This window comes from Dermacentor silvarum, chromosome 3 (assembly GCF_013339745.2).
Source record: "Dermacentor silvarum isolate Dsil-2018 chromosome 3, BIME_Dsil_1.4, whole genome shotgun sequence".
Classification (NCBI taxonomy): Eukaryota; Metazoa; Arthropoda; class Arachnida; order Ixodida; family Ixodidae; genus Dermacentor; species Dermacentor silvarum.
In genome coordinates this window covers 54826003-54898091 of record NC_051156.1, presented here as the reverse complement: position 1 = coordinate 54898091, position 72089 = coordinate 54826003, and the positions used below count along the sequence as shown (strand labels likewise).

The 72089-nt window shown below is 45.8% G+C and overlaps 1 protein-coding gene and 1 long non-coding RNA gene across 4 annotated transcripts in view; one reads left to right on the top strand and one right to left on the bottom strand.

The window, feature by feature from the left end:
- Positions 1-2023, bottom strand: part of LOC119445443 (3-oxoacyl-[acyl-carrier-protein] reductase FabG-like) — a 98393-nt gene extending 96370 nt beyond the window's left edge. The window contains exon 1 of one of the 3 annotated variants that reach the window (XM_049663297.1): positions 1903-2023. Coding sequence is in view for 2 of the 3 variants with exons in the window: in XM_049663298.1 (XP_049519255.1) it covers positions 1840-1876 (37 nt within the window). In the remaining variant the exon portion in view is untranslated. Of the gene's footprint in view, positions 1-1839 lie in introns of all 3 variants that reach the window. The other 2 variants (XM_049663298.1, XM_049663299.1) reach the window with 2 other exon arrangements.
- A 43436-nt stretch (positions 2024-45459) lies between these two features.
- Positions 45460-51217, top strand: LOC125944484 (uncharacterized). Its single transcript, XR_007466232.1, has 3 exons — positions 45460-45730; positions 46385-46494; positions 51023-51217. It is a non-coding gene; the product is annotated as an uncharacterized LOC125944484 (long non-coding RNA).
- The last annotated feature ends 20872 nt before the right edge of the window (positions 51218-72089 follow it).

The following is a 72089-nucleotide window of genomic DNA, read 5'->3' as shown; positions in this document are numbered from 1 at the left end:
CAATTAAAATACGGCAAGATAACTTTGCAGTAATAAAAGCCGCATGAGAAACTGCACAGAAAAGCAGCGGAGATTTCAAAGGAGACGTAGGAACTCGCAACCTTAGTAAAACAAGCCATAAAGGAAAATCAGCAAGGTAGAACCACGAATGTATGACCTAAAAAATGGCCATGATTGCAACTCGTAGGATGGGAATCCCGCATTTCGCTCACATATGACATCAAGAGTGGATTGATTGATCTAAGGCTTCTTTTGAAAGCGTGGTTTAGGCTCTTATGATTCTGTGGAAAAAATGAAAACTCTTAAGAAATTATGTTAGCCTAGGGTATAATAAGAGTATGTTTTTCCTTTGTGCAAAGCATGTACAACTGAAAGTGTCTGTCTGATTCAACCTCTGGTTAGTGGCCCAAATTCAAGTAGGTCATAAAGGGGCCGAGGGAGTGGAGTAAAGGCGTGTAAGCGCGTTCACCTGTGCCCTCATTCATGGAGCATCTAGAGCTGCCATGTCGTGCGCATGTATTTGCAAAACTGCGCAACAGGAATAGAGCCCGTTTATTGACCTTGGCAGAGCGCAGGTACACGCGAATCATATACATGTGTGAGTACTTCATAGGGACCTCTTTTTGGGTAGCCTGTGCCTACTTCGTCGAAAAGATTGCCAGCGCAAGTAAACATACGCATTACAAGAAGATAGCTATAGGGCGAGCACGTTCACCTTGTACACGTCTTTGTTTGTGGCCTGCGTCTTTTAGTGCTGTTGCTATCGGCGAAGCAAACCCGACTCCCTTATCGGCTGTTGCAATAGAAAGATGAGATTAGACTGGAACACGACGAGCAAAGGGACGCGTCAAGGCAACAGCGCCCGACTCTACTTTTTGTCTTTCACGTCCTTTTCTCACTGTTTATTCAGATTTATTAAGGTATCTAAAGTGATAGCTGCTCTCTGTGGCACCTTTAGCGCTACTCTCGCCAGCAAAAGTATACGAACCAGAGGTCCGCCGACAAAAACAAAATTTCTACGTACTTCAGACGCACACACTGAAACTGATGAGTCCGACGTTCGCAATGCGAAGTTTGGACTGCCTACCTCAATTTTATGTTACAATCATAGGCGGAGAAAGCATTCGGTTTTATCGCGGAATCCATTCCGGGCAGTACCTGCGCAGTTGTTATGATGGCGGCGAAACTCTGCGGCAAAAGCGTTCAACGGGTGTCTTCAATATAACGGCATCAGGTTTTACCCCCGCAGCCACACAAACTCCTAGACGGCTACCCACACGCAGCAAGTATAAACCGACGAGAGAATAATTAAAGATTATGGCTAAAAAGAAAAGCGTGCACACAGGCCGCCTATGCAAATGAACTATGCGCAAGATAACATTTATTTTATAATAATTCATCTTTACGTTTCAAAGTGCATTCTGGGCGGCTGCACGCGTTCTGTTGCATTTACATTTCATATCGACCACGCCGTAGCACGCTGGCCTTCACCGCATGGAAATCGTTGCGGATCTACTTAATAGCTTCACCGTAAAATTAAATCTTACCACTTCTCTCAAACAAGCAAAAAATCGCAAAACTCAAGTTCTTCAACGTCTAACTATGTCACGTTAGCTATATATGGCGAATCTCACGCACTTTCCACATGCACACGTGAAATGTGGTCGCATACGATTTTATCTTTATCCTTTTTAGTCAACATAGAGATGAGCTCCACATGATCAGATTAACATTGCTAAGACAATATGAATACTACTCCACTTGATCAGACATCATCCTCAGTGCTCCACTTACGCGAAGTAAGACTGTCATAATATGCAACGAAGTCGTTATACCCACCGGTAACCAAGGCGACCTTTTCTTTCAGTTTCTGCATGTCGAAAAAGACAACCTTTCTGCAACCTCACAGCGTGTTTGCCAGGCCGCCAGTGAAGACGCTAGATACGGCTGGATTCAGTCGCTCTCTGCCGCTCAGGCGCCTACGACTGCAGCGAGATAAAATAGCGGCTGCTTTAGCGAGTCGTTTTTCAAGCGTCGACGCCACATGTAGAGCGCTTTTGGGTCTCTCTGCTCAGAAGGATTTTTCTCTTTGCTCAGATGAACTGTGGGCCCTTTAACAAGATCACGCACACCTACCAAAACAAAAATAAAATCGTTTCACAGCCAGGCACTCCATGTGCAAATGGCAGCATGCAGTGTGCGTGTGCTAGTACAACCGATGCTGTACATCCGTTACCGAGCGACTGTGAATTGCACAGTTTTGTAGCCTCTTTGTTCATAAATACTTTTTTGACTCATTTGTGAAACGTTAGAGCTATATTTGCTTCTTTCGCACTTTCGCAATTTGCCGCAACATCCGCTCTCTGTGTATAAACGTGATCAACTACGACTGACTTGAAAATATTATCGACTATTTCTGTCCAATAAACAGGGCACCTTTTCAGGAGCTATTCTCCCAGGCTAAATATTCAATTAAAAAAATGGTGGATCCCACGCACTGTCGGAATCGACGTAGGCGAAGCTTTCTGTGCTGCTTGCTTTGATTGAAGATAATTAGCGGTGATGTTGACGGTGATTGGTTCATTTCTTCAGCGTTTAGTGCAATACGAGAGTAGTGAGGTGATGGTAAATGTTACCGTGCGTGCTCCACTACTGTTTGTCTGCGTAGTGCACAGAACACACAGCGAGACCTGTTTGCTTGGGCATTGTTGTGTGCCATTGTTCATAACCTCCTGCGAGAGATAAGCAGAAGCCGAGCAATGCAGACGTGAAAACATCGGCTCTGGCTTTCTGAAATGTTTTCGGCCGCAAAATCACCTCCGATCCTCCCAAAAAGTGTGCATTCAACGTGTAAAGAGCTGTGGATTGCTCCGATACCAAGATTTTCACGGATGGTGGACAATTCCCCCTTTCAGGGACTTTTTTGTGATCGGACCAAGCCGCCGCTTGCCTTACCAAGGCTTAGCGCCAAACGGCGATGCCGCGGCATGGGCCTGCGACTAGAGCCCTGCACGGGCCAATTTTTCAGCCCGGGCCCGGCCCGGGCCCGTTTCTACGTTGGGCGGCCCGCCCGAGCACTACCAAAAGGTTTAGGTTTCTTAGATACGGCTGCCGCTGCTTCGTTTCTATTCATTTCTTTTCTGAGGGGGGAGTTTGTTTTATTCTACTACCCCCTTGCGCAGAGGTTGTGTTGCTCTACCGTTCTCCTGGGATGAGCAGCGCAAAGCAAATAAAAAGAAAAAGAAAGAAAAACAAAAGAGAGAGAGGGAGAGAACAAGGAGAGTAAGGGCAGGGAGATCAACGAGACGAGCGTCCGGTTTGCTACGCTACAATAGGGGTAAGGGAAAGGGGGAATATAAAGAGAAAAAGAGGGAGAGTGAGTACTGAGTACACGTGGGACCATGTACTGGGATATTATAAGAGGTCGTGCAAAAACATTCATTGAGCACTTCGAGTAGTTATACAGGCACATTTGTCATCCTTCACTTTTCAGCTATAATATGTAATAAAATCAGCACAAATGCTACTGCTCGTTCTTGTGAACATTCGCTTCCAAGGTTATACAGGCGATAGGACTACTGTCCTTAATTAGTTCGCATAGCTGTGGACTAATTTGCTATAGCAATCGATACTTCGCCTTCTGGGCAGAGCTGCGCCATTTTTTCTTTGAGTCTCTAATTCGCGGCATTCCAGCAACACGTGAAAGACAGTCAATGTTTCGCCACTTTTATAACAGATAAGTGATTCATGACCACTCAGCACACACGAGCGTGTGCCACATATACGTGTAGTCGATTCCAAGTCGACAAATGATGACCTCGGTTCGTCGTATTTTATATGTGGGTGGCCAATTCCCTAACTTTCGGTTAATGACGTTCAGCTTACTAGATGGGTCAGTGTCCCATAAGAGTTGCCAATAGCTCCTATGCTTTTCCACAAGAAAGGTTTCAACTCTATGGTAGGGACAGCTAAAGGGAAGTTGGTGGCTTTTGTATCCATTGATGTGGCGATTTGGTCTGCAAGCATATTGCGCTTAATACCTATATGCCCAGCTACCCAGTATATTGTGCTATCGTGGCTAGATTTATACAGTGTACACAGAAGTGAGTAAAGCTAACAAAGTACAGGATTATTATGTTTAGTAGACAAAATTATGGATCATACGACACTTAACGAGTCAGCGAATATAATAGATTTTGGTATCTTTATTTTCTTAATGTGTTTTACAGCTGACACTACTGCATACGACTCAGCCGTGAAGATACTCATTTCCGTATGCAGAATGTCTCATTCGGAGAAGGATGAACTAAGTGCTGCGTAAGACACGCTGGCAGGAGACTTAGATGTGTCAGTGTGAAATTCTTGGCACAAATATTTTGACTGAAGTTCCAGGAAATGCTTTCGAATATGTGCCTTTAGAGCATGTTTTGTAACGTCAACAAATGATATGTCACCTTCCATGTCCTGCCAGTGCCACGGCAGCAAGGGTGGCGCTGGTGCAATCAGGCTATGCTCAAGGAATTGGAGAACCATTTCTTCGTTGAGGCTCCTCACACGCAGAAGAAACGCTGTCTCATTGCAGATGGATTATGAAAGAGTGTGGAACTGGTCATATTCCTTACGCTACAATAAGAGGGATGCTCAAAGTTCGCATTTACTTTCAAAAATACATGAATGTCTAATATGACCGTTACAGGTGGATTGACCACTCGTTAGCGTCTACGTAGAGCTGTGCCACAGGACTTGTCCTGAAAGTTCCTGTGGCCAGGCGGATGCCTAGATAGTGGAAGGAATCCAGCACCTCTAGGGCGCTGGGCATAACAGACTGTTACGCTATAGCGCAGTAGTCCAAATGCGTACGTATCAGGCTCTTGTGGAGGTTCATGAGGCACTTCCTATCACTACCCCACGTAGAGTGCGAAATAATTTTAATAATGTTCATTGTTTTAGGCATTTGTTTTTAAGATACCTTATATGTGAAATGAAAGCTAGCCTTGACTTTAGTACGACGCCTAGAAATATGTGTTCTGCAGTAATCAGCACGTGCTGTCTGTGTAGTTCTACATTGGTCGCGGCAAATAAGCCTCTTTTTCGTCTACATTGGTCGCGGCAAATAAGCCTCTTTTTCGTGTGAAAAGAATACAGGAGCTTTTAAGAGGATTTAGCTTAAAACCACGTACTTGTGTTCCTTTACACACTTTGTTAAAGACAAGCTGAACATGTCGCTCACATGTTGCGAGGTTACATGACTTCAATCGTAACTGTAGAACCTCCAGGTATACAGAATAAAGCATACTTCGCGGTATACATGAGCACAAGGAGTTCATTTTTGGGACCAAAAGGGTACAGCTTGCGACTCAACCTTGCGGTACCGCAGTTTCTTGAATAAATGTCTTGGACAGAGCACTGCCGACTCTAACACGAAATGTACACCCGGCAGCAAAATAAGCCGGGGCTCACGAGCGACGACCGAAATCATATAAAACTGCATCGCCGCGCCATCTGATGTCGAGCGTCTGATGTCGAGACATCACAATGCGCGTGCGCGTCATTTTTCGCTCGCAGCCATGTCCTTTTACTTGCTCGCCGCCTACTAGCTGACTACATGTAGTGCTTGGCGGTAGGGGTCGCTCTTTTTATTCAATCCTTAATAGGCCTTCGAGCCAACCTACAACAAATACATTTTATCATCATCATTCAATCCGCGACGCGCGCTGAGCCCGACGGGGCCACGGTGGGGTGAAGCGTACGCTGCTCGAGTTTCCCTGAATAAAGAGATAACGTATCTTGTCTGGGTTACAAACAGTGCCACATACAGCATCAGTTCACCTGCTTCTATTTTCGTTTTGGTTGAAACACCCTGTGTGATCATGAAATACGAACGAGGGCACAGAAAACAGAGGCATTGAGCCGAAGAAATCAACTTATTTAAATCAAATGAAACGAGATCGGCAGGTCACCAATAAAATAGACAAGTATAAGAGTCTGAAATAACGGGAGCAGATGTCGGCGCAGCCATAGGTTGGCCATAAAAGCACAAAACTGAAAGCTACTTAGCCTGATGGCACGCAAAAAATAGCATCGCCAAAATGTATTATCTGGGCCCCCGGCATTCTTAAACAAATTTAGTAGTAGGTGAAGTGACCACCCTCAGAAATTATCTCTGACATCCTCCTTGGCATAGAACTGCATAGCGAAGCGACATATTCGCTATTAGATCGAAGGAGATCCCACTCCTTACTAATGGCGTTCCAAAGCGCATCCGCTGTTGCCTTGGGCAAGTTGCGTTTCGACAGAGCCGACTTCATGGGCGCCCACACATTTTCGATGGGGCTTGCGTCCGCGCCCTTCGGGGGCCACAGCAGCGTTCGCACGCCGAGGTTCTCAAGCACGTCGGTCACCTTAAGAGCCATGTGCACGGGGATTTTGTCTTGCTGGAAAAGGAAACAGCTGTCGGGCAAGCGTCCATCCAGCACATAAGGGAACATGATGTCTTGTAGCAGAAAACTATAAGATGACGCAGTGAATTTACCATCAATGCGGGCTAGAGGCCCTAGCCCACCTTTGCTCCTGGCACCCCGCACAGCGGCCACTTGAAAGAACGCTCTAAGTATAGCCAGGGTGGTAGCTGCAATTTTAAAAGAACCCGAATGGACAAAAAGAAAAGATACAGAAAATTGATTTTGCAGTCGGTAAATGACAGCTTACAATACGGGTTGCGCTACATACACCTTGAAACCATAGCATCGTGCAAAAAACTTGAAATACGTGTATTCGAGGTGCTGCTAACAGAGGTTATTTATGACCATTTATGTTACTTCCCATGTATTTATTTCTCAATTGAGATTAGCAGGTAGTTTCATTCGTGGGGATAATTTTGACAACTGCTCAAGATTATAACCGCCAAGGAAAATTTCCGCATATGCAAAGGAGCAAAATCTGTTTACACACCAAAAAAGTGAAGGCATTAGTTACAAGGGCTGCCACACCCTCTTTTTTTATCCCACCGAGTGCAGAAAGTGGACTCGTCTGAAAAAAACTAAATTGTTCCACTGTTCTGCGCTCCAGAGATGGTGGTCCAAAGCGAAGTCCACACCTTATTGACGTTGTCGCTCAGTCAGGAATGGCTTTTGCACCGCGGCACAATTTGAAAGTACGGTATACTGTCGAATGAGCATTATCCAGTGACAGCACGTCACGGATGTCTTTAGCACTGAGGAAAGGGTCCACGACATATGCGGCCACAATCAATAAGTCGTCCTCATGCGTCGTGTCGTGGCTCTTGGCGGGCCGGACCACTTGCCATCCGCATGTGTTCCTTCATCTTGAAAGGTGCGAATAATTCTGCTCACCGATGTCTTCGACCTCCGAGTTCTTCGGCAAATCTCTCTCTGCGGTACAGCCTCAATGAAAAATCTGGCGATAAGTCTCTGTTCTTCAACTGGGACACGTGGTGCCATTTCAGCAGACGCCGCACCTTTCTGCGGCGCTCCACTTTTCTAAACCATTTAAAAGTATTGCTGGAGTATGAGAAGCCAGAACACACTACGAGCGGGTAAAGATAAAGAAATGGGTTACAGCCGATTTCTAGTCGAACCACTGATCATCAGCTCATTCATTGTGTAGACAAATCTTTATGTTGGCGCGGTGCGCCTCTGGCTAGCTGTTAATATTATTTTTATCAGCGCCTTAATAGTACACAGCCACATAAAACATCTGGGCAGACTGCCGTCGCCTTCAGATGTTTAGTGTGAAACATTTGCCCACTAATAGAAAACTAATGACTGCTGTTTTTTATTATATGCTATTCAGGAGATGTTGACGCCTTATTTGGCGCCGGCTACTCCTTTTCACATAGAGGTTTGAAAGGAAAAAAAGAATTAACCTACACGCATTAAAAATAAATGTCAACTCCAAATCACAATAATACAAAGTCCAGTCACATAAGTACACTAATACCATACTAATACTGAAAGTCAACTCAGAAACACAGTAACACAAAGTTCAGTCACAAAGGCGCATTAAGTTAAACACAATATCCAGTCACATAAGTACACTAATGCCACGCTGAAACTGAAAGTCCACTCAGAAAAACGGCACACAAAGTTCAGTCACATAGGTGCACTAAAGTAAACACAAAGTCCGGTCACGTAAGTATACTAAAATCATGGCACATAAGGTAGCATGGATACGACTCAAATGAAAGTACATGAACGCAGGTGTCGAATTGACCATAGAGTGAGTTTACACAGATAAACAATCTTTTCAATAGTTTCCGAGAATATTGCTCGCTTCTAGAAATCTTTGGAGGGCCGTTAACGCTCGTTTTTGCAGCGAATATGTTGGCCAAGGACCTAATATCACCCTGAGGCTGAAGGGCCTGCGGTCTGTCTCTAAATCACGTGTTAAACGTTGTATGTGTGTGTCGTGTCGCGGACATTCTAACAGAAGATGCTGCACATCCTCATCCGCGTGGCAACAAGTACATTACGGACTATCAGCTCTTGAAATTTTTTGTAGAAGATGTTTTGTGGACGCGGTACCGAGCCGCAGACGGTGAATGAGTGTTTCAAAGGTTCTGGTTGTATTCAATGTGGACGTGATTTTGAATTTAAGCGCATGGGCAATGTGAAATAAATCTGAAGATTTCGAGTTCCGGTCAAACCATGTCGCTTTGCAACCACGGACTGACATCTATCTTAGTATTTGCCGCAATTCTTGCGTTAGATGGAGACCGTATGTCCCGGTATTATGCGCTTGTCTAGCAGTCATGTCTCCTGCAACATTCCCAGGGATTTTGCAGTGACCAGGTATCCACTGGAACATTATTGTGCGAGTTTTTTCACTTGCCTTTGTGAGCTCTTTTAGTGTCTCATAAACTAGCGCCATGTTTTGGGAATTGCTGATGCCACCAGGAAGTGACGACAAAGCTGCTTGTGAGTCACAAAGGATGATCCTTTGGTTCCCTTTTTGCGTTGAATTTGTGTATCGTAACAAAGACAATATTGCAAAAGCTCTGCTGTAGTTGATAATGTCGTGTGAGACAGTTTAAACGTCTGCATTCGGTTACATTCTGGAACGACAAAGGCAGCTGTAGAAGAATTTGTTCGACAAGAACCGTCTGTAGAACGCTTGAATAGTATATCCAGGGTACCGAAAGTATATCTGGTACAGCGCTAGTTGTTGGGCTGCTAGCAAAAACATGTCTCGTTTGCGAATAATTCCGTCAACCGAAAGTAAAATTTTTGGGGTGACAAGTCGCCATGGAGGGTAGGAAATATCTGAGATCCACAATTCGTTGTGTGGTAGTAGATTTTTTTGCACCTGAATCACAGTATTAATGTTCGCCCTGTCTCTCTCACTAAGTGTAATTGCTAGTCGGTGCCTTTTGTGCTGCACTGAAACGCGAAAGTAGTGTCGACAGGTTTCAACCGTCTTCAGAATAGGGAATGGAGGATGACGTGCCTCTGCAATTACTAAGGAACTTGAGGTTGCTCGGGGAACACCTAAGCATACACTAAGGCTCCTAGCTATTAATCGTTGAAGTCGCTTTTCAGATGAACGGGAGATTCCATGCCGAACAGGTGAAGAATAAGCAATTTTTTGCTTTATAAGTGCATTATATACTTTCAGTAGTGAAGAAACCGACCCTTCCCCATGCCGTGCCTGCTACGCGGCGAAGAACGTTTATTGTTTAGTTTATTTGTTCTTCGAGTGTTTTAATGTGAGCATTCCAAGAAAGTAGTTTTTCTTGTATAACCCCCAGAAATTCGTGTTGTTTTACGGTGTCTAAATGTTGCCCCTCAAGGCACAGCTGAAAGTCTTTTAGGCATCCTCTGGTAAAGGGTAGCACAGCCGTCTTACTGTAAGAAAGCTCCATTCCTCTTTCTTTTAAAACATTATCCAGAATGTTTAGGCCTTCCTGCAAAGTTGATTGAACAAGGCTAGCACATTAACCAGAGGCCCAAATACAAACACCATCCGCATATATAGAGTAGTGTAGTGCAGGTGGAAGTCTCCGTGGTAAATCCGCGATTACACAATTAAAGAGAAACCGGCTTAAGACACTGCCTTGTGGGACTCCTTGAATAAGTTTATGAGAGGAACTTTTCCTTCGCTTGTTTGAATAAATATTGATCTGCCATTCAAGAAGTTTGATATCCACCGTAGCGCCCTTCCAGAGACTCCCAGTTCTAGCAGACCACACAATATATGAGCATGACTGACTGTGTCGAAGGCTCGCTTAATGTCTAAAAAACCGCTATTGTGACAATTCCCTTAGCTCGTTCATCTTCAACGTAGGTGACAATATCCAAAATTGCATCCATGGTGCATCGCCGCCTTCGAAATCCTGTCATGTGATCTGGAAGTACTTCGTTCTGCTCACACCACCATTGCAACCTAGTGTCAATCATTTTCTCCATGACCTTGCATAGACAGCTGGTCAGGCTCACAGGCCGAAAAGACTCAAGAGATAGAGGAGTTTTACCAGACTTCAATATAGGTATCACACGTGCTGTTTTCCAAGAGTCAGGACATACTCCTTTTTCCACAAGTCATTCAGTAACTCCAAGAGTGCCAATCGACCATTAGGTCACATGTTTTGCAACATACTGTATGTAATGGCATCTGGACCTGCAGCAGTCTTTGTCTTACAAGACGCAAGTGCACATTTTAGCTCAATCTTAGAGAATTAATAGTCTAATTGTACATGCTTTGACTGAAAACACGCAAATTTTTTTTGTTTTGCCATTTTAACTGAATATGGAAACTCAGGACAATAGAAACGCTTGTTCTAGATATAATCGTGCAGAATTCTTCAGGAATCTCTAATTCTGAAGTATCCTTGGCTATTGAGAGAGCACGAAATGGTTGTGTTTGAACAACAGGGCCGCTTAATGCACGAAAAGTCATCCATGTTCGAGGAACTGGCGTCAGGGGAGACAACGTATTGCAATATTTACGCCATCTTTTCACGCCAAAATTCACGACTGCTGGGGTTTTATGTGCCAAAACCACAATATGATTATTAGGCACGCCATAAGTGTCATGTCTCCGGAAATTTTGAACCCCTGCGGTTCTTTGGCGAGCACTGATAACGCACCGTACTCGGGCCTCTAGCATTTTTTGCCTACATCGAAAATGCGACCGCGGCGGTCAGGATCGAACCTGTCTTTTGGATCAGCATCCAAGCACCATAACCATGAGGCCGGCGCAGCGCACACTAATTGAAAATTCGTCCCCTTTAATACTTAACGCTGCATTCAGTTGTAATTGAAAGCAGATAAACCGTTGCTTCGCGGGGTGAAACTGAAAAACTAATCTGCAAGGTTTTGGACAGGAGGTCTAACGATGCAATTCTTTTTACAATGTTGTGTCATGGCGCTCCTTTAGGCATTGTGATCGCCTATATCAAACATGGAAATCACAACGCGTCACGCGGGGTTACAGAAAGTAACAAAAACACGTGCCAGCAGTGGTGAACGATAGCACGCTCAAAAATAGAGGTCTGGCCGCTATGCGTTATCTGTCTGATCGGGGCAAAGCGAGCAGTCTAGGCTTCACACCCACCGCCGCGCCCCCAACGTGCCCCCGTCGAACTGAGTGCGTACGGATTAAATAACGAAAGCGACCCCTACCGCCAGATCAGCTAGTACGCGGCAAGCAAGTAAAAGGACATGGCTGCATGCCTGAAAGGATGCCCAAGCGCACCGCGATGTCTCGACGCCAGACGCTCAACGCCAGATGGCGCGGCGATGCAGTTTTATCTAAGGTCCCTGTATATTCCAAAGGTAGCGCAAACCATTGTTAAAATACGAAAGGAGAATATCCTCCCCGCCCTCTATCCATCTCCTCACTTCTTCGCCATTTTTCGCTCTCCCATTGGACAAGGCTTGACACGTGACGAACAACCCGAGCGGCTTTTGTTATCGCGGGAAAACCGCGCCCTTAATGAGCTTAGAAACAGGGACACATGTGCGCTCTGCGTGAGCGTAGGCTTTTTACATTTTTGAAGACGCGCTCGGCTGCAGCACGATGCCGACTTGCTGTGCTGTTGGATGATCGAATAGCATTGCCAAGGGGGCAAGCTTTTTGCGGTTCCTCGTGGCAAACGAAACCTCAAACGGCGAGCGATATGCCTCCACCGTATGCGACTGGCTTCAAAAAAGTCTCATAGTAGGAGTATTGCAATGAGGGACCCCGTTACAAACGTGCAATAATTTTGTTTCAAGTTTTCACTATTATAATATGCAAGTATGTCATGTGCAATGATTGCTGTGTTGCAATGTCTTTATCTTATTATCTATATATCAGGCAGCCCAAGTAGAGTTGCAAAGTGCCAGAAGGGTCATCTGTGTGTCGGTGTGTAGGTTTTTGATCATGACCTATAGATGATTCTGTCACCTCCCTGTGCAGGGCTCCTATATACGGCGAGTCGCGAACAAGAGGAAAGGAATGAAAGAACACAACGTGACGAGGCTGATACAGGCGTACGCGCTGAGCCATATATCGTACGTCGCCGCGTATGCCGACTGGAACAGGCGCGAAACCGACAAGCTGAACGTGGCGATCCGCAGGGCGTTCAAGACCGCCCTGGGGGTACCTCAGTACACGCCAACTCACAGGCTCCTCGAGCTGGGCGTACACAACACGCTCGAGGAGGTCGCCGAGGCGCAGAGAATAGCGCAGCTGGAGAGGCTGTCGGGCACCAAAACGGGAAGACGAATCCTCGACCTGCTCGGGATTCGATATCATGAGGCGCGGGGACTGAAGGAAACACTGCTACCGGAGGTCAGGGACGCCATACAGACGGAAAACATGCCGAAGAACATGCACCCGGTGCATGACGTGCAAAGACGTAAACGACGGGCGGTAGCAATCCTCGAGGAGCACGGAAGACGAGAAGGCGTCCTGTTTGTCGATGCAGCCAGGTACCCGCGGCCCGCCGGTAACGTTGATGGCGACGAGGGACGACGACCACCATCGCCACTACAACGAAATGTGCGAGACGAACCCGGGATGCCAACACCACCATCTCTACTACTACTACGACAAAGACGGCAGCAGCAACAGCAGCAACAGCAGCAACATCAACGACACAGCCGGCCGACGGCGGCGGAGCCCGCCTTCTCTATGGCGGTCGTAGATACGAAGGGAAGGATCCGAGTCACGGCATCAGCTAGGCTGCCGTCGGCCGAAGCAGCGGAGGAGATGGCCATAGCCCTCGCGGTACTCCACGGAGGTACGGAGGATAGCCTGATAATAAGCGACTCCAAATCAGCGATCCGGAACTACACCAAAGGTTGGGTGTCCGCGGATGTGGCGCGCATGCTTAACGCCAGAGCCGGAGACTTCGTGTCCGGCAGGATTACGATCAAGTCCCTCAAATGGTTCCCCGCGCACGTCGGGGAGCTTGGTACTAAAAAAGACAACAGCCGCAACAACAACAATACTAACGGCGGAAAACACACCGGCATCCCGCCCAACCACAACGAGCGTGCCCATCTCGTCGCGAGGCAACTTACCCGCCGCGACGCGATCACCCAGAGGGCAGCCGCCGTTGTTGTGCGGGACCCCACCGGAGGAATTAACAACACAACCCAAATCGCGGCGGTCAGAGCTGGGGGCCACGGGGACGCCGACTGTGATATCGAGGAGTTTCCGGCCTCGTACCGAGAGGTTCTTGCACACTATAGGAAAGAACGTATGACATATCCACAACCCCACGGGCGGCTGGACAGGTCCCAGGCAGTCGACCTGAGGCGGTTGCAGACGGGCACTTTCACCAACCCCTATCACCTGCACCGCCTGTGGCCCGCGCTGCACCCGTCGCCCGGCTGCCCGTGGTGCGAGCACGAACGGGCTGATATGGCCCATATACTTTGGGAATGTCAACGCCCTGAAGAAGAAGGACCAAGAGGAAGGGGGAAGATAACAGCAGGACCTTCTGAAGCGGGGCGCCTCGCTGAGAGATGGCAAGCAGCCCTCCTCAGCGAGGCACCCGAGGACCAGGAGTGGGCCGTCCAGCGGGCCAGGGCCATTGCCGAGGATCTCGAAAGATTTTTCTCCGGCGATGGACCCCTGGCAGCCTAGCCCCGGGCACCAACAGCCTTAACCGCTGGACAAATAAAGTTTATTCCTATCCTATCCTTCAAAAAAGTCTCATAGTAGGAGTATTGCAATGAGGGACCCCGTTACAAACGTGCAATAATTTTGTTTCAAGTTTTCACTATTATAATATGCAAGTATGTCATGTGCAATGATTGCTGTGTTGCAATGTCTTTATCTTATTATCTATATATCAGGCAGCCCAAGTAGAGTTGCAAAGTGCCAGAAGGGTCATCTGTGTGTCGGTGTGTAGGTTTTTGATCATGACCTATAGATGATTCTGTCACCTCCCTGTGCAGGGCTCCTATATACGCTCAAGACACCTTTCGGCCATGCAATTGTACGTCTCATTTGGTAGGCATTTACGGTCCAGTGAGTTATGTCCTGCTACATGCTTGCATTAAACGAATGATTAATAGTGCATGGAGCTTAATACCTGCTCGAAGGGTAGAACAAGGGCGTCGGCTTGGTCTTCCAAGGCATTTCGTTGGTCATGGACAAAGGACAATGAATAGATTTGCTGCCTCTTCAGCCTTCTGAGCCCATTCCAAACTTTCGTCTCCTGTGTGTAAGGATTTATGTTTGATAGAAACCTCTCCCAGCTTGCTCTCCCAGCCGGCATCGCGTCCTCCTTCCCTGTGACTTGACATGTTTAAATTGAAAGATATTTTCTGCAGTCGGAGGTCGGCGCAGTATGCCCCATGCTTTATTTTGTTTCTTTCGTGTCTGCTCGCAGTCCTCACTCCACCAAGACACTCGTCTTTTGCATGAGTTACAACTTGTTTATGGAATGCATTTCTCTGCTGGGTCAATAAAAAATCAGTAAATTGCACTAGTGTTCCGTCTATATTGAATTCGCTGATAAAATCTCGTGATGAAAAAAATATTCTTAAAAATGTTCCTAATAGACGGATGATAGTTTCCACCTAGGGCTATGCAGATGAGAGTCATGTTGTGTTACTAAGTTTCGAGTTACTGCAAAGTGGTCGCTTCCGAATGGATTTTTGAGGGCATTACTTTCTAAGTAAGAAAAAAGAAAAGTAGAGCGAATCGACGGATCTGATAAATACGAATTATGCTACAGATTGTAATAGGTTGGCTGCTTCTTATTGAGGAGGCATGGACCAGAGTTTACCACACACTAAGAAAAAAAAGAGCATCCCTTACTCCTTTCGAAGAGTCTGGACTCGTCACGTATACGACACATTTTGGGGGAGACACTCGAACTCTCTTTCGACAGAGAGTCCCAAGACTACCTGTGCGGTATACAAGGTGGTTACTTAACTCCTCACACAACGGTCATGCGCACTCCGTTCTAATAGTCTTCTGGACCCTCTCAAGAGTGTTGCAAGACTAATGCTGCGGGAGTCTGTTAACTATTATAGACGAGTCAGTTCAAAGATGAAGAGTCACACGACCACTGCTGAGTGATTCAGGTAACAATTCTTGATTAGTCAGATGACTCCAGCAACGTGTGTCAAATTACCCTTAGTGTGTGGCCCAGGACTCTAACAAATAGAGTAAAATAAGTGACTTAACCATGTAAGTCGTTCGACTCTTGGCTGGTAGTGTCGAGCCACTTTTCAAAATGTGTCAAGAACTTCTGCAGACAGTGCAAACTGACTTATCAAAATGACTATTGTGAAAAGACAAAATATATAATAAATCCATAGCTAACTTGCCATAACGCACATGGCACGTTGGCACCAAAAAGTAAATATTTCATCACCCTTTGTAATTGACTTCTGGAAGTGTCAAATTGTCCAATGTATCAGTCAGCAAATCATCAGCATGAACACAAGACAGTTCTCTTTACTATTAAACTAGAATCAATCGCCAACCAAAGAAAACAGTTTTATAGGGACATCCAATATACACCTTGCCGCTACATATGCATGACACTAACAAGCCACTGTGAACCATAATGGCGCCCCAAAATAGTGTGACTCACGCAAAAGTGCAATTCACCAGAGCACGTCTGGGATGTCCCAAGGCTTTTAAGTTACACCTATTGAACTGTTCTCACAGATGTTATATTAGAACTTAGGATTTAAAATCCTAAGCAAATAAGGTACTCATAAGAATAAAGGCTACATTGATGCAAAAAGGAGGCACTGGCAATCAAGTGTAAGAAGAACAGTATTCCAACTTTTATTTATTTATTTATTTATTTATTTATTTATTTATTTATTTATTTAACATACCCTCAGGGCCAAAGGCATTAGAGCGGGGAGTGGGTTACGTGTGAAAGAATATACGTATATAAATAACAAAAAATGAGCAAACACATAATATTCTAATTGTACAATGTTAGCTAGGCCGTTCTTGAATAGGTGGTGATTTCTGATGGAGATTACATCCGAAGGAATGTGATTCCACTCTTCAGATGTCCGTGGTAAGAATGACTGAAAAAAAGCGTCAGTTCTGCAAAAAGGAATTCGAACTTTTTGTGCGTGATCTAAGCGAGATGAAACATACTGAGGAGGTGATACACGCTCATGGTGGAGCTGAGGATGATGAAATATGGAGTGAAAAAGGCTCAAACGAAACAACTTACGACGGGATGCAAGGGTTGATAGGTCAAGACTTAATTTCATGGCATGTATGCTTGCTGTTCTGTTGTAGTTAGAAAGAATGAAACGCGTGGAGTTATTTTGAACCATTTCTAGTGACCGAATTAGGTTTTCATGGCTTGGATCCCAGACGGAGGCAGCATATTCTAGTTTCGGGCGAATGAGTGTTTTGTACATGGTTAATTTTATGGATGAAGATACTTGTGCGAAGTTACGACGGAGGTACCCCAAAATTCGATTAGCATTGCTAATTACATACGAAATGTGGTCTGCCCAAGAAAGGTTTTTGTATGAGGACACGGTCTCCAAAGAAGTACTAGCGATGTGGTAAATGGACGAAACAGATGATGTTCGAGATATGCGCATATGCTTTCATTTCCTTATGTTAAGTTCCATCAACCATATTTTGCACCATTTGTTAATAGCATCAAAGTCGGACTGAAGGGCTTTAGTATCATCAACGCAGGTTATTTCGCGATAGACAACACAATCATCGGCAAAGAGGTTAATGTACAAGGAAACACACGAATGTGAGTCATTAATGTAAATAAGAAAGAGTAAAGGACCCAATACCGTCCCTTGAGGAACCCCAGATCGAACAGCAGTGTGCTCTGAATTCAGGTTATTTGTCGACACAAACTGAGAACGGTTAGTAAGAAAGATTTCTAGCCAAAAGAGCAGTTTAGTGTCTATGTTAAGCTGACGTAGTTTGTAGAGAAGCAGTTTATGGCATACCTTGTCAAACACTTGAGAAAAATCTAGGAAAATGCAGTAAATAAGAGAAGAACGATCAAGGATGGCATGAAGTTTGTGAGTGAAATATATTAGTTGGGTTTCACAAGAATATTATTTGCGAAAACCAAGTTGTGATGGCGAAAAAAATGAGTTTGATTCGAGAAAGTTAGCAAGGTTTGAAAACAAAATATGCTCAAATATTTTGCAGGGAATGCTTGTGAGGGAAATGGGCCGGTAATTTAATGGAGGTGGCTGGTTACCTGACTTGAAAAGTGGAATCACCTTCCCGATATTCCATTCAACTGGAAGGGATCCCGTGTCCGATGATTGCTGAAACAGTCCAGTTAAAATAATTGATGAATACAGCATTGTGGCTTTCAAGAACTTTGTGGTTATTTCATCGCAGCCGGGTGAAGAGGAACATTTTAATTTGTTAATAACATTTTCTACACCGCTAGAATGAATAATTATAGGAAACAGTGGTGTATTCGGTGCATGAAAATTCTGGCAGCGGGATATTTTGGTCATCAGAAAAGTTCCGCGAAAAAATGGTGTTAAACACGGATGCACATTTTTCGGGAGAGATGGCACCACCAGTGCTGTCAATAAGGTTTACTGTGTCATCAGCCTTAGGATTTACAGAGCGCTAGAACATTCAAGGATCGGTGGTCAGCATAGATGGCAAGGTATTTTGGTGATAATTAGTCTTAGACTTTTTAAGCGAAACCGCGTATTCTTCGGAAGCTTGTTTGTACAGTTCCCAGCGCATGTGACTAGGACGTAACCGAGCTAATCTATACAGCCGCTTTTTTTGTTTGCTAGACGCTTAAGAGTAATGTTAAACCATGGTGCATTACGATTTGAAATTATTCGGTGAAGCGGGATGTACTTGTTGGTTAATTCAGCGACATTAGCTATAAACATGCTCCAGTTAGATTGAACACTACGGTTGTCGAAGTGGTTAAAAAAAGTATCTATAAAGGTGGAAAGCTCACGGTTAATTGCCTCAACGTTAGCGTTCTTGTAGTTTCTAATAAACTTATATTTTTTTGAAGATTTAGGTCGTGAAAAGTTCATCTAAAAAATAATAAGTGAATGATCACTTAAGCCAGGTAAGCATGTAACGTTAGAGACAAAATCAGGTGCGGATGTTAGCAACACATCAAGAATGTTCGACACGGTTGAAGTGATTCTGGTAGGTTGCCGGACTAGCTGAGTGAGTGAAAATGTGGAACACAAGTCTAAAAAATTTTGTGCTAGTTTGTTGTAAGCTAATGGTGGTTCAGAATACCATGCTATGCTAGGGATGTTAAAGTCTCCTAGTAGAAACAGTGGCAAAGTGGGATAACGTGATAGAACGCTGTTAATGGCATCGTGTAATTCATTTACAAAAGTGCTAGTGTATGAAGGGGGCGGTAACAAAGTCATATAACAACTTTTTGATGATTAATTTTAACTAAAGCCCAAAGCATTTCGAGGTGGCTCGTTATTTCAATGCGCTGAGAAGGAAACGCCTTTGGGACGGCTAACAGAACGCCACCTCCAGACCTGTAGATGCGATCGCATCGATAAATTGTGAAACGGTCAATAAATGGAACAATTTCAGCGTCGCGAAAGTTAGAATGTAACCAGGTTTCCGTTAGTGCCAAAATGTCAGCAGTACAAGTGACAATGGTAGAAACGAGACAGTCGCGTTTATTTAGTACGCTTCTTGTGTTGCAGAAAAGTACTGTTATAGGCAATGAACGGCATCCACTACCCCTCACGTGATCCTATGTTGTAGCTTTATTGCGTGAAGAGCGGCTATCGCTAGTTGGGTGAGCACGCGCAACAACCGATGCTGGGTCATACATGAACTGATTTTTATTTATGGATATCTTGTTATATCCCAGACAGAAAGAGAGCGGTGTGGATCAGAGAACAAAAGGGGGTAGACCATACTCTAGTTGACATTAAGCGGAAGAAATGGAGCTGGGCAGGCCATGTAATGCATAGGATGGATAACCGGTGGACCATAAGGGTTACAGAATTGATACCAAGAGGAGGGAAGCGCAGTCGAGGACGGCAGAAAGTCAGGTGGGATGATGAGGTTAGGAAATTCGCAGGCGCAAGTTGGAATACGCTAGCGCAAGACAGGGGCAATTGGAGATCGCAGGGAGAGGCCTTCGTCCTGCAGTGGACATAAACATAGGCTGATGATTATGATGATGATGTTATATCCCAATGTAAAAGGTGTTCCATTAAACTGGCTTTTAGCGAACTCGATAAGCCTTTTCCGGGCATGGCGTGTGGCGGGCGAAAAATCTTCGCTGACGCCTTCGTTTCTTTCTTTTAGTTGCACGCGCATGGAAAGCAGTTTCTCCTTTTATTTATAATTGGAAAATTTCACAATAATTGGTCGGCATTTATTTGATACAAATGGCCCCAGGCGACGAGCGCGTTCGATTGAGTCTGGGAAAAAACTATCAGCAACGCCGGTTGCAATATTTTTGATGCTTGCTTCGGTTTGCGCCCAATATTCATTGGAATCCGGAACGTCATGGAATAAAAGGTTGTTTCTTCTTGAACGGTCTTCCATTTCATTCAATCTTGATTGCAATAAGGTCGTTCTGCTTCGCCACTTTTTCCACCGAATCTGACTTCACCGAACTTAAATTACATAATCCATGCATTAGAAAATACTTGCTGCAAGCAACTGGTTGGCAATTGATAATTCAATTTAACAGTAAAAACAGCTGTCTTATCTTATGGTACTCTTGTTGGCACTTTCCCTACGCAACTCATGCACCTTTCTTAGCTTGAGTTGAAAATTGATCTGAAGAACACCACATTAAAAAGTTGTGCATCAATTTGATTCATTCATACAATGTGGAACAGTGCATAAACCCTTCATAACTGACAATATTACAGATATATAGCAATGTTTACACGACACATTTTATTTGACATTAACATATTTTTCAAGGCTACGTACAGTAGCCGACACCGACAATTTCATAGTTTGCAATAAGCACTAATACAAAGCTTGTCATTAAGCAAACTCTGGAGAAATGTGTAGCACCGGTAGCTGTATTTTGTTACAAGAACGATAGTGCATGAATAATAAGCACAAGTAAGGAAACAGAACAGGTTATAACTAAACTGTACCCAGCTACACACATGCAGCTGTAACAGTACAATACACATGGTGCATAAAGAGCCAAAGGACACAAAGAGAAAGTAAAGAAGTGAGGAAAGCTTCCTTTACACATCACAAGTCTGTGATGAGCCTTTACTCATCACAAGAGCAGATTATGTACCGCCTCTAATCTGTCTTCAGTGAATGCATAAATTTGTTACATTATGTGCCACATTTGCATGTCGCACATATAAAGTTATTGTTATTTTGCTTGTTTTCATTTTTAACTGTGCAAGCATGGCTGAGTTATGTAAAGCCTCCCTATGGCTCGGCACGTATACCGAAGTGTTTGTATAAACAAAGGAGGTCACACAAGGTGGAATGACACAGAACTCAAAATTTTAGTTATTTTACATTTCTGTTTATGATTATCTACCACAGTAGTCTTTTGTTCAGTGAAACACATCCACACAATGTGCAGTGGACAGCCAAGTGTTAATATATGTTCTTCATTTCTGCTTTTCTCTGGTGTCCCTTTCAGGATAACATTGGTGCAGAGGTTCTTCTATGCTACGAATGCATTCCCACACAACCAGATCACGCCGCAGGGGCGTCTGCGTAAGCAGGCGTTTGGTGTGTGGCGACACCACGGACCCGAGCACATGAGGGTTGGCCCCTCCCGCGTGTAGCGTGCGCGGCTTAGCCGTGTCCGGGGAAAAGGATCCTGGAGGTTGAGCCGATGCCGGGTGTTTGGACCTTTACGGCCCCTCGGTGGAGGCAACACACCTCTTTGGCTTCCGCTTTGCGTAGATGGCACCCGCGGACTGACCCACCCGGGGGAAATCGGTAGTCGCCTTTTCCTGTCTCTCTCCCCCCCAATCTTCGTTTCTCTCTCACACTTTTTGGCCTTTACTGTCTTCTACTCTCTTTCATTTACTTCCATTCTCCATGGCGGCAAGGGTTAACCGTGTGTGGCTATTCTACCTTGGGTACACCATATTTGGTTATAGTAGCGGCGTACGACTGGCGTCACGCAGACTTGTGTACAAGCTCTGCCACGTCGACTCGTTGGACTCCGTGGTGGGCGGTCGGCGCTGTTGCCGAACTCGAACATTTTCTTATGGCAGCGCAAGCCTCTGTTGTCTATGATCGGCCTCTGAAAAGAGGCCGCACCGAAGCAACGTTTCAGTTCTCCTTTCGGAACAATGCCCCAGCATTCCCCAAGTACCATGTAGTGCATAGTGAAAATAACATACCAGTAAGAAAGCTTTCACCATTTCTGGTGGCCAAATGCCTGAAAAACAAAATTGGATCAACATACAAAGCCTCAAAAATGTCTAGCGGGGAGCTCCTCCTAGAACTAAATGACAAAGATCAAGTGCAAAAGCTCTCAGAACTTACCAGCATTGGCGACGCGACAGTCACAATTTCAGCCCACAGAACACTAAATACAAGCAGGGGCGTGATATCCGAGGAGGACTTCCTTGGCTTGAGTAATGAGGAACTACTGGAGGGTTTCCAAGAACGAAACGTGACTAAAGTACAAAGAATTGTCATCCGCATAAATGATCAAGAAATTCCGACAAAGCATGTTATACTTACCTTTGGGACAAGCGAAATGCCTACCTCTCTGAATGCAGGATACGTAAAAGTAAATGTCAGACCATATAGCCCCAACCCCAGACGATGTTTCAAATGTCAACGGTTTGGACATGCTTCACATGCATGTCGAGGACAAACAACCTGTGCTAAATGCAGCTCCAATGACCATCCAATCTGACAATTGCACTTCTTCTCCACACTGTGTTAACTGCAAAGGGAGACCATCCAGCTTACTCGCGGTCTTGTCATTGCTGGTAAAAAGAAAAGGAAGTAGTTGCGCTAACTGTTAAAGAAATAATCTTGTTCTTTGAAGCAAGAAAGCGACTTTCGTACCTTTCGAGAAGAAGTTATGCCGATGTGATGCAGGTGGGGGCAGCGTCACAGAGGCCTCGGGAGTCCTCCGAGCCCACGCACAGTGGTCCCGCAGTGACCCCTCCCGCCCCCGTGGTGGCAGCAGCCAGTGATGCTCCATCGTCTTCGAAGGGCCCGCAGACACCAGTCTCGCAAGGCCCTAAACTCAATCGAACTCCACGGCCCGAGACACGTGTCCCGGCGCCCAACTCTCGATCCTCCAGCGCATCTGAGAGAGCGATGGAGGTCGCCGCAAAAACCCCTCTATCGTCGACGCCGAAGGGCAAAGCGCTCTCTCGAGCGCGCAAAGAGGGACAAAGTTCCAATAACCACGTTAATTAAGAAAGTGATAACCTAAAGGTTATCCCTCCTCTTTAATAACCCTGTTCACATCTATGTCACCTAACATCTTATATCTTATAGAATCACAATGCCATTTTTTACCTTTAAGTTTTAAACTGGCTTTTATTATCCACTGGAACTGCAGAGGACTTTTACACAACTTAGGTGACATAAGAGATATACTGAATAACTTCTCCCCTGTGGCTTTGTTCCTACAGGAAACAAACTTAAGCGACAAAAACATTAATATCTTAAAAGGCTTCACTGTCGTGCGGCGCGACCGTACTCAAGCTAACCGGCTTTCGGGCGGGGTGGCTGTTGTTGTGAAACACGGAATTCCAGCTGGAGCAGTGACCATTAATAGCCACATAGAAGCCGCCGCTGCTGTCACCATTTTAGCACATAAAACCATTACCATCTGTTCCCTCTACATTCTTCCACACACACAGTTCACTCTAAGAGATTTAGACCTGATTTTAGACCAGCTACCGGAACCATTTCTGATAGCGGGAGATTTTAATGGGCATAATACACTATGGGGGAGCAAAAAAACTGACCATAGGGGACAAACAATCGAAGATTTTATCCTAAGTAATGAACTATGCCTTTTATATACTGGTGCGGCCACGTACTGCTCCCCTAGCACAGGAGCTATGAGTTTCCTTGATTTAGAAATTTGTTCTCTATCTCTGTTCACCGATCTTCATTGCACTGTAATAGCTAATCCCTACAGTAGTGATCATATGCCTGCAGCCATAAAACTAACATCCATACTATATAACACTTTCTAGGCCACCCCGTTGGAAACTGCACCTAGCAAACTGGCCTCTCTTCACTGAAAAAGCCAGTTTAGAAAAAAGTGATCTTAGATGACCTAAGCATAGACGAAGCGAATGAGAGGATTACTGCTTGCATAGTTGCTGCGGCGGAAGATGCTGTTCCCCAATCTTCTGGATTCTTAAAGAAAAAAACTAAAACCTTGGTGGACGAAGGAATGCACACAAGCTAAAAAACTTCAAAACAAAGCGTGGGGTATCTTCAGAAGGTACCCAACACAAGATAATCTTTTACCATTCAAAAAAACGAAGGCGAAGGAGAGGTATATCCGTAGGCAAGCAGAAAAAAGTTCATGTAAAAATTACATCTCATGAATTAACAGTTCAATAACATCAAAGAGAATGTGGGATCAGGTTCGCAAGTTTAGGGGCGACTATGCTCCCTACCCAATACCCATACTCTCAACTCCAGGCACGCAAACAAGTCCACAGGAACAAGCAGACATATTAGGGCAGCACTTCTACATCATATCTAGTTCGACAAACTATTCCACAACATTCCTAAAACACAAACAGTCCGCCGAAAAGCAAAAGCTTCCGACAACAGGAAGTTCAGATAGACCGTTTAATGTCCCTATAACACTCCATGAAATAAACAGAGTAATCTCTTCGGGTAAGAAAACAGCGCTGGGTTCTGACAAAATACATTACGATATGCTGGCCCATTTGTCGCAGAAAGCGGTGGAGGCTTGTTGCGTTTTTTTAACACGATCTGGGAAACGGGTAAAATGCCTGCAGAGTGGAAAAAGGCTGTTATTGTTCCCTTCCTGAAGGCGGGAAAATCACCAAATACACCTAACAGCTACAGACCTATAGCACTAACAAGTTGCCTCGCTAAATCCTACGAAAGCATAATAAACTTAAGACTAACATACCTTCTCGAAACAGATAACTTACTAGATACTCACCAGTGTGGTTACAAGAAAGGTTGCTCAACAACTGAACATCTTGTTCGTCTTGAACATACCGCATACGTGAGGTATTCCTATACAAACAGCACTGCCTAGCGGTCTTTTTCTACCTAGAAAAGGCATACGACACCACGTGGAGGTATGGGATTTTAGCAGATCTAGCAACACCAGGAATACGTGGCAGAATGCTCAACTGTCTGGCCGATTTTCTGTCAAACCGAACATTTCAAGTCCGTCTGGGAGCAACACTGTCCCGAGTATTTGTCCAAGAAAATGTCGTCCCACAAGCTTGCGTTTTAAGCACTAGTCGTTTCGTGGTGAATATGAACACCATATATTCAGTTATACTGCCCAACATTATGTACTCTTTATACGTCGACGACCTTCAAATTACATACCGTGCCTCGAGTATGTCTACATGCGAAAGGCAAATCCAGATAACAATTAACAAGTTGACGCAATGGGCCGATAAAAATGGATTTCGATTTTCTGCACCAAAAAACTGTGGCAGTGGTATTTTCACAAAAAAGGGGGTTACACACTGACCCAGCTCTCCAATTAAATCAAAACCCGTTACCAGTTAAACACGAACAAACGTTCTTAGGAATCATTTTTGATAGTAAACTAAACTTCATCGCGCACATTAACAGCGTGAAAACTAAAGCAAACAAAGCGCTTAACATCCTGAAGGTCCTATGCACGTAAGCATTGGGGCGGCGACCGAACTTGCCTGTTGCGTATTTACCGCTCTGTCGTGCGCAGCATTCTTGACTACGGTTGCATAGCTTACGGGTCAGCAAGGCAGTCTTACATCAAACGTTTTGATCCCACGCACAACCACGGACTACGCTTAGCAAGTGGTGCGTACAGGACCTCACCAGCAGAAAGCTTATATGCCGACAGTAACGAACACTGTTTGGAGCACTGAAGAGCCTTGCTGACAATTTCATATGTGCTTAGAATCACCGCTCTACCTAATCATATATGCCATACTCTTGTTACTTACACCACACATAGAACACACTATGCTAACAAACCACATAGCGTGAGACCACTTATCCTTCGATTCGAAGATATGTGCCAAAGCTACAATGTTCCGAGCGAGGCTCTCAATGTCGCCGAAAGACCGAACAGACTCCCCCCATGGTACAATTTCGCACATTTTTGCGATTTTACTCTAACATGCCACAAGAAAAAAGAAACACCGCTTGAACACATAATGCAAGATCACAGAGTTACAAAATAAATACAGTGACTACACCGAGTTTTACACTCACGGTTCCAAGACAAATGATCATGTTGGAAGCGCAGTTGTATCGGAACACTGGGAAAATTGTCTTAGGTTGCCACAGTTTGCTTCGGTTTTTACAGCTGAAGTATATGCCCTGCTTATGGCCTTGGAAAAAATAGAAACAGGAAATTTTAAAAAAGCAGTTGTGTACACAGATTCCCTCAGTTCACTTAATTCCCTCCATAGAAAATTAGAGTGCGAACCTTTTCTCGGCTGCATCTTGAGAATGCTCGGCAAAAATGAAAAGCATGGTAAAATAATTCGTCTCTGTTGGGTTCCATGCCACGTGGGAATAACAGGAAATGAAAAGGCGGACAAATGCGCAGCCATCACAGCGCGTAAAAAAGTTACACATAAATCTTCCCTTCAAGGACTGTGTCCGGGTGGTCCGTGCTGCGGTCACCTCAAAGTGGCAACAGAAGTGGGAATGCCAAGTAAACAACAAGCTGCAAATAGTAAAACCCATACTGCAAGAGTGGAAGACATCATATCACCAGGAACGTTTCATGGAAGTTATTTTATGTCGCGTTCGCATCGGACAAACACATCTCACACACAACTTTTTATTGAAAAATGAACAACAAGCGGTTTGTGATCAATGCCAAGAATCTCTAACTGTGAATCACATTTTAATAACATGTCCAGCGTTCGAGGAAAAAAGACAGACATATTTTTATGAAGTTTACAAAACACTAACACCACTTCATCCTTCCCTGATCCTAGCTGAAAACGCACTTGTATGTTAAGACGATGTTTTTAAGTTTTTAGATGAAACAGGGTTCTTAAACAAACTATAAAGTAAATTTTTGTTGCTTGAAGCACTTTCAACAAATTATATTTTTTCATCCTGTGCATGGCGCATCATAGCCTTAGTTGCTTTTGCGACACAAAACCTTGCATAACTAACACAACCAGATCAGATGATAAGCCACGTTATTTTTGCGTGAAATAAAACATTTTCTGGGCTTACCTTTCCACTACCACTCATATCTAGATTGATTTTGTGTGTACTCTAGCACATGAATGTTCTTCCAAATGTGCCATTTGCGGTGGAGAGCATCCGACGGGAGATAGGGTGTGCCCCAAACGCCTCAAACCTCTGAGACAGCTTCGAAGACGTCCATCGAAAGGTGGCCACCAGAGGAGGCCCCCGCATTGGTTGGCCACAGAGGACGAGGAAGTGGAACTCAAGAGTTTCCCCAATTTCCAGGAAAGCGGGCATCGCGCACATTCTCTAACCCGGTCGCCGTTGAGGGAGCAAGCCTCGGTGGACCAGCGGGATCAACAGAGATCATTGTCCAGACCTCGGACACCGCGTGCACAGCAGATGCAACAAAGACGTAAACAGAAGGGACAGAATCAGGCCCCATCCTCTGGGGCTCCACTGGCAAAGAGCCAACCGCAACACAGTCAGGTAAGCTGGGCGCAAGTCTTGTCTCCCGCTGCCAGACCTAAAACACCAAGCACACCTATTACGCAGCACCCTGAATACCGTAAGATAGTAGAAGAGAATCTCCTTTTAAAGAGTAGTTTATTTGAGTTGAGGGCTGAGCTTGAAGCTCTAAGGAGGACGGTGACAAACAACACACAGATAACACAGATACAACCTAACAACAGACCAAACAATGCGCAACCAGAGACAACAGAGCGATTGGCACAGAATATGCACTTGTTGTTCGCAGAATTTCACAAGTTCAAACGACACATGGAGGAGTGCATCGCGACGGGAGCGGGAGGAGGAACTCTTAAGAGAACTAGCCACAATCCGGGGGCCCCCACGAGAGGACTCAAGAACTTAGAGGTTACGGACAGCGATTGTAACAATCATGGCTAGGCACCCGAAGACCAGATCCAAAGAACGCATTGAGATGTGGCAGTGGAACTGCAGCACGTTGGGCAGAAATCATGCCAACTTCACACAATATATTGAGTCGGCGCCAGAGCCTCCGGAGATTATTTGCCTACAGGAGATAGGAAAATTTCGCCGGAGCCTTACGGGCTATGATTTATATGAGCATCCGGACTACCCTCAGATAGTCATGTACGCTAAAAACGACGTGGCGCTGAGTGTAGAGTACAGTCAGGGGGAACCAGTACAGGATCAGAGAATTACAGTATGGCCGCACAAACGGGGTAAGCCTAAGACGGCAATCTTAAACACTTACAGCCCCCCCCCCCCCCCCCCTAGGAGCGACACGCGGATTTCGGGAGCATAGTCGCGGAAAGGCTGAACAAGGCAATGGGCAAGCATAAGATTATTATTTCAGGGGACTTTAATGCGCAACACGTAGAATGGGGTTATAAGGTTAACTCTGCAAAGGGGCGGACGCTGCTAGATCTCATGGAAAAATACGACCTCGCACTTCTAAACCAGGTCGACATGCCCACTAGAACGGGAAACAGTGCATCCGGAGACACATCACCCGACTTAACGAATAGGCAGGAAGAAATGGTATGGACAAACCTAGGGGATAACCTTGGAAGCGATCATTTCATACCAAGCATATCCGTACACTCTGCGAGATTAAGACGGAGAGTGACCGAAGCTAGTTAGACAGACTGGACAAAATAGCGCGAGCAGCAGGTCACGACAGGATCGATCACGGACATTGCGGAGTGGGCAGCTCAGCTAAGGGACAAGTTAAAACGAGTGACAAAGACGGTGGCCACAACCGAATATTACCCCGTGGTGGACAAGCACCTAATGCACTAATGGGAAGCCCGTCGTGGGTTGACCAGAAGATGTAAGAGGCAAAAGATGAAATGCAAGCTTAAGATAAGGATCGCTCAACTGGCCGAGCAGGCGAATTCGTATGCGCAGTATATATATAGAGGGGAATTGGCGCCAATTTTGCGACTCGCTCAGGGGAACGCTGGGGACGAAGATGTCCTACGCAGCGTGATGAACGCGGGGGGAACTAAAACGGCTACACAGAAAACGCTAAAACTAATAGAAAACGAGTACGCAGGCGACCCAGAGGAATTGATCCAAAAGCTCAAGCATTTTTATGTGGGACCAAGTGAGGGTGACTTAACGCGTCGCAAAGAGCGGTACGAGGGACCGCCCCAGCCGGATATTGACTCCCCGATTACCGTGGCTGAGGTGTATGCGGCGGCTCAATCCTTTCATAGGAACACGGCACCGGGACCGGATCAGATCACAAATGCCATGATCCGGAACCTCAGCCACGACAGTTTGGAGGAGCTCACCAAATACTTTAATGAACAGGTATGAATAGAAGGAGGAGAGATCTCCAATGAATGGAAATCGGCCAACATTATCTTGATTCCGAAACCGGGCAAGCCTCCAGATATACAAAATCTCAGGCCTACATCCCTGACCTCCTGCGCAGGAAAGCTCTTCGAAAAAGTAGTACAAACTCTACTCGCGGATCACATGGAGACAAACGACCTTTTTCCAACGAACGTGTTTGGTTTCCGTCCCAAGATATCTGCGCAGGATGTTTCCCTAGCTTTACAGCAGGAGGTACTACACCCACATATTGGGGCAGATGAAAACGTAGTGCTGGCCTTAGACTTGCGGAAAGCCTTTGATACGATATCTCACGAGGCCATTCTGCAGGGCCTGGAGTGAGTGGGCTGTGGAGAGCGAATATATCATTACGCAAGGAGCTTCCTGTGTAATCGCAGGGCGACCATAGGAATAGGATCTACAAGGTCGGAACCTTTCACGCTGCCGAGCCGGAGTACCCCCCAGGGCTCCCCCCTTTCTCCGCTCCTCTTTAATGTGACCATAAGGAGGTTAGCAACGGAGTTGGAAAGGGAAGCGAGATTAGGAAGTGCCACATAAGCGGATGACATCACCATATGGGTGACTCGAGGATCGTACGGTGAAAAACAGGACCTTTTGTAGTGGGCAATCTACCAGGTAGAGCTTTTCGCACTGGAGGCGGGAATGGCCTGCGCCCCCGAAAGGTCAGAGTTCGTTCGGGTGCGCGCATGATATTCCAGGCGGGCAAACCGGCCTAGTATAGAACTCACTCTGAACGGACTGGAAGTCCGCGAAGTGCAAACCCTAAAAATTCTGGGGATATGGATTCAACCGAAAGCCCACGCGGAGTATGCGATACGGTTGCTGAAGGGCACGGTGATGAATGTGGCGAAAATGGTCCGCCGGGTCACGCGCACTAGAGAAGGCTTTTCGGTGGGCGAAACAATTAGACTAGTGCACGCTCTTGTCATCAGTCGAGTCACGTATAGCATCCCGTACTTAAACACCACCGCGCAAGAGATTAAACAGTCGGACATTATGATACGACGAGCATATAAGGCTGCCCTTGCGCTCCCTGAGAGCACCAGCACGGAACGAATGGAGAAGCTAGGGGTGGTGGTGGTGGTAACATTTATTTAGGTCCTGAAGCATCTTCACCCCGTTTTTATGGGGGCAAGACTGCGGGCCGCTCCCACGTTGGGACGGGAAGGCCAAGCCTCACCGCCGCATCGTGGGCCTTCTGGACAGCCCGGAGTTGATTAATCCATTCGTGGCTCTTGACCAATGAATAAAATGCGTCCGCCATCAATACGTGGTCCGTGTGGTGCTGTAAAGAGGGGCACTCCCAGAGCATGTGTTTGAAATCACTAACTCCGCCGCAGTCGGGACAAAGAGGGGAGACCTCCGTGTACCTACTGATGATGGATAGTGTGGGATACGAGTTCGTTTGTATTAGCCTGAGGGTCACGGCTTGAGGCCTCGTGAGATTTCGATGTGGCAGGGGGAAAGCCCTACGACTCATCTGATAGTGGCTAGTGATCTCGTTGAAGGTGGAGAGAATGTCCCTGAAACGGGGGGGTTCTGCCTCCGAAAAGGTCGGACCAAGCCCGTCGCCGGTCCCACCCGGCACACCGGCCTCCCAGTGCCCGGCGCGGCCGGAAAGACCTCGCGCCCGGGCATGGGCCAACTCATTAACGTTGGCTAGCCCCCCTAGTTCTGCGCCCTCGTGCGCCGGGAACCATGTAATGACGTGATGAGTAAGCACCTTACCCTCAAGTGCCCTACCAACCTCTTCACAAACTGCCCCAGTTGAGAAAGCTCGAAGGGCTGATCTCGAGTCCGTATAAATATCTTCCCTGTCCTGACCGAAGGAGCGCCAGCGCAATGGCCAGCTGCTCCGCCTTGCAAGCCGATGACGTCCTGATTGACGCGGCCGATAACACTCGGCCCTTCATGTCCACGACGTTAGCAACAAAATGGCTGGAGTCGCCTTCGTATTGGGCAGCATCTACAAAACATGACTCTGCCTCGTGCGCATGTGCGTACCGCAAAAGCGCAGAGGCGCGAGCCGTCCTCCTGCCAGTGTTGAAAGTCGGATGCACGTTCCTCGGAATTGGGGAGACCTTAATAGCCTGCCTCACACTATCCGAAAGCTGAACGTTCCTATCCCTTAACGTCTTCGGATCCCGCAGGGGCGTCTGCGTCAGCAGGTGTTTGGTGTGCTGCGACACCACGGACCCGAGCACACGAGGGTTGGACCCTTCCGCGTGTAGCCGTGCGCGGCTTAGCCGTGTCTGGGGAAAGGGGGATCCTGGGGGTTGAGCCAATGCCGGGTGATTGGACCTTTAAGGCCCCCCAGCGGAGGCAACACACCTCTTCGGCCTCTGCTTCACATAGACGGCACCTCCAGACTGACCCTCCTGGAGGAAATCGGCAGTCGCCTTTTCCTGTCCCCCTCTTCATCTTTTGTCTTTTTCTCTCACTTTTCCATCTGTCCTGTCTCCTACTCACTTCTTCTCACTTCCAAATTTCCGGGCGGCAAGGGTTAACCGTGTGTAATGTATCCAGTCTTGGGTATGTACATTAGGTTATAGTGGCGGTGTATAGCTGGCGTGTGCAGGTAATCTTCAAACCTTGTACCGTCCCCTTGTTGGGCTCCATGGTGGGCGGCTACCATCGCTGCCGAAATCAATAAACCTGTATGGCATTAGCATCATTCCCTAAACTACCTGATCGTCCTCTCTCAAAAAGAGGGCGCACCGAAGAAACAGCCCAATTCTTCTTTCAACGCAAAGAAACCTTCCCACGATTCCATGTCATTCATAGTGAAAACCCTGGAAAGACCGTAAGAATGATTTCACCTTTCACTGTTGCGAAAAATCTCACCGAAACAATTGGTCCCGGCTACAAAGTTACAAAGATGGCGAGCGGTGACCTCCTTCTTGAGGTCCGCGACAAACAACAATATGACAAACTCCCAAATCTGGTCTCACTTGGTGGTGTGAACCTCACAGTGACTCCACATCGATCCATGAACACAAGCAGAGGAGTGATTTCCGACGATGATCTGCTGTACCTGACCGAGGAAGAGCTCCTAGAGGGCTGGAAGGAGCAGAATGTCACCATAGTTAAGAGAATAATAATCAAACGGGAAAACAAAGAAATTCCAACTAAACATCTGATCGTCACCTTTGCGTCCAGTGTGCTGCCAGAAACGTTAGAAACAGGATACACGAAAGTCCGTGTCCGACCATACATACCGAATCCTCGAAGGTGTTTCAAGTGTCAGAGGTATGGCCACGGTTCACAAAGTTGCCGAGGCCGACAAACCTGTGCCAAGTGCGGTGACCACGATCACCCCTCAGATGACTGTGATGGGGCACTCCACTGTTCGAACTGTGACGGTGGACATGCAGCTTACTCTAGAGCGTGCCCGACGTGGCAAAAAGAAAAAGATATAATCACCCTCAAAGTAAAGGAAAACATCTCATTCCAGGAAGCGCGAAAGCGTGTATCATTTCTTCATTCCACAAAGTGTGCTGATACGGTGCGCAAGGGGGCAGCGCCGCAGCAGACTCCGGCAGCTGCCCGGTCCACAAAGAGTGTGGCCGCGGAAGTGCCACCAGCCCCCCTGGTGAAAGCAGCCAGCACTGCTTCGCCGTCCCTAATGCAAGGCCCATCGACCTCCGGGTTGATAGGCTCTAAGGCTTCGTCTCTTGAGGCGAGGTCTTCACGACGACCACACCGCTCACAAGAGCGGATGTCCAGCACCTCTCAAGAGGCAATGGACACTAATCCTAGCCAGACGGCGCAGCCAGCGCCGAAGGACCGCCGCGAATCTCAGGACCGCGGCAAGAAAGACAAACCCCGCATTACGGCGCCCGGGAAGGGCTCTGTAAGCTAAGTAATCTTCTTAGACACACAGCACAAACCTCTTTTTATTTAGACATGAATACTGAAATATTACAATGGAATGTCAGAGGTCTTCTGCGGAACCTTGATGACATTAAAGAACTACTACATAAGTTTAACCCAAAGGTGCTGTGTGTCCAAGAGACACACCTTAATTCTAGACATAAAGATTTTCTCCGGAAATATGCCATTTACCGCAAAGACCGCGACGATGCTGCAGCATCATCCGGCGGTGTAGCAGTTATAGTCGACAAGGGAGTTGCTGCTCAGCAATTACAGCTGCAAACGCCTCTTGAGGCAGTCGCAGTTAGAGCTGTGATGTTTAACAGATTGGTTACAATTGGTTCCTTATATATTCCTCCTGGTTCTCAACTATTGAAAACAGACCTCCAGAACTTTGTCGATGAACTTCCTGAGCCCTATATAGTTGCAGGAGATTTCAATGCGCATAGTACCCTTTGGGGAGATTGTCGTTGTGATGCGAGAGGGCGCCTAATAGAAAATTTCCTGTTTTCCTCGGGTGCCTGCTTACTTAACAAGAAGGAACCTACATTCTACAGTCTTGCACACAAAACATTTTCCTCGATAGATCTTACCATAGTGTCGGGTACTCTTGTTCCCTATCTGGAGTGGAGTGTTATTAGGAACCCCTATGGAAGCGACCACTTTCCCATTGTTTTAAACTGTGCAAAACAAGATGAAAACACTCCACATGCTCCCAGGTGGAAGGTAGACTCAGCCGACTGGAAGCGATACAGAGACCTCACGTACTTGACCTGGGATGATATTTGTACACTCCATATTGATGACGCAGTGGCATACGTAACAACATTTCTAGTCGATGCAGCGTCAATATGTATTCCGGAAACTAATGGGACGCCTTCAAAACGTCGTGTTCCCTGGTGGAATGACGAATGTAGGGAAGCACGCAGGAAGCAAAATAAGGCTTGGAGTCGTCTTCGCGACTCACCAACAACAGAAAACCTCATCATCTTCAAGGAAATAAAGGCTCAGGGTAGACGAACACGCCGCCGTGCCAAAAGGGACAGCTGGCAAAAATACATTTCAAGTATAAATTCTTACAGAGACGAGAGGAAAGCTTGGAACAGAGTCAAAAAATTAAAAGGCCGGCAATCTCAGCCTCTGCCTTTAGTCAATACCGAGAGCGACACGCTTAAAGAACAAGCTGATACTTTAGGAGCACACTTTAAATACATTTCCAGTTCCTCCCACTACTCTGATACATTCTTGAGCTATCAGCGACAAGCAGAACGAGTTCCTCTGGTTCAAAAAAGCAGACAGACTGAACCATACAATCATCCATTCAACATGGCGGAATTTCAAGCTTCACTGAACTGCTGCAATAATTCGGCTCCAGGAACCGACCGAATAATTTATGACATGATAAAACACTTAAGCTCTGAAACCCAGAAAACACTATTATCACTTTTTAACGCAATGTGGTCTGCCGGGTACATTCCTTCCTCTTGGAAAGAAGCAATTATAATCCCAATTCTCAAAGAGGGCAAGGACCCATCCCTGGCCAGCAGTTACAGGCCTATTGCTCTGACAAGTTGCCTATGCAAACTGTTCGAGAAAATGATTAACCGACGCCTGCTTCACTATCTCGAAGTTAATAAAATACTAGACCCCTTACAATGTGGGTTCCGGGAACGTAGATCTTCAACAGATCACCTGGTTCGCATTGAGGCTAACATCCGTGATGCCTTTGTACACAAGCAGTTCTTCCTGTCGGTATTTCTTGACATGGAGAAAGCATACGATACCACATGGCGCTTCGGAATTCTCCGTGATCTGTTTGGTATGGGAGTCCGAGGCAATATGCTGAACGTTATTCGAAGTTATCTTTCCAATCGCACGTTCCGCGTGAGAGTCGGTAACGCCCTGTCCCGTCCATTTACGCAGGAGACTGGTGTACCACAAGGCGGTGTGCTAAGCTGTACCCTCTTTGTCGTAAAAATGAACTCGCTGCATACCATCATTCCACGTACATTGTCTTACTCTGTATATGTGGATGATGTACAAATCGGTTGCAAATCATGTAATCTGGCTATCTGCGAGCGACAAGTACAACTTGGTTTAAATAAGCTGTCTAAGTGGGCGGACGAGAACGGATTTAAACTAAACCCTCAGAAAAGTACGGCTGTTCTCTTCTCTAATAAGAAAGGTATATTACCAGACCCCGTTATTCATCTAAATGGAGAACGCCTATCTGTGAGTCGCGAACATAAATTTTTAGGTGTCATTCTAGACTCTAAACTAACATTCATATCCCATTTGAAATATTTGAAAGCGAAGTGCCTGAAGACGATGAATCTGCTGAAGCTTCTGTCACACACAAGCTGGGGTTCTGACAGAAGATGTCTCCTTAGCTTGTATAGGAGTCTCATACGTTCGCGCCTTGACTACGGTGCCGTGGTGTACCATTCTGCAACACGCAGTGCCCTAAGAATCCTAGACCCAGTTCACCACCTTGGTATTCGTCTGGCAACAGGTGCCTTTAGGACAAGCCCCGTTCAAAGCCTCTATGTTGAGTCCAATGAATGGTCTCTGCATCTTCAAAGAACATATCTCAGTTTCTCCTACTACATGAAGGTAAAATCAGATACTGAGCATCCATGCTATATAACTATCCAGGACCTCTCCACTGCCACACTTCATCGTAACCGCCCAGCTATTAGAATACCTTTGTCCCTACGCTTGCAAGCATTGGCAGAAGAAATAGGTATTCCACTAGCAGAAAATACCCTTATGGCTCCCACTCGCCTGCCACCGCCGTGGGAATGGCAGACCATAGAGTGCGATATCTCTTTTGTTGAAATAACAAAACGTGCGCCTGAGGCACACATACGCTCGCACTTCCTTGAACTTCAGGCGAAGTATTCCCGCTCTGAATTCTATACAGATGCCTCGAAGTCATCTTCTGGTGTCGCATACGCAGCCCTCGGGACGTCGTTTTCGACGTCCGGTGCTCTAAATCCAAACACAAGTATTTTCACAGCTGAAGCTTACGCAATACTTTCAGCGGTAAAGCATATCAAGCAGACTAATCTCAATAAGGCTATCATATTCACAGACTCATTATGTGTTGTAAAAGCCCTAATGAGCTTCCGAAGACACACAAACTCTGTATTGAATGAGCTATACACCTCACTATGCTCAGCATATGTGCAAAACCAAAGCATTGTCTTATGTTGGATACCTGGCCACAGAGGAATAAAAGGCAATGTAGCTGCTGATGAAAATGCTTCGTTAGTTACTTTTAGTGAGACAGACGTAAATAAACCCATACCAGCTACAGACCTCAAGCCCTTCTTACGCCATAAGTTGAGGAAGTATTGGCAAAGCCAGTGGGATGACGAAGTATTAAATAAACTGCACACCATAAAACCAAAATTAGGAAACTGGATATCTGAGAGAACAGCAAGACACAAGGAAGTGCTCCTCTGTAGATTAAGAATAGGGCATACTTACGGCACTCACTCTTTCCTACTGAATGGAAGTGATCCTCCGACATGTACAAAGTGTGGCGATAGTCTTACAGTCCTCCACGTTCTTCTTGAGTGCCCTGAAGTAGAAGCAGAGAGGAAAAAGTACTTCCGTTTCGCATATCGTCATCACTTACCTTTACACCCTGCATTTTTTCTTAGCAATGAACCGCTTTTTGAATTTCAAACAGTACTGAAATTTTTAGCTGAAACCAACATCTTAAAAGTCATTTGGCCCGGATACTTGTAGCACGACCTCCTCTTGGAGGTTGCAGCTGCAATACAAGCACAATTGTAAGCACGTGCCTACCAGTCCTTGCCCCCAAGGGCTCTGTGAGGTACTAGTGCTGCTGTCACCTCCAGGTCCTGCTAACCATTCTTCATCGCAAATATTTTATGATCATAGCGCACATCACAAATCATTGCGATAATTTTAGTATATTTATATTCTAAACATCTTAGTGATTGATTTTAGGCCCCTTTACAGCCACATTTAACCACCATTCTTAACTAATTTCTTAATCTGTTAAACCATTCATTGATTACTCATCACTACGTACATGGCGCTCTTTGGCCATATCTGGCCCTTGCGCCAATAAAAACTACACATCAATCTAACGTCTTCGGATTGATCCCGACCTTAGCCAGGATCCCTCTTCCCGCCTCTGTAGACAAGAGTCTAGCAGTTTGTGCGGATTGCTGCGCTCCGATAACTTCCTCTAATGTGTTGTGGACGCCTAGGCTTGCTAGGTTTTCTGTGCTTGTGCGCATTGGGAGTCCTAGGACTCTCTTAATACTTTTCCTGATGAGCGTGTTCAACTTGTTCATTTCGTGTTTCTGCCATCTGTGCATCGGAGTCACATAATTCACATGGCTCATGAGAAACGCGTGGAAAAGCCTGAGGAGATTATCTTCCTTAAGGCCTCCTTTTCTGTTCGAAACCCTTGCAATGAGTCTGATTATTCCTTCAGCATGTCCTCTAAGCTTATCTATAGTACGCCCGTGCTGATCGTTAGCTTCAATGATCATGCCTAGCACCCGGAGAGAACGAACCCTTGGGATATCGCTGCCGGACGACGTTCGCACGCCAATATCAATCTCCTCTGGAGGCCTCCACCCTCTAGGCTTGGGTCCTCTTCTAGTGGGACGATATAGAAGTATATCCGATTTGGAAGACGATAGCCGGAGACCCATCCGATTGACGTGTTTTTCTACGCAATGCACCGCCTCTTGCAGTGCGTCTTCAACGTGGCCTTCTGACCCGCCAGAGCACCAGAGGGCGATGTCGTCCGCATAGATTGCGGAGCCAATACCCTCCATCTGGTGAAGCTCGTTCGCCAAGCCCTGCATCGCTATGTTAAATAAGAGCGGCGAGACAACCGACCCCTGTGGAGTACCCCTTTTCCTAGATCATAAGCCTCCGATTTCAGGTCACCCAATTTGATTGTGGCCCTCCTATCTCCGAGAAAAGAGTGCACGAATCTGTAAAATCTTTCCCCCAAGTTAAGGCGGGAGATAGAGTCTAGAATATGTTTATGCGACACGTTGTCAAAGGCCTTTTCCAGATCGAGACCGAGAATGGCCCTCGTGTCCCTGGTGTCTTTATCTAATATATCGTGCTTGATGAGTAGCATGACGTCCTGCGCGGAGAGGTGAGGCCTGAAGCCTATCATGTTGTTGGCTGTACAACAACTTCGAAGAGCACGCAACGGCCGTTTTTCTGTCTCAGAGAGAGAGGTTAGGAAAGCCAAACAAGGGAGAACTGTTCTAAACAGACTGGGGTATGCACCTCGTCCGTTTTATAGCGCAGACGATACATCACTTCTCGACAGGGAAATTCGGACACGTATATGCGTGGCACCAATCCCCAAAAATATGAGCCGGAAGTACCACGGGGGAAGACGAGAGGCTCGGGTGCGAGCATTGCGAAAGAGTTTCGAAAAGAGCCGGACGTCTACTACACGGACGCAAGTTACTCTGGATGTGGCATACACATCGCAGCCGCCACGTGTCAGGAACGGGTAGTAGGGGCATCAGTGAAAACCGCATGCACGGCAACGGCTGAGGCAACCGCGGAAGCTTTAGCTTTGAAGGACGCCGAATACAGAGGGACATCCGCGGCTGTCATCACCGACTCACAGGCGGCGTGTCGCCTCTTACTGTCAGGGGCGGTACCCCGGGCGGTGATTAGGATCACAGGAAATAAGCTATGTAATTTTCACAGCCTCACGTGGTGCCCGGCACACGAATGCATGGAGGGAAATACGAGGGTGGACCGAATAGCTCGAGTTCTAAATATCCGAGCGGTGGACCAGCCACGTAGGGACTTTCCAACGACTGCGAGAGATATCTTGGAACAACAAAGAGAGGAAAGACGGGAGTTCAGAAGGCGCCATCCAAAATTGACCAGACGGCAAGCGACGGACTGGCGCCGACTCCAAACACTTATCCTAATCTACACAAGCTAAGACAAATACATGGCGAATCGTACGCAGACATATGTCCGTGGTGTGGCGAAAAGCCTACATTGGCACACATCGCACTCATGTGCGCCAGAAGACCTCCACAAGCGAACACACACAAATTTACTAAAATACACTTTCTAGGGCAGTGGAAGGCATGGTTTGCGGACGCGGAACAGGACAGTCAGCTGGCTCTCCTGGACCAAGCCCAGCGAGCCGCTCAAGCCATTGGGGCCCTGCACTAGGGGCTCCACCCACATTTTCCTTCTTTTTTTGCCTTTTCCCATTAGTCGTGTGCGAGTGGCTGGCTACGCTAAAGGAGGCATAACGTGTAAACCAAAATACAACAGCGAAAAAGAAAAACTTCCACACACAGGGGGTAGCAAACCTTATATACCAAGCATCGATGCGCCACAAATAGTGCGTATTTCAAACATACACACGGCATATTAAACGTGATTGAATTAGGCAACTTGGGGCATGTTCCCGGCGCCATACATTTACGTCTTCGACCTTCGACGAGTTAACGGCTATTGGTTATAAAGATTTGCAGATGCGATACCGATAAAAAAATCCTCATCAAGGCAAAGCACTTGGAAGTGCGCCGCGAGTAACACTATTTATGAACGCAAGCGTACCTGAGTCTGAGCTCGTGTGATTCAATATGGCGGCGCCAGCGGGGTTGTCTCCAATAAAAGCTTTCTATGATAAATTTTGATCTCTCAGGCCTATCTTCTGTTGCTGGATCTGTTGTTTGAACTACGCTTTTTCTCATGCCGAAGTTATCCCTAATAACGCCTGTGATGTACGACAGCGCATCGTCTCCTTCGTAGATGTTACCGTCTTCGTCCCTTATAGCCGTTTGCGAGTTTTTAGCTGGAGTTCCGAGTGCTTTTATATGGTTCCAGAATCTTTTGGGGTGCCTTTGTCTCTTTTGTGAGGTTTATGCACCCAACGTTCACTTGCGCATTTAATTTTCTCTTGCACGAGCTCACTCGCCACCCTTTTCATTTCTCGGTATTCTATCTAAGGAGCACCTCTTCTTCTTGTAATCCCAACTTTTTGGCTTCTTGATGAGCCCTAGATGCCTCTCTACTCTCTTGTATAGCTTGTTTTATTTCCTAGTTCCACCACTTACGTGTTTCCGCTTTTCAATCCAACAATTGTTTTGCCGTGTCGGCCTTATTTCATGCTGCAAAACGTCCACCAGTTCCTTATATTCCCAGACTGCTCTAGGAAAAGCTTTTTCTTTTCTGTGTTGTTTGCAGTCTGTTATTTGCTCGTCATTCATTTTCAAAAACTCTGAGGCTATTAGTTCATGTTCTGCGTTGGTATCGCGCCCAAACTTTAATGCTAAACGTCTATGATCGCTTGCCAGGCAATTTTTTTACATTTTCGTCTACTATCATTTGGTCTAGTTGTTCGTAGACAATTTTCTGAGACTAAGGCGTATTCGATGCATGACTGCCTGTTTCCGCATTGCCACGTTACCTGTCCATGACACTTATTCTCCATGTTAACTACTATAAGATTCTTTTCATCACACAGATACAGCACTAGAGAGCCGTTGTAATCAGTATATCCGTCTAAATCGTCCGTGTCTGCGTTCATATTTCCCACTGATATCACTTGGCCCGATTTACTGAACTCATTAATATCACTTCTAATTCAATCATCCAATTCCTTATTTTTTTCTATGCTATCGCTACCTGTCCCTAGGTAAGCTACTCCCTGCCACGTATTTTTACCTTGCCATGTGCCGCTAATCCATAAATGCTCTTGACATGTCTCGTTTACCCTTCGCCACTGCAGACCTCGCCTAATTAGTGCGCCCATGCCTCCGCCTTTCCTTGACCCGGTCATTCTGTTGCACCCTTCCCGTACAAAATTGTCAATAACAGGCGGCTGCTCTAAATCTCATAGATGCGTTTCGGTCAAGACGTACACGCTAATCGCTTCATCACTGAGCTGAAGGAAACCTTCAGATGTCAGCGCCAGCTATCGGTGAAGTCGAGAGATAGGCGCGACGATGGTATATGGCCTCTGAGATCGAAAGATCTCGCAGGCCAACTAAATCTGTAATAAACGTGGGCTGCTTAGCGTACGCTTTACTATAGCGTATAGCGTATGCTATTAGTTGCGTACGCTATAATAAAACTGTCTTGTTACTGCCATCATGATAACGTTCAGCGTATGCGTTCTGCAACGTGCAGTTTCATGTGATAGCAGGCATGGTAATGCAGTTTATGATGCAAATGTCGCCGCGGTACTCAAGCTTTCCTTGATTAAAGCTGTTATATTGGGCATATGCGGCGAACAACGTGGAACTACCGAGTAGGGTACATGAGCGAAAATCGGTACATCGGAGTTTCAAGTACTCCCGAGTAACGTCGGTAAATCGTTTTTTGTAAGCACAATATCTACGTGACAGGGCGCAAAATAACTATCGGGTAGCATAGCAGTACGCCTTCTGTGACACCTGGACACGCTACCCGTCTAACTAGCGCAAATTAGTAGGTGCTCTAAAGAACATGCGTTATTATCAAAGCAATTGTGTCTGAAGGAAATTGGCAGTCAGAGGTGAACACAGTTTTGGCCACTTAGAGTGCAGGATACGTAAATTAGAGAATCACATGAAAAATTGATTAGATTCATAATACAGTAGCTTACTTAACATTAATTTACACGGAAACATTTGTTTTGTTTCATTGGTATACACAGCATCCATAAACGACATGTTCGTAGACCGCGGGGAGTAAGTAATCAGTCATGGTCAGGCCACGCAGCACAAGCCTTACCTGTATATGGCGTGCAAATGTGTTTTTATTGTGGTAAGCATATCTTTCGGTATCTTAGTTATCGTTTTGTTCTCTGCGAGAGAAACAATGTGCCTACTACTGCAATAACTACAGCTAAGCGAAGCAGCAGTCACGTTGAGCAAATCTTGAAGGTAAAATAGATACCAGGAACGCAAAAGTAGCGGGAAAGGTTCACCACAGATTTGTAGTGCACGCTCGCGATAAAGTTCCAAGCTTGATTTTAGGTTCGTTTGCTCTCTGGACTGAAAAGAGCGTGCAGAGTTTGTGCCTTCGCCGAAGAAAATGTGTTAAGGCAATAACAATGAGAAAGTGCGTGCCGGCTACGCATTTATCCGCATGTACAGTGGCAACAGCTGATCGAGCAAGTTGGTGCGCTCTGCGGGCCATGTTACACGTGCCAAACTGAGCAGGTTGTAAGATTTCAGCAATCCTGGCCAACCCAGCGTGACGTATCTAACTTCACCGGCCGCTGTCTCGCACGCTCGAAACACCGGACTATCTATCCGCGCCTTAACAGTGAATCAAGGCAGCAGAAACGTCCTTGTATTTTTCCGACCATCCAACAGTGAACGAGTACATCGGTTCCACGACCAATGGGTTCAAGAATACATCGGTGATTTTCATCAGAATCTGTGCGGGTCCGCTGTCACGTCAGATGTTTGCACTCACCGTGCGACCACTTCAGCCTCATTACCCACTGTGTCTCTCTCAGATCGGCTAAAATGATTTGGTCGGCGTAAGCTACTCAATTTCGTTCCACAAAACAGCGCAAACCGGCATCACATTGCACGAAAATCTCCAAACTAGTGTACTGTACATCAAACACAGTGGCTGCGGCGACGCGGGGACCTCCGTATATCCGCCATGTTGCACAGTGTAGCCAGACGCGGTCAGTTTTCGCAGCGCCCCCTGCAGTTCATTTGAGTTGCGAATATCTGTAACATGGGCGTCTCTATAGTTCTACCCGACATCACCCTATTGAAAAATTTGTACGCGAATTGTGCGAGAAATGTGCGAGATGTATGCATATCGCACAGATTTGACGAGAAGTGTGCGATGTGCTACGCACATTCAACGAGATATCGTAGAAAATGTGCGAGATCTGTACGCATGAGCTGCGTAGACTTCACAAAGTGTGCGAGATCTATGCGAGGTGCTACGCGAATGCATGTGCGAGATGTACGCATGTGCGAGATGTGTGCGATGTGCTGCGCCAGCCTAACGAGATTCTGTACGAGGTGTGCGAGATAGCGTGTGATGTGTACGCACTGTAGTCATGTAAGCAACGAGATCTTGGCCGATGACTACGAATTGCATACAAAGTGCATCCACCTAAGTCGTAGTGTATACAAAAGCTCGTGAATGACAGCAAGATTTTATGATGAATCGTTTGTAGCACATGCAAGGACATAATCAATGTGCTGTATGACGACGTCGAACCATTGTGCCACATATAGCAGCATAAACTGCAGAATGAATAAGAGCGCCAGTGTTGAATTTCTGCAATTTTATATAATGGACACACACATCTCCATCAAAGCTCATGTCAGTCCTAATGATGCAATGATTTTCACTTGGGGACATATTCTCGGATAATCACTTACGACAATACTCCTGTGCCTTCGTGTGACACATTGCTCAACCAGCCAATAAGCGCGCACTGACAGTGATATAGCCAAAAGCTGTTGTCTGAGAGTACGTCCCTTGTTCAGAGTGGATCACCCGAAGCTTTTAATGCAATATAGGGTTGAGTACCTTCACAGTTTCGGAAAAAAATGCTATAGGTTTGTTTTTATGCAGAATAAAAGAAGCTGGCAATGCGATTATAGCTCACTGAAAACACATCCAACACGGACAAGTTGGCAAATGATTTTATTGCATGCGGTTTGATCAGTAACAGAAGATGCACGCGCTTTGTCACAGCCTGATCATATTGCTTGCGTCAGAGCTGTCAGTCAGAGGTAGCAATGCAGAAATTTCAAGCTGCACATTTTCCAAACAGCTAAGTGTGCCCCCCCCCCCCCCATAAGACGAGTAATTCACGAAGAAAGTTGGGTTAGTTGGTGTTGAATCAGTTGATGTGACTAGTGCGCACAACGGGAAAAAAGGTGGGACAGGACAGAGCCCTCTCTCGTATCCCACCTTTTTTCCGTTAGTCTTGTTCGCGTTAGTAATTATGTCACAGCCCCCACAAGACTATCAAATCTGCTAGTCACTTTTTATTGCCCATATTTTAAGAGGTTGTTAGTGCCTGTTTATGCCAAACTGTAGCAGGCAGGCATAAACTGGCCATGCATGCCCACATGTAAAAAATAAAAAGAACCACAAACTCAGTGTAAATAAATTGGTGAATAAATAGCCAAAATAGCAGCCAAAATCTATCGCACTTTGACAGAAAAAAATAACGAAATTACATAACCATCAATCACTAATGCTGTCATACGATCAGCACATTTTGCCCAATTGCTGCTTGAAAAATTATTTGCACTAAGTCTTTCACAACTTGTGCACTGTATGCTGAGAGAGCTTGACGTAGTAAAAAAACCTCGTATTTGCCGCGCAACAGCGGCAAATACGAGTTTAGCGTGGCAACGGAGCATTATCTGTGTATATACTACACAAAACTGAATTTGAAATTAACGGAGAAATAACTAAGTAGTTCGTGCAGTGATGGTTCAGAGCAAGGCAACGCTTTGCGATTCGTTAAAAGCTGACCTCGAAACGACCAAAATGTCAATGTCCCTACATTCAAGCAGGGTCGTTAAATGACGAACATGCAGCATATCCTGGCGTTCGCGCACGCCGGAAACAAACTAAAAAACACTTTTGCAAATCGCTGACACAATAACGACGCATATCAGACACGCGCACGCACGCACACACACACACACACACACACACACACACACACGCACGCACAGAACACAAGCAGTGTCCGAAAGCACTCGCGACAGACAGTGCGGACGTTCTCGCGCGTTGGCAAATCGAGCCGGCGTGGCAGCAGCGTCCGATGCACAGACGGCACTCTTCATGAACTATACACATCCGCAAAACGGCACACAAGCCAGAACAAAGTGCGTCGACGACGCCACTCGACACCAAATGCGTGGTCGATACCGCCGCATAAAACACCAACACCTCGTAGAATTCACAAACCAAACCACGATATGCTGCGATTTAACGGCCCTGACCGGTTGATACGGCTGCTCCGCAGGTTGCTGTCCTCGATGTTGAAAGAAACGTTGTTGAAACACGCCGCATCACTCGCATAACATGTGAATACCAGCCGCCACCATCGATGCGATCACGATTACCATGGAGCACAGTGCCGATACAGTGGTGCCGAGGAGCCAGAGACCAACGTTGCCTGAGACGACAAAACGATAGACGACAATGTAAACAATATGGCCGCCATGACGTTTATCCGGCTCTTGCAAAGCTTCCGGTGCCTCTATCTTGACGAAATGACAGCATTTTCCCGTGTTCGGCTGTCAAAATGTTACCAGTCTAGAAACGTTGGGCTGTCGGTATGTGAGCGCAGCATGAATATTTTCCTTGCGGACGGTCGATGTGGTAGTTTAATCATATTTACGCTTTGCCGAGAGAAAATGTGCTCTTTTTTGTGCGCATCAGCGATTGCTGAGCCCCTGGGCCTGTGCAACGCTGCTAGCTAGCTGTATCTCTCGTGCGGTGCGGCGTTGTTGGTTATCGTAGTTCGGTCCATTCGTGCTCTTTGTTCCCGGCTCATTAGCAGCCTCTGGTACTCTCGCCGATCTCGCAGCGGTTCACAGTGCACGGAAGAATGTGTTGGAAATTGTACTATTACGTTCATCCACAATTTAACAGTGTTTATGCCGGAAGGACAGTTCGTGCAGTCGATGCCGCCGGACCTGACACGAAGGAGCGTTTTCCGAGTATGTCTCGAAAGGTAAGTCCGGCGCTTGGCGCATTTTTATAGTTCGTGTAGTGTGCCTTGTTAGGCGGAGCACAAGATTATTAGTACAGCGACATAAATTATAAAAGTGATTTCCTAATGTTTGTTATTAATGCCGTAGTACACATTTAGCAAAACGTTTTATGAAAATTACCCTCAGACAAGTATAGGATGTTGCCAAGAGCTCATATATTGTTTCTTTGCTTTCTGTTATGAAATACACTAGCGCCGAGTATCGTTTAGTCTGAACGGGCACAAAAATTGATGCCGCGAATGTCACTCCTTCTGTACGTAATTTCTCAGCAAGAAATGGTATATGTGGTGAAGTACGTTGACGTGTTGTCTTCACAGCTAACATCTGCGCGAGACGGCACCGGATTGCTCTGTCTGACTCACGAGCACATTTTAGCTTGTATGCAAAATTTTCTGCTTATATATTGTCAAGACAACCTGTGTTTCTTGTGTTGAGTGTTCTGTATGTCTTCGTCCATTTGACAGGTTAAATAACTGCCCGTGATGTCAGAATGAGATATTTGCACAACCATGTAGCTGGCTGAGGTGTTTTCACAATTTAACGCGGTGTTGTTAAAGCACAAGTTTGCAGTTTCAGCAGTAATTGCAATAAACTGAACATTTCTTATTGTTTAGGGATGTCACGATTTCGTGAGACGGATGCAATCTCTGCACCACATGGGAGCCTGTGGCAAAATGCAGTCTGAGCAGCCCGACAAGGAATCTGATCTGCTTGCTTTGACAAGGTGTGTACAAAACAGTCACTGCCACTTATGAGTTCTAGGTTCTGTTGGTATAATTCGTACGTGCCATCGGTCCTGAATCTTTTGGTGAGATTTACGAATTTGGACTCGTTCTGCAATTTTACTATTGTTGCATTGAGTTATGAGAATGAAATTCTATTGGGAATATGTTGTAAGAATCTTGAAAAATGGGGTGGTATGAGATTACAAAATTGCATCTAAAACAATAAATTGTGATGGCACTTGTGCTGCTTTATTAGCAATGCAAAATCCCTAACGAGTATACCAGAGGGGCACTTCCTACCAAGCCCGATTCAGAACAAAATTAGCTACTGCAATTGGCTTCCTCGCGCAGCTTGCACAAAAGAGCTAATCACAAGTGAGAAATTCGATCCGGATTGGGCTTGATCGCAATGAAAAGTGCACTGTATGACACCCGTATTAGACGAGCTTATTGAGATAAGGTCGTAAAGCCGGCTAAATCGGCAACAGCAAAAGCACTGAAAAAAGCACACTGGTATAAAAACAATGTTGTCAGTTTCTGCTGTTCCAAGTTAATGGTTAATGAATGTGTCTCTATTGAACAATGTAGGCGCTGAGAGAAAACTTTAAGAAAATACATGCTGACTTTCCAACACAGCATTGTGTCTAGGATTTTTGCAAAATATTAAGTTCACAGGCTGGCAGGTTTGGCATAACGTACAACACTTTTGCTTTAGATGCCATATTCATAACTTCCAGTTTCGACATAATATTCGAGTACTACTTGAACTGTATATTTTAAAATATCGCCTACCTTCAGTTTAATCAATATACCTAAGTAACCTCCTCTGAGTCAAGTATAATTGGGGGCTTGAGTAGATATGCATGATATGCTACTTACTGACTGTATAGTGACGTATTTTTTTAGGAACTGTGTTTTGAGGCACACATATCCTTTTATGTCTTGTTATGAGTTGCCCGACGAAAGCAGAAGGGCATTGCAAGTTATTGCATATATTACTGCACTTAATTCCTTACATACATGCCTGCACAGATTCTGTGTTCCTAGATTTATTTCTCTAAGTAGTCAAAAATCATGTATTACACTTTTTTTTCTCTTTTTTTTGAGGGGGGGGGGGGCTGTTCATTGATTCCCATTCCTAAAGGGACGTTGCAAGAAAAAACCACGAAAGGTGGCTTGAAAGTGTTTGAATTTTCTGTTTAACCTCTTATTATTTATTCTTCTAAAGCACTACCAGCATGAACACGTTTCTGTTCACTTTTATAAGCTAGCTGCCAGATAAGAAACCACAGTGTGAAAGAGTATTTTTTTTTACTTGTTTTATTGTATGTTCTTTATTTGGCTCACAATGTTCTACCTACCACCTTATGCAGTACTCCAGCTGGAGCCTATGAGGTATGTTTATAAATGAATAAGTAAATTCCTGAAGCTTGCAACAAACCATGAAGCATAACATTTAAATGTAGTCAGTTCATAATACATCCCTAGAGCAGCATAGCATCAAGCTTGAAGCTGATCTCTGATGTCCCATAAATTGCAGGTTTGATAATGTGGTATCACAAACTGCTGGTTACGCATGTCAGTCAGCCTGGTGCAGTGGTCGCAGGTGAGAGTGTAACCGAAAGCTGGGTATGCTTTGCCCTTCCGCATTTGACATGGGAGGGAGCTTCAACTCTGCTATTGCTTCTCTTATAGTTGGGACCATCTCTCTCACCTTCTCCTTATTATTGTCAACTTGCTAATATGCACTTCTACAAGCTTAGTTATTATGTTGACTGCTGAACTTGGATGATGTGCGTTTCAATAGTTAGTGGGACCCCCAAAACCATGCTGTACTTTGTGTGCATTTCAAATGGTCAATTTGAAATATGCGATTGTCTGACATTCTCAGGGAAACAAGGTTTTTGTTCTGAATAAGGCATAGGCTGCTTCCCGAAAGAGTACCAGAAACAATACTTTCTCACCTAACAAAAGTGTTTAGGCACGCCGTGCTCAGGCCATGCTGACCTACAATAATTAGATCACAATGTGCTATATCGACCATTACATGTTATTAAAAGTGGCAGACAAAAGTCATAATGCACTTGAATTTCACTGTTAAAATGTGTGTGGCTACCTAACATTTAGCCTTAGCCCCTTTGGCGCAGACACCATTAGTGCAAAAGTGGCGTATGTCATTACCAAGCTTTTGGGATAAGTACAGACTGAATAAGCACTTGTCAAGATTTTGAGTAGTACTATAACCTGAGACCCGCCCAAAGTGTGATTTTATTTTTATTTTTTCATTTAGACCATGGAGTCACACTTCTCTTAAGCCTGTGCAGATACGTCACGCTAGGCGAGCCCCATTTATTTCTCCCTTTACAGTGAATCCTGTTTTTCAGTTTCATGTTGCATGACACACAAAGGCACTTTAAGCAAGGCCAAAAATAAGTGGTTTGAATGTGTACAAAATGACTCCGGACACATTTTTTTGTTTGGAGACAGTTTAGACGCATCATGTATTCTTTCTTTTTGTGTTAGTTTTGTGATGAGAGGTTATTTATTGCAAAAAGAAAATGAAGGTTAAAGTGGCATTTCCTGCCAAATTTTGTGGCGAAACATCGTACGTTGGAGGACATCATGCATTCCAGAGTATTTTCGTATATTTTGGCTGTTGCGGTTCAGTACACTTGCTCCAAAATTGCTAAGTTCAGTTCTTGCCTCTTTTAGAATGCAATATAGTCAGTTTTTGCCAAAAACAAATTAACTAGGCCTTAGCAGACAGCCAGCAGGTGTGGGAACTTTATTGTGGTTTCACCACCTGTACATCGTTCTTGTGTATTTTCTAGCTTATCAAGCCTCTACTTTTGGATAACTGCAGTCTTTCTGGGTTTGCGGAAGAGTAATTCAATAATGCATCTCAAATAATTATTTTTCCCTTAAGTGTCCCTTTAAAGTTTTGTCTGATTGATGTGGCATGAGACAACACTGCCCGAAAGTTATCTTGCATGTCAGCAGTTGTGTTGCCATGTAATCACCAGTATTGTCTTTGAGGTGCTCAGAGATGTCACTGCACTTACTCTTCATTACCCAAGTCCCTAAGAAGCCATAAAGAGGATCTGAAATGTCCTGCAATAAGTTATATAAGACTGTATTCACTGGGGCTCTGTTAAATGCTTGCAGTAGAAAAGCACTGTCTGATGATGATGATGATGATAAGTGGTTCTTGAGGGAAAGGGAAAGGTTGGCGCTATCTTCTGCAGCCCTTAAGGGAGCACGGCTCAGCTCCAAAACATGCATAGTGTGTTGGGAATTTGTCAACGATCCTTTTTACCTCAACAGTCATGGAAATATTGATTTACCGTGTTCACCGGCAGATTTATATCAAGCCTGATCTCTGTAGCTGACTAGGTTTTTTATTACACAAAAATAATACCACCTTTTCACAGTACTGAAGCACCAGTTTGCAAAAATAATAGAATAAGTTTAACTCTATTTTTTGTAAAAGCAAGCTGTTGTCTTACACAGCAACTTCAGTGAGTTTTTTAAGCGCGGCAGGCTTAGGATGTTGGTTGAAAATTAAGTTGCTTAAAGACGTGTTGCATCGGAGAGCATGTTTTCTTTTATCTATTGTAGCATTATCTGATCTCTTATGTTCCTTTCCATGCTATTCACAGTGCACACTTTCTAAGGAGATAAGGGACACACAGAGTGTGAAAGAGGACAGTTATTTTTCACTGTCGGCCTGTCGCTTATTCTTTTGGCATGTGTGTGCCATGAACACCATCAAAATGAACTGTTACCAACTTGCCCAAGCTTCAGCTCTTGCGCTTGGTGTTTTTGTCTACAAAATGTCCATATGGCAGTAGTAGTGTTGCTGATATTTGTGTGTATGAAAAGGGGATGCTTACTTGATTGCAAAACAATTTGATTGGTTCTACACATGGTACTGAACTTACCAATGTCCATTTTAAAGGTGGGATTAGGTAGGAAGCTATTGTGGTACTGTTTAAAGTGCCCTTGTGCAGATGCAGAAGCTTGTCTTCTGTTGACAAAAATTGGGCTCAAGCCGTAGGAGGATAGTTGTCAAAGTGTAATGAAAGCCTCCTGGTAGACATGCTGAGTTATGCTGCTGGGGACACTTATTGGTTAGCCCTATTGGGTAATGCTGCTAGGCTTATGGGTGCTATAACATTGCAGTGCCTGCAGAATGCATGTCGTGCTATGGTATCAGAATTGGCCCACCAAGTGACCACCTTTGCTTACACTATGTGGCTTTCTGGCCTACTTTACTTAACCTGACTGCCACCTATACACAAGGAGGAGGAGGGAGGCAAAAAAAAGGGATCTTCAATTAATTTTCTTGCATAGATTCATGCATCATATTTTTCTTATAGTGCAGGATTTGTTACTCAAAGTGAAGCTTGCTATATGGAGAATATCTACATTTTTTCATATGTATATATCGAACAAGGATTGATTTGTTCACGGTGTCACTTTTTATATTATACTCACGTGACACTAAGCCCACTTGTATTTATGCAGGTATGGCTGGGCCTGCAGAGAAAGTGTAAGCAGACTGTGCTGTGTTGCTGATCAGTGCTGATCTCCACGCCTGAGTTGGTCCCCCAACATCCAGGCACCAGCGTGCTTTGCTTCATCATTGACAAGGTAATATGATATGGAGAGCTTGCACCTGGATATCAGTTTTGAGCTTGACTTTTGAGAAATATGTTGAGATAGAAGACACAAGGGTTGGCCTTGGTGATACACATGTGTGTTTTTTTAAAGTGCTCTTTTTGAAATATTCTTCATGGACCTATTTTCAGCAAATGTTTACATTCCTTAATTGCAAACTGCCATGGAGCTGGTTTATGCCTTAAACTAGCACTCTTTCACCAAGAAAAAGCCTTATTTAGCATAAAATTCATAGGAAAGGCAAGGAGGTGACAGGACAGAACACTACTAACATTATCCAATTTTACTGCTTGCACAGCAATATAAAGCGAGAGTTGAAGGGACGAGGTTTGGGGTTTGTGTTCGTTGGTTCTATGGGTTTTGGAGCCCCACACAGCTTCTTTGCTAGGCAGACAAGCTTGTGGGATGTGCTTCTGAAATTTGTACAGCACACTGACGGTGCAGGGGGGGTGCGGGCCTCATCTTCGGAAGGAAGTGCACTGACGGCACCATTCATGGCGCAGATGACTCTCATAGAGTCAGGCAAGGCACCAGTGTTGATGTTTGTTCCCTTGCCCAAAACAGCATGTTTAGGTTCAGTGTAGTTCTAAGAAGACAAGTTAAACATTACTTTCATGGTTTGAGTGGCCGCATTTTTCTTAGAGCACTGAATTTCTTTTCTTGCAACTGCCTGCCCTGGTGTTTCCTTAGCGTCGGCATGAAGTTGGCATGGAGTTACGCATCCGGGAACTCGTGAACAATGACCCTGTAGTTGACACCTTGCGAAGAATACATCGGCTTCCAAGCCCTTCATTTTCTGTTGGCATACATTTACTTGTACTGTTAGCAATTTCTTCTCGGCTTGCTGAATTATCCTGAGGCCCCACACTGACACTACTGATGTCTTCAATTGAAGACTTTTCAGGATAAGACTCCTGGCTTTGCAAGTGTGGTTTAAAAAAAGGTGGCACTTACAGGTGGCTATTCAAGACCTGAGTGAAATGAACCGGCAAGTCTTGGTTACATCTTGTGTGTAGTCCTGTTGGAGTTAAACGTTTTACGAAAAATTGTGTCGTCACTAACACGATGATAAGCACTTGGTCATTCACCACAACTTCATAGTCGTTACCTGGCTAAATGAATTTTCGTCGAACCCTTGATAATACCTTCTACAGAACTTATGTACAAAACATTGTTACCAAGACTTACTGGTTCGTCTCACTCGCGTCCAGAATAGAAATCTGTAAGTGCCACCGTCCTGCAAAGAACCTTATCCTGAAAAGTCTACACTTGAAAGCATCGGTAGTGTCAGCGTGGGGCCTCGAGATAATTCGGCCAGCTGGGAAGAAATTACTGGCAGCAAGAGTTCAAGAGTGCTGACAGAAAATCAAGAGCGTGTGAACTAGAGCAGACCATTATTCGGGTCTTCTGGGACATACAGCTGAATGTCAACTTCACAGCGAGACTAACGGACCACCTGTGCGGGCAGTCACAAGAAAGCTTGATGTATTATAACCAAAACAGCCTGTTCAAACCAGGAAGTTATCTTGAGCTTGTCTTCCTACAAGCCCACTAAACCTGAAACTGCCATTCTGCGCAAAAGACAACTTCAACACTGGCACTTCACCCAACACTGACAAAAGTAAGCTGCATCGTGTAACGTGCCCGCAGTAAGCTCTTTCTGAAGCAGAAGGGCCCACGAGCTTACCTTCCATGGTGTAATTCAGGAACCTGTCTCGGCTCCAGAAAGGGAGCTTTTTTGGCTTGGCTTGGGTCAATGACCATAAAATTATCATTACCAAACAGAACGCATTAACAGTTGCAGACTCAGGGTAATGTTTTACTTGCTTGATTTTGTGGACAAAAACTGATGAAAGCGTGCCTAATGTGACTAGTTATCCTGTCCAGGAGTCCGTGATTTCAAGGAGTTTGACAACCATTTCATTGGCTAACAATCGCAAAGCATACTTGTGTTGTCATTTGAAACAAAACCACGCACTTTAAGGAACGGTGAAAATTTCTTTAGGTGTGGGGAGCACCTGCACTGCATATATAATTTTGGTTAAAAAGAAAGTAAGGCGGAATGGGCCATATAAAATTAATGACAATAATTTTGGTATAAGTAGATTTTTGCTCAAACCATCTGAAAGTTTCTTGTTTTAGAAAGTATTAAATTTTGTTAAACGTAGCTGCTGTCAGATGATTCTATATAAGCATTTGGCCTTATGCAGTACTATTTGCTTTAAATAAAATTTTTGGGTTTTATTTGTCAAAACCTCAATATGATTGCTGAACGACATATTGTAGGGCAAAGGCGCAAATACACAGATGATATACGAAAACATGTCACAGGTGCTGCTAATAACTTAATTCGAAACACAACAGGATACTGTATATATACTCTTCCAAATGCACAGGCGCACTAGCCACTTCGGGAAGACAACAGAGGGCGATTATTCGTGCTAACACAATCATTTTGAAGATCTAAAGAAAGCAAGTTCCGCGTCGTACAAAACAACAGAGGTCTGACTTACACAAGCACTACTTTTTTATGTAAAACGCTTTGAGTAGCTTACATGCAATTTTATCTTTACTTCTGCCTGGGATCTTCACATCATAAAATCTCGCACGACAAGGGCAGGCTTTTCTTTTTGCTGATAGATGCGCATTCAAGTCTGTCGTCATGTTTTTAGCATGCTCCCTCATTCAATCATTGATGCAGCAGCCAGTTTGTCCAACATAGGACTTTCCACAAGGCAGTGGGATTTCATAAACCACACCGGGACCACATTGCCCGTAAGGTGTTACATGTTGTACTTGGCAGCTTACCTTAGATCTGCCCATTATGCGGGGACACGTTCGGGCCAGCCTATTGGGAACAGAGAACAATAGAGGCACTCCATGCCTGTTCGCCACTTTCTTTAAATTGTGGCTCAACTTATGCACATACGGTACAACTTGCGTTCTTGGGCCACTCGGCTCACCAGCTCTGGCCTCATTCACCAGTGTGCCCGCTTTTGTAGTGTTCTCTTTTCCCAATATGCTGGCCCAACTGTGTCCCCACATAATTGGCAGATCTAAGGTAGGCTGCCAAGTACAACACGTCACACCTTACTGGCGATGTGCTACCAGAGGGGTTTATGAAATCCCACTGTCTTGTGGAAAGTCCTATGTAGGACAAACTGGCCGCTGCATCAATGATCGAATCATGGAGCATGCTAACAACACGACGAAATACTTGAATGCGCATCTTTCAGCACAATGTAAAGCCTGTCCTTGTCGTGCGAGATTTCATGATGGGAAGATCCTGGGCAGAACTAAAGATAAAACAGTACGTGAGCTGTTGGAAGCATTTTACATAAAAGAAAAAAAGTAGTGCTTGTGAAAGTTGACCTACCGTATTTATTCGAATCTAGGCCGATAGTTTTTTTCAAATAATCACATACGAAACTCTAGGGTCGGCTTAGATTCGAGGATTTTAAAAAGCGCGCCAGTTTTTTACTGGAACTGATAAATATGGTGCATAGTTAGCGCCATCTAGAAAAGTCAGTATCGCAGCCGCTACTAGCCGCGCCAGTAGCCAGCTGAAGTACACGAGCGACGTCGCCATTTTGACCTGCGTCGTATCGGTAGTATCGGTATGGTGCAGCATCGGCGCGCGGTGTGGCGTTATCGTAATGGCACTAAATGGGCGATGCCACTATAGTGCCGCTTTCTAAACGAATACTGTATTTACTCGAATCTAACGCGCGCTTTCAATACGACCCTAAATCTGCGTCGGCATTTCAAAATGGCCGCCTCGCACGCGCGTCGTGCCTAGCTACCGTAGCATGCGGAAGCTTCCTCCATGTGCTGCAGTACACGTGCTTAGGCAATAGTCTACCGTCTGTCTTCACGTTCTCAGCGTCTGCTCGATCTATCAGCATGAAGTACCGAGTTCATCATGATGCCGCATTTAAAAGGAACGTGATATCTGTGCGGAGACGGACGGAAATCGGGCCGCATCACGGGCGTTCGGAGAATCCGAAACTTGCGAGCGGGACTGGCGCAAACAGAAGGAGAGGATTTTCGCCAGCAAAGCAATGCGGAACGGTTTCAGTGGACCGAAGCAGGACGTAATCTGCGACGATCCACTCCGGCGATACGATCAGGCTTGGCCCTATCTTGAAAGCAATCTGCGACTGGTAAAGTCCGCCGCGCGCCGTGTTTTCGCCGTGTTGAAGCGAGAGGCATGCTAGCACGAAGGCGCGCTTCGTCTCCAGCGTTTTGACAGTTCGTTTCCGCGGTCAACGAGCGAGGTGTGTTCATGTTTGCTTGAGCGCGCGTGACACCGTGCTTGTTAATAGCGGTCTACTAATTTTCTACCGCATTCGATGCATCGCCTTTCGGGCGAAACTGCGACTGTTTTTATTCATCGCAACATCAGTGCATCGGGAGGAAATCTATTTTTCCAAATTTTTCCTCACGGAAAACGGGTGCGCGTTACAATCGAGGAAGCGTGAGAATCGAGTAAATACGGTAGTTGTGCTAGCCGTAGAAGCATCGTCAAACGTTCAAACCGGGCGGAACTTCGCCATCGGTCTGTCGTTGGAGGGGGCCACGGGAGATGGTTTTTTCGTGCGCCGCAACATGCGCTCCTTCCAAAAATGCAGCATCTCTAATGCGCTGGATGGTACTGAATATAGCGCACTGTTTGAAGATGTCAGCAGTAAGGAAGATAGCGACGAGGCTAGCAGCGATGGTGACATAGAATGAGCTCAGCATGTTCAAATTTAATAAATGCTGTTTCATTTTGCGAATGCTGTCCTCGCTTTTTCGTTCGGCCTACATTCGAGGTAAGTTTTTTTTTTTTCGGACTTTGAACTTTTGGGGGGTCGGCTTAGAATCGGAGTCGGCCTAGATTCGAGTAATTACGGTATATTGTTTTCATGATGTGGAACTTGCTTTCTTTAGATCTTCAAAATGATCGTGTTAGCCCTGATAATCACCCTCTGTGCTCTGCCCGAAGTAGCTGGTGCGCCTGCGCGTTGTGAGGAGTACATATACTGTATCTCGCTGTGCTTCAAATAAAGTTGTTAGTAGCGCCTGTGACGTGTGTCTGTGTATCTTCTGTGTATTTGTGCCTTTGCGCTATGTCGTTCAGCAAACAGCAACTTGCCTAACACCAAGTCCTTCTGCACAATATGATTATGGGGGACACTGTAGTGGGGAACTCTGGATTAACTTTGAACACCGGGGGTATGTGCCCAATGCACCTTATGGGGGTGTTGTTGCACTTTGTTGCCATCAAAATGTGGCCGTTGTGCATGGTATTTTATCCTGCGCCATTCGGCTTAGCAGTGCAATGCCAAAGCCACTACGCCACCACGATTTTTAGTTTTGCTGGTAGAATAGCAGTTTCCAAGTAATTTAATTAGCTCGACCTGTTGATGCTGCTCTCTAAAAGTAGATTTTATGCATGTTACTTATGTTGCTTCAGTACTACTAATTATTATTACTCAAGTAATGCCTTTTTTACTGTAATAACACTTGTTTCAGTGATCTGCTAATGTAACAGGTTATTCTACGACACTATAATGCACATTTCCTTAGGAGTCATAAGCATTGCAGGAAACCACTTATTTTTAATAAATTTTGTTCAGTATCGCATGTTCTGAATGCTAAAGCATTCTTACCTGTGTGAATGTCAGCTAAACTGCTTTTGCCTATGTGTTATCTTATTGCATGTGTGAAAAAAAAACTGTTGGCTTTTGTTTACTTTTTCAGGTGCGCGGCAATCTCTCACTCAAGCAACACATTCCAGTGGTCTTCTGTCAACAGACTGGGTGTATTCAAGTACCATTACAAGGTCCAATAAACAACGCTTGCGAGATGTGTGACGTGCTCTTGCTTAAAATCGGAGGACTTCACTATTAATGTAAGCTTGAATAGGTGTGCTGAAGAACCTGTGTAACGTGTACTTGTTTATTAACAAGTACAAACCATTACCTCACCTGACTTTTTTTTTCACCTCAACATAACTCTTTACTGTAGATTTCTGAACAAACCATTACAGCAACACAACACTGCAGTAAGGTCAGCACAAGTGTTCATGCATGAACACTTGTATTTACAAGAATTGTATTTGCATTATTATACTAAATATGAATATGAGGTGCGTATCTTTTTCAGGGTGCATACTCTCGCAGGTTGTACAAGCTCGTCATTTTGTACGCACTCAGCTCGTAGAAACGAACTCGTTCATAATGTACGAGAATCTCGTTCAGTGACAAGAACGCGATCTCGTACACGTGTGCGAGAAATGTACGCGATGATTGCTGCGTAGACTGTACGAGGTTCTCGTAGACTCAACGAGTTCTCGCAGACTGAACGAGTTTCTCGCACAGTCTACGGAGCAATAATCGCGTACACTATTTCTCGTACATTCTCGTTCACATTTTTTTCAATAGGGAAGACTCTCCAGAAGATGTGTCCTCCAACAGCTCCACGCCTGAGTGCCCTACAGCAAATGGTGATTATGCTGTTATTGCAGCTGTTTTCAATGTGCAATTTTATGTTTAGGACATTCTGAGCAAACTAGCACCAATAAAATGTCATGGTGGGCTCTCAGTGATTTTCATTATTAGGGTGCCATTGTTAATGTTTTTTTTTTCAATTTGTGGAATCGAAAACTTTGCACCACAGAAAGTTGGGCACCTTGGGTAAAAAAGAAGCGAAGAAAGCGCTCGTACGGGATTAGTTGCTGTTCGCTTTTAAATCAATTTTTGTTTATTGCAGTGCTTTCCTGTGTGTCAGCTGCAAGGTCTTCATCAAAGAAATACAAGCAAACTATTCGACGTCTGCAAGCCAAAGTAGCAGCACAGCGGAAAACTATCAAAAGACTGCTGAGGCAGCCTCACCGAGCACCGTCATCGACTTCAAAGGCCCTTGGCATTATCCGACCGCACGTCACCGAGGAGGTTTTTAAACTTCTTTCTGCACATGTTCGCTTGAGGCCCAAAGGCAAGGGCAAGCGGTTTCCCGTGTGGTTCAAGAAATTTGCTCTTCACTTAAACTTCCGTGGTCCGCGAGCATACCGATTTCTGGCTCCATATTTTTCTTTGCCCTCCCGGCGTTCATTAAGGAGGTGGCTAGCCAATGTAAAGATGACTCCAGGCACAATTCCAGGAATCATTTCTTCCATTGCAACAAATACTCAAGCTTGGAATGAACGGGACCGAGTGTGTGCTTTAGTTTTCGATGAAATAGCACTCAAAAAGAATTTGTGTTATGATGCTGCACGGGACATTGTCCAGGGTTTTACAGATGATGGCACTGATCGCACTTCAACCATTGCTGATCGAGCAATGGTAGTTCTTCTTGTTGGTGTTTCGAAAAAGTGGGTTCAACCGGTTGCTTTTACTATAGGGCACACATCAACACCATCATCTGTTATGCATAACCTGCTGGTGTCACTCATTGTGGAGCTTAGGAGCATTAACATTGCAGTGAAAGCAGTCATTTGTGACCAAGGCAGTTCAAATGTAAGTCTCGCTAACCAACTAAGAGTGACTGTAGCAAAGCCTTTTTTTGAAGTTAATGGTGAGCGGGTATATTTCATCTTTGATATTCCACATTTAATTAAAACAACGCGCAATAATGTGCAAGCACACAAGTTATATATTGGGGATGACATCGTTGACTGGTCCCACATTGTAAGCCTTTACCAATCCTCACATGAGTTGCGGTTGCGATTGGCTCCAAAGCTGACTGAAAGGCACATTCATCAGAAACCTTTTTCTAATATGAAGGTCAGCAGAGCAACGCAGGTCCTCAGTGCATCAGTTTCGATTGCTATCACGGGATTGGTGTATGCGAAAGTGCTGCCTGCCTCGGCCATCACTACAGCACAATTTTGTGATCGTATGGACGGGATTTTCGATGCCTTGAACAGCTCGAGTAAAAAGAAAACTTCGCAAAAGCTCCGGCATGCAATCGTGAAAGAGGATTCAGAGCTGATTGACTTCCTTCGAGGCCAGCCTCCCTGGATTGCATCATGGACGTTTGATGGCAGGCGTCAACCACAAACCGTCGTTGGTTGGCAAATCACAATTCAGGCTATTTGTCAACTGTGGGACGACCTCTCCAAAAATTACAATTTTGAATACCTGCTAACACGCAGACTTCAACAGGATCCTCTGAAGAACATATTTGGCCACATAAGGCAAAAGCAAGGTTGCAACACCAACCCCAATGTAGCACAATTTATTTGTGGCCTGAAGCACATCTGCATAAGAAAACTCTTCAAACTGTCAGAATACGGAAATGTCGAGGATGATGAATGTGACCTCCTTCAGGAGCTCTCGCCATTCTCCCTCGCTAGTGCGTCTCTTGTGGATAATGAGGAGTGTGCACAGCCACAGCCTGACGACTTTCCCGCTCTAGACGATCTCTCTGAACTTGCGACCAACATTCACTCCCATATTATTGATGACTCCGCTACATATTATATAGCTGGTTTTCTCATCAAATACTTTCTTCGGAATGCACGTGATACTTGCAGTTGCCCACAGATATTGATAGACGACCGCGAGACACTAAAGGGGACCCATCAGTATTTCACAATGCTCAAAGCATACCACGTCCCCCTCAAACTTTTCGGAAATCTAACTGTGCCATCGGAAGCAGCTTTTGAATACGTACAACTTAAATGTCACTTTCTTGCCATTATTGAGGCCACTGCACATCACCTGAAAGTGTCTGATGTTTTGTATCACCATCTCTCAAGTGTTGGCGATTTTCATTTCTGCTCTGCTGGGTGTCGCGAGAAGTTTCTGAAAATGTTTTGCCGGGTTCGTTTATGTTGGCATGTGCGTTTTGTGAACCGAAACTTAGATAGGGTTAGGTTCCAGTCTTCAATTTCAGGTATACAGCTTGACAAGTTCAAAGCTTAGCAATTAGCGGCTGATTTACACAAAAGCATTCAAGTTGAACCGAATCCTGCAATAGCTTTGTTATAGTCATTACTTCGTTACATCAGACCTCATTATGGCCCTCTATCAAGTTCAACGGGACTAACCACTCCTTCGTTATGTCCATTCTTTTGTTTACCCACTATGAAGAGTATGACCTTAAAAAGAAATTACGCTTGGTAGCCTCTCTGTATTTTTGTAGCATATGCGGGCGAACTCTGCACGTTAGTGTGGGTCGTCGGTCACTATGTGCCCTTTATCTCTCCAGCTCAAGTAATATAACGATAGCAAAAGCGCATGTTGAAATATATTCAAGCGGGTAAGGAACACAGTATGAAGTGGGCATGGTTCACATTTTCATGCCTTTCGTATATTAGCTTCTCGTCCACCTCCTCACCACGCCCATCAAAACTTTTCATAAGATTGTCCAAAACTGCAGCTGTTGATGGGGTTGCGGACGCTGCCCCTTTATTATCATAGCTTGTGAGTCATAGCGCACTGTGTACAGCCTTTGTGAAAAATAATGACAGTGTTAACGCACTGTGTACAGCCTTTGTGAAAAATAATGACAGTGATAAGGCACTATGTACAGCCTTTGTGAAAAACAATGAGAGTGATAACGCAATATGTACAGCCTTTGTAAAAAATGATGACAGTGATAACGCACTGTGTACAGTATTTGTGAAAAACAATGACAGTGATAATGCACTTTGTGCAGCCTTTTTGAAAAATAATGAGCGAAAGTGGTTTTCTTCGGCTGTTAGCCCTCTGATACCGCTTTGTAGCACCAATTAAGGTCCACAATTTTGGATAAGTGATGACTACCATCTATTTCAACTTGGAAGCGTCACAGCAACGCCCAGACGCAAGTAACTTGGGCTCTAAGTTTTTGATGAGAGCGACACATAAGAGGCAACAGGTCTGCAAGTGTTGTAGCATAAAGTCTGTCTTTCACATTGTGGGCAAGCTGCCCTACCTTTCCGAGGACGAACAGGCAACGTTGAAGCATCAAGTTCGCTTTTTTTTCTCATTTTGGGCAAGTTGCTCTTAAGAACAGCCAACACACTGTATTTTTGCTTTTCTGATATATTGTGTCATGTGGTTTCTGTACGCTTTTTCTTTTCTGTGCATTACTTCTGTTAACCTGAGTCGTGACTCGGGACTTTATTGCTGTGTATACGTCACTTCTTCCTTCTTTATCAACTTTGTGCGCTGAGTTTTTGCCATAGATCCATATAGATCCTTACCCACTTGCCCAGTGCGTCATTCTTCACCAGCTTGTCGACTACTGCCAACTCTAGCGATGTGTGCGTTGTCTGTGTTCTCACTCTATTTGTTAGAATTTATTTGTAAGTCTAGATGCATTTGTTGTCTACTTTGCATTTCTGTGCGATGTTCTTCTCATTTTGTGCTTTTTATATGCTCAGCTTCTACCTTGCCTTGGAATAAAAACATTGCGGGTACTCTGTCTCTTTGATTGATAAATAGATTGACCGCTTGTTCCAAAAGAAAAGCGCGATGAATAAAGCCGTAGTGAATTATGATTACCTGCATATCTTTCTATTATAACTTAGTCGAAATAAAGATTACGTCATGACCTCAATTCGCACGCATAGCTTTGAGCTAAAACAAATAGGGAATCGCTAAATCAAAACGACAAAAAATAGCATTGCTATTTGGGCAGAGAAAAGTGGTCTGAAATCATTAACTTTCGCCATAGCCAAACGTCGGTTGCGCACAGTAATCCAAAATTCGCGCCAGTGAAACCGAAACGGGAAGCGCAGGCCAGTTGCTCTCACCAACCACCAGGTGCGCTAGAGTCGATTGGGCCGCCGGGGTCTATGGGAGTGTCCACTCTTTAACTTTTTTTTCTTTCTCTATGGCCGTAGTATACCGTCATCCGTCCGCTAGGGCCACACTGAAGTGCGCCTTGGCGCTAGCGTCGGCTGAGCGTCTGCTATACGAGAACCAATTGGAGGTATAGGAAGCTTCATCTCCTGGCCCGGATGAGAAGGTCCGAGTGGTGCGTTCTACCGACGAGCAGTCGTTGTTTGAGCAACAGCGCCGCGAACGCGCTCGGGAAAGGGCTCGTCATCAACGTGCCGATTCTAACGTGAGGGCTTCAGATCTCCAGGCGAAACCTCAGCGAAGAGCCGCGGTCTCCGACTTGCAGGAGCGCGGTGTTGAGGCCAAACGTCAGCAAAGAGCCGCCGATCCCAAGTTCCGGAAGCGGGATATTGAGCTGAAAGCTACCGAATCTATTCAGTGCTCAACTTTGCCCGCAGACTGGAAGGTGGGGAAGGTGGTCCCTCTGTTGAAATCAGGTAACCCGCATTCTCCTCTCAATTGCAGACCCATTTCACTTACCAGCGTCCCTCGCAAAATCCTTGAACACGTCATGTTTTCCAATCTTGTCTCATTTCTGGAGTCCAACTCTTTCTTCACTTCATCTCAGCATGGGTATCGCAAAAAACTACTCCTGCGAAACGCAACTAATATCGTTTATAGACAACATTTCTTCCTCTTTAGACAAATGCCAGGTCATTGACTGTATCTTTCTAGATTTGGCGAAAGCGTTTGACAGGGTGTCTCATCGCTTATTGCTTCTTAAACTTAGTACTCTTAATATTGATCCTAATATTCTGAAATGGATAGAATGTTTTCTAAACAACCGTAGCCAATTTGTAACATCTAACGATTCTGCATCCCCACACTGCGCCGCGAAGTCAGGTGTTCCTCAAGGCTCTGTCTTGGAACCATTACTATTCCTAATTTATATAAACAACCTGCCTGCCGTAATTAATAGTTCTATTAAACTTTTTGCCGACGATTGCGTTCTATACCGTGAAATAACTAATCAGCATGATAAATTTACGCTTCAGTCAGATCTAGATAACATTTCAAGGTGGTGCTCACAATGGCTAATGTTCCTAAATCCGACTAAATTCAAAATTATGTCTGTCTCGCGTTGGTCAAACTCACCCACTCTTTTCGGCTATATTATCAATGAAACCAACGTGGACTTCCTTTAAATATCTTGGAATTAATTCAGCTAAACAGTAACCTTTCGTGGCATGCGCACATTGAACACATCACTAACAATGCAAACAGATCTCTTGGCTGCGTTCGCAGGAATTTTTCTAAAGTCCCATCCCATTTGAAGTTACTGCTCCACAAAACACTAATTAGACCGAAGCTAGAGTATGCGTCATCTGTCTGGGACCCTGGTCAAAAAACATTAGCAGACACCATTGAGTCAGTTCAGAACAGGTCAGCACGTTTCATCCTATCAAACTATTCTCACACAGCTAGCGTTTCTTTAATGAAGTCAAACCTTGGCCTTGTTATTTGCAGCTTCGAAGAAAGATTTCCCGTCTCTGCCTTTTTCAAAAAATCTTTTATCAAAATAACTCACTTAAACAAAAATTTATTTCAGAACCTTCGTACATGTCGTCGCGATTTAAAGTGTTCATTCCTTTCTGTCGCACAAATGTTTTCTCCGATTCATTTCTGCCAAAAACCAGTGCCGTGTGGAACCATCTTCCCCTCTCCATCGCCTGCATCGAGGAGGCATCATCTTTCAAGTTTGCAATAACTGATCATATTTTGAGTTTATCACTATAAATACTACTAATTGTTTGACCATGTTGTTTTGTTATCGTTTATTGTACTCACCCCCTCTGTAACGCCTTTATGGGCCCTGAGGGTACTGTAAATAAATAAAATAAATAAATAAATACATAAATAAATAAATACATAAATAAAGTCAGCGTCGTCTTGTGCTCCAAGAACCCGAAAGCGGTGCCGCACGCCTCGGCATCGCTTGCGCCAACTTCCCCGGTGCGACGGCGAGGTTTCAGTGCGTGCTTCTTAACCGGAACTTCTGAGCCAGCTGCAGTGCTTGTGACGGGGTGTGGTTGGAGCACAACGTGGTACTCGTCAGTGCAATTCCTTCTGAGCAAGACCGAAGAAACACGACGAGCTTCGCTAACCACTATTTCCTCGACTTGAGAGGGGCTCCCGATTTTTTCCTTTCGAGTGTATTTTGTTTTATACATTAATTTCCTTATGATTCGTGTTACGTGACGGAGGGACGAGTTTCCTCGTTAGGTAGGCATATAAATGCTTACGCATTTAAACATATGACCACTGTACACTTTCTCGTCTAACGTTCGGCTTTATATGGCGCTTCGTGAAGTTGCCGGTGGAGAGCTGAGAGCATCTGATTTTTCACAGCGATCGTCGTCTAGACGGTCCGGTGTGGGACAAAACTCTGGATCCATATTCAGAAAAAAACAACTAGTTCTATCAAACTGTTCGTAAGAGAAGGCGCAAGCTACTCATGGTGCTTCAGTTGTATTATTCTGTTAATGTTTGCCAGAGTAGTCTACCTGTGTATTGGCAATGCTCAATTCGCTATGTGGCCACAGTAAATAATGCAACAGGCTATTATTGCTTGCTAGAAAATCGCACATATGAAATCGTTTTAAGAACAGAGCTTCACTGTTGCAATACTGCAGCTATAGCGACATTTTCCAAAAACCTTATGGAGTTGCTCTTTCGTAGCCTTTACACGAAAAGTAACATAGTAGACCAAGAGGCGATTACACAGTGGATTTTCTGCTTTATTCCGGGAACAGCACGAAACCAAAATAAACTTGATAGATTCGTCTTATTTGGTACGTATTTGTGCGTTATTATAAATATTTGCCTCATTTTGTACGTTATCGTGCACTTATTTCTTCCCAGAGTTAGCATTATAATTTAAATTTTAGCTGTTGCTATGGGATGCACTTGATGACATTGGGGCAACGACATGCTCGGGTAGGGATAAATAACATGACCCGTGTAACAAACATAATACACAGGGGGGTTAAGGAAGAAAATTGTTGCATAAGTGTAAGCCCCCGCAGTGTTATACGCTGTTGATACACAAACGAAGCTTATATATATATATATATATATATATATATATATATCACAGAAAGTTGTCTTCATAGAAGAACCACGATACATAAGGTATGGCACGTACATAGAAATCATAAAAGAGAATTAGGCGGCGCGACTTTTGTAAACGGAGTAATCATAAGACAATAAAAGGTTTGTGAACAAATAGTCTGAGTGACATAACTTTATTGCGACAAAATTTTCAGTAGTGCCACAATTACGATATTAAAATTACCCCTGACAGTCAGTGTTCTTTTACTTTTGGTGTGACTAAGGAATTGTGAGCGAAAATGTTTTTATTGGCAAGCGCAAACTGTACAAGACCAAAATTCTAAGGCCACAAGCTGTATTTGTCCAAGTCTAAATCCGCTCACTAAAATGGCATAAATGTAGACACATCCATTTTATACACAGAATCCCTTAAGCGAGTTGGTAAATAGTAATCGAATTATTGCTGAAAAGTACTCTTGGGAAATGATATTTTATTAGGAGGAACAATTTATTTATTGATTGCTTGATTGTGGTATTTCTGCATCAAGGCTTAAAAACGAATATGTTTTATCTTTATACGAGAAAAAAATGAACTTAGGCGTGCATGCGGGGAATCAATGAAAAATTAATGATATTGTTACGGAGAGTATTTAATTAACCGTGAACGGCTAGCGCTTGCCTAGTCAAGACTGCACAGAGCGCACAGGTTCCAGCAGGTTTTTCAGTCCGGCAAGAGAGCCTCTGACCCAGCCCCACTACAATGTCTTTGTCTTTGCCATTGCTCGTGACATTATCCCCGGCCGATGAAGCACCGTCCCGGTGCTTCTTGTGATCAAAATGGATTATCACAGTTGTAAAGTTTGAGGCGGGAAACATGTACGATGTCACTTCGCGGTGCGGCAGTCGATGAGGTGGATGCCTTGGGAGATATCTCATAGGTGACAGGAGTCACCTGGCGCAGCACGCGGTAGGGTCCGACGTACCGCGACATTAACTTTTCACACAGGCCGACACGACGAGATGGGAGCCCGAGAAGGACGAGAGCCCGGTGGAAAATCAGTATCCTGCTGTCGACGATCGTAGATGGCCTTTTGTGCGGTCTGCAATGATGTGAGCCGAGCGCGGGCTACTGTGCGCGCGACGAGCGCACGCGTTATGACATCTTGCGCATAGGAAGTCGTGGACGTGGATGCCGGATCAGAAGGGAGCAAGGTGTCAAGGGGTAGTAAGGGATGGCGACCAAAGAGAAGATAGAAGGGTGAGTAGCCGGCAGTTTCTTGACGCGATGAGTTGTATGCAAATGTGACGAACGGGAGCGCAACGTCCCAATCATGGTGGTCATCGGAAACGTACATGGAAAGCATGTCGGTCATTGTACGGTTTAACCGTTCGGTGAGTCCATTAGTTTGAGGGTGATATGAGGTCGTGAAGTTGTGATGAGTAGCACATGATCGAAGTAGATCGTCAACCACACGAGACAGGAAGCAGCGACCGCGACCTGTGAGTAGGTGACGTGGAGCACCATGTAGGAGGATGACGTCGTACAGTAGGAAGTCGGCTACGTGTGTGGCGCAGCTGGTCGGCCACGCTCGAGTAATTGCAAATCGAGTGGTATATTCCGTAGCGACTGCAATACATTTGTTGCCTTTCGTGGAAAGTGGAAAGGGACTCAGCAAGTCCAGGCCCACTCGATAACATGGCTCGGCTGGAACGTTAATTGGCTGAAGGAGACCAGCGGACCGATAAAGGCCCTTCCAGAAAAAGCGTCGTCGTATGCGATCATAAGTTCTGGAGACGCCTAAGTGCCCGGAAGTGGGGGCGTCATGAAACTGGATGAGGACATCCCTGCGCAGATGATGCCGGACAACGAGCAGGAGTTCTGCGCCGTCGGGGTGCATGTTGCGGCGGTAAAGAACGTTATCCTGAAGTAATAACATGTTGAGGGAAGGGTCGACAGTGCCGGATTGCAGACGATAAATAAGAGAGAGCAACGATGGATCTCCACGTTGTTCGTCGGCCACATGGGTGAAGTCTGTTATCGCCAAGACATAGGTGTCGGGGTCTGTTTCAGTGGAGTCGAGTGGTTCAACGGGATGGCGGGAGAGGCAATCGGCGTCATTGTGTAACTTGCCAGATTTGTACACTACCGAGAACGTGTACTCCTGTAATCGTAATGGCCAACGGCCGAGCCTCCCTGTGGGGTCTTTGAGTGTTGAAAGCCAGCAGAGCGCCTGATGATCTGTTCTGACCACGAATGGCCGTCCACATAGGTACGGACGGAATTTCGCGACAGCCCAGACGAGAGCTAAGCACTCCCGCTCAGTAATGGTGTAATTCTTCTCCGACTGTGACAGAAGACGACTAGCATACGCTATCACACGGTTGGCGCCGTTCTGTGTTTGGGCGAGGATAGCACCAATGCCATGGCCGCTTGCGTCAGTGCGAAGTTCTGTTCTAGCAGCCGGGTCAAAATGAGCCAGCACAGGTGGTGTAGTGAGGGCAGAAATCAACGACGCAAAGGAATACGCTTGGTCCGCGCCCCAAGAAAAGGCCGCATCCTTTTTGAGTAGGTCCATGAGGGGTCGAGCAATGTCCGCAAAGTTGAGAACAAAGCGGCGAAAGTAGGAGCAGAGCCCAAGAAAGCTGCGTACTTCTTGAGTGGACCGTGGAACTGGGAACTCGCGGATGGCACGGACCTTGTCAAGGTCTGGTTGGACACCAGTAGTGTCGACTAAGTGTCCAAGTAATTTGATCTGGCGGCGCCCGAAGGTACACTTAGACGAATAGAGCTGGAGGCCAGCCCGGCGAAAGATGTCGGGCATGGCCGACAGACGAGGGAGGTGGCTGTCAAAGCTGGGCGAGAAAACGATAACGTCGTCCAGATAACAAAGACAGGTCGACCATTTCAGACCGCGTAGAAGAGTGTCCATCATGTGTTCAAAAGTTGCAGGAGCATTACACAACCCAAAAGGCATAACCTTAAATTGGTAGAGGCCGTCGGGTGGGATGAATGTGGTCTTCTCGCGGTCGCGGTCATCGACGGCAATTTGCCAGTATCCCGAGCGGAGATCTAGCGACAAGAAATATTTGGCACCATGGAGGCAGTCGAGCGCATCATCAATTCGTGGGAGAGGATACACATCCTTCTTCGTTACCCGATTGAGATGGCGATAATCGACGCAGAACCGCCAGCTGTTGTCCTTCTTTTTCACAAGCACTACAGGGGATGCCCAAGGGCTAGAGGAAGGCTCTGTAACATCTTTATCAAGCATTTTCTCTACGTCCTTTTGGATGACTTCGCGCTCAAAGTGAGGGTGCTTGTGAAGGGGGCTGGCGTCTCCAGTGTTGATGCGGTGGGCTACTACATGTGTACGTCCTAGTGGACTGTTCACAACATCAAATACGTCAAGGTACGAAAATAGGACACCACGGAGTGCTGCACGTTGGGAAGGTAGGAGGTCGGGGGATATCATTTTGTCCAGAAGTGCCTGGGTTGGCGCCGGTATAGCAGGTTGCGTCGCGGTCTCAGCGTCAGCAGCGAATGCAGAAACAACACATTCTTCCAAGGTGACAGTTCGGCTAGTGAAATTCCTTGAGGAAGAACATGGGTCAAAGTAGAAAAGTTGAGGACCGGATGCAACGTTTTGTTATTGGCAATAAGCACTACGGTATGGGGAAGTGCGATGTTGCGCGAAAGGATCAGATCTGTGAGGGGAGCGACCACATATTCAACATCAGGGACTGGGGGAAACGGTGACATAAGGACGTAGGTAGCAGCCTGCGCGGGTACTCGTAGAAACTCCAGGGAACGTAGGAGAGCGTTTCTTGATGCGGTGTCATCAGGACACAATGGCAGTTCGAGCCGCAAAATGCCAGAAGAACAATCGATGAGGGCAGAGTGGGTGCTCAAGAAGTCAATGCCAAGAATGACATCATGTGGGCAAGCGTCGAGAACGGCGAAGAGAACTGAAGTGTGGTGGCCGGCAACAGTAACGCGGTCACTGCACATACCAAGAACAGGTGTTCGGGTGCCGTCAGCTACTCGCACAATAGGAGAGACGGCAGGTGCCAGCACTTTGCGTAGGCGGCGTCGGAGCGTAGAACTCATAACAGATATGTGGGCGCCAGTATCGATGAGAGCAGTAGCGGGCACGCCGTCGACGAGAACACCGAGCAAATTGCGTCTTGAAGTGGGGGCGATAGAGGTTTTGCGGTCCTTGTCGTCAATGCAGCCTCACCTCCCGGAGCTGCACTGGCTAGTTTCCCGGGCGGTGTCCAGAGGAAGCCGGAGAAGGAGAGCGACGGCGTTGAGGGGAGCGCGACTGGCGACTCTGAGGTGACGGCGATCGGCTGGACCAGTGTCCTTGAGCGGCAATATCGGCGTAGGTCGATTCTGAGCGCGAAGAAAGAAGGTGAGGATCACGGGCCGGGAGTTGGTCGTCAAGAAAAGATGTGCTGTAATACGGGCCACGATCTTGGCGGCGGTCACCGGGGAAACTTGGTCGGTAATTCCGACGATTGCGGCAGTGGCGTGAAATGTGGCCGACCCGAGAGCAAGAAAAACAGATTGGTGGATCGTCAGGCGTCCTCCACTCAGAAGCGTTGCGGTATCGGGGTGTGAACCGGGGAGCGGAAGCGGCAGCAGCAACAATTGGGGCGGTGTGGTGTTCAGTGGGAGAACCGGAAGCGCACATGGGCGGAGGGGCGTACCTGGGGGCTTGTGGAAATACGACGCCCATATTGGCAACCTCCTGACGTACGACGGCCTCAATGAGAGATATTGTCGCCAAATTGTCGTGAGCAGGTGCCTGATAAGCGGCTGGAGCCATGGCTTCGAGCTCCTGGCGAATAATCCTGGCCAAGTTGTTAGGCGGCGAGAACGAAGGGGGCGTCACGGGATCATCGCACAAGGAGGGCGCAGCTGTATTCGGGAGTCTGTTAAAGCGCTGAGTAATCCGCCTGCTTTTTGCTTGTTCAAACCGCCGGCATTCAGTGATAATGGAGTCAACCGTGGTGCAGTTCTTACACATGAGGATTTTAAAGGCATCGTCAGCTATGCCTTTCAACACGTGGCCAACCTTGTCCGTCTCTGGCATGTCTTTGTCAATGGTACGGCACAAGGCTAGTACGTCTTGAATGTACGCGACGTACGACTCCGTGGACGTCTGAGCTCTGGCCGCCAGCTCGTGCCGGGCTGTCATTTGGCGCGCGGCCGATCGGCCAAACAATGCACGCATCTTCTCCTTGCATAGGTTCCAACTTGTAAGTTCTTCTTCGTGCGTGTTAAACCGCACCCGAGCCGTGCCCCGTAGGTAGAAAATGACGTTGGCAAGCATTAGAGTCTCATCCCACCTGTGGTGCTTGCTGACGCGCTCGTACAATAGGAGCCAATCGTCGACGTCTTTGTTGTCCGTGCCGCAAAACGTGCCGGGGTCGAGGGGCTGCGAAAGGACCACGGTTACCGGCGCCGCGGGCGCGGGCTGCGATGACTGCGTACTGTCTTCGGCCATGGAGGCGGGAGAAACGTGGCGTCCGCTCCGAAGATCCAGGGCCGGGTGGAATGCAGCCCGCAACCTCCACCAAACAGATGTTACGGGGAGTATTTAATTTTACCGTGAACGGCTAGCGCTTGCCTAGTCAAGACTGCACAGAGCGCACAGGTTCCAGCAGGTTTTTCAGTCCGACAAGAGAACCTCTGACCCAGCCCCACTACAATGTCTTTGTCTTTGCCATTGCTCGTGATAATATCTTGAAAAAGTCCGCGCGACACCTGGAATATTTTTTTTTACTCAGCAAAATTTTTAAGGCAACGGGATAAGCCAGTTTCATCCTTGAGATATATCATTGTGCTATCGGCTTACGCTGTCATCTTCAGAATACCGATACCAGGCAGTGGGAGGCCTCGACCGATATAAGTACTCTGAGCCAAGAAATGGCGAAAGACTGACCAGCAAGAGTACTCAGGCTGTAGGGCAAACATGACGGTGTCAGTACAAAGACTTATGTGCGCGTGTCTGGTGCGGCTGACGGCCAGTGACTATTAAAGAAGAAAAAGAGTGGCGCGATTCGGCGCGAGCTCGCCTGACGCGGCACCTCGGCCAGCAGCCAATCACGATGACACACGGGTGCTGGAAGAGGGAGCAAAAGAAGAGAAGAGGGAAGGCAGCGCTGGAAAACAAGGAAGGCCGGTGTGCGGAGTGGTCGAAGCAAGGTTGTTGGGCTCCGGGTCCGAACCTCAAGACTTCGGAAGCGCCGGGCGGAGAAGCGAAGCTGTCGGGCTTCGAGCCCGAGTTTCATGACTTGGGCGACGATCCGGCCTCCAGCCTTTATTTTTCGTGGGTCCTGGTGACATGGTGCTCAAGGCAAGCCCTTCCTACTCCCCTTCTGCGACTCTTTGGCCGAACTGCGGACGATCCTCAAGAAGCAAGTAGCGTCTTATCCTCGCGCGACCGACGCCCTGCAGCTGATTGGCCATCACAACGCCGCCCCATACAGCTGCACCGACGCAGGCCAAGTAATTGTGACCGGTCATGAACTTTACTGTTATATATAATTCTTTATTGTGTGATAACATTTGGAAGTGCACGAACGTTTCTTTTATTCTTACTATCTTCGTGAGCTGCTTTTTGTGTGTGACAGTTTGGGTTAATTATATGTTCATGTCTTGTTAACAATTCGCTTCGTTGTTTCTTTTCCCCACTGCCAATTAGTCTCAGTGGTGGCCACAATAATTGGAACCATGCAAGTGTAAATACACTCTCGGTAATAACCAGTTAGTCCAAGAAAAGAACGTACTTGTTTCTTGGTTTCCGGCTTTGGAGCATTTAATATGTTTTCTATCGTGCTGTCGACAGGTTCTAACTTTTTGCCTCCTAACCGGTGGCCTCAAAATATTATTGAAGCGGTTCCCGTTTCACACTTTCGAGGTTTAACTTTTAAGCCTGCGCTCCGAATTCTTTCGAACAGCTGCCGGAGCGTGTTGACATGTTTCTCCCTAGCCTTGGCGACTTGCTCGTCCGCCCAATTTCTCAACTCCGCGCCCTGCA